Source organism: Bubalus bubalis, chromosome 4 (assembly GCF_019923935.1).
Source record: "Bubalus bubalis isolate 160015118507 breed Murrah chromosome 4, NDDB_SH_1, whole genome shotgun sequence".
In the NCBI taxonomy this organism is placed as follows: domain Eukaryota; kingdom Metazoa; phylum Chordata; class Mammalia; order Artiodactyla; family Bovidae; genus Bubalus; species Bubalus bubalis.
The window spans coordinates 138003221-138075309 of NC_059160.1; the positions used below are offsets into that span (position 1 = coordinate 138003221).

At 39.9% G+C, this 72089-nt stretch overlaps 1 pseudogene; it reads right to left on the reverse strand.

Annotated features, from left to right (window-relative positions):
* Positions 1-22770: 22770 nt before the first annotated feature.
* Positions 22771-28535, reverse strand: LOC123333394 (annotated as a pseudogene).
* Between the last annotated feature and the right edge of the window lie 43554 nt (positions 28536-72089).

Here is a 72089-nt window from a genome sequence, read left to right on the forward strand (position 1 = left end):
TAACTCCATAGAATCTAGCAGAGAAGACAGAGCCCTGACACTGGCAAAAACAGGTTATCAGAATAGAATTCTAATCAAATACCAACGTATGTGTTCTCAGAGGTCAACAGAGAGGGTGAAGAGCATTCTATGCTTGCCATTTAAGAAAATATGGGTTTTTGTTTCTCTTTTTAAAAACCATACATGAAAGAGAATAACACCAAATTTGGAGCCTGCCATCCTCAACAGTATCCTCATAACAGATACCATGACAATACGATGAGTTATTGTTTACTTTCTAGCTAAAATAAATCGACAGTTATAAGTTGTATCATTAGCCCAACTGCTTTCCAGGGAGCTAGCTGATAGAGGCATAATAGATTGGCTTCTCCATCTTTATCCTCCCACTGGAAAACAACATATCCACTCCTGATCAATACCTTGATCTGCGTTACTTTGACACTGTCAGACATGAATGTCTGCTTTCTTCCAGGGTGGAGAAATGAGATAGTTTCAGAAAATTCAGGTCAGACATTAAATTGTCTTAGGTGAGCTGTTATTCTAGTCTAAATACACATAACCAAATTAGCACTACAGAGGATTACCAGAAACTAAAGGACTTATGTGAATAAGACCCACTGCCTTTATTAAAACTATGTCGTGGAGGCATGGAGAAGAATGAAGTCATGGTAGCCCACACGTGTGAATACCTTTCAGGGAATCGTCCTGGGAACCTGTCCTAAAAACTTTAAAATAAAACTTTTACACCATTTGACCCATAATTCTTTCCCAGGAATCTACCATAAAGAAATATTCAAAAGCTGGAATCAAAATGTATGCATAGAGATGTTCTATGCAATGTTATTTAATTAAATAGAAAAAGTGGAAACCAACTCAAATGACCCATATTCAGTTCAGTTCAGTTGCTCAGTTGTGTCCGACTCTTTGTGAACCCATGAACCACAGCACACCAGGACTCCCTGTCCATCACCAGCCCCCAGAGTCCACCCAAACCCATGTCCATTGTGTCGGTGATACCATCCAACCATCTCATCCTCTGTTGTCCCCTTCATCTTCTGCCCTCAATCTTTCCCAGCATCAGCATCTTTTCAAATGAGTCAGCTCTTTGCATGAGGTGGCCAAAGTACTGGAGTTTCAGCTTCAACATCAGGCCCTCCAATGAACACCCAGGACTGATCTCCTTTAAGATGAACTGGTTGGACCTCCTTGCAGTCCAAGGGACCCTCAAGAGTCTCCTCCAACACCACAGCTTCAAAACCATCCATTCTTCAGCACTCAGCTTTCTTTATAGTCCAACTCTCACATCCATACATGACTACTGGAAAAACCATAGCCTTGACTAGACGGACTTTTGTTGGCAAAGTAATGTCTCTGCTTTTTAATATGATGTCTAGGTTGGTCATACCTTTCCTTCCAAGGAGCAAGCATCTTTTAATTTCATGGCTGCAATCACCATCCGCAGTGATTTCGGAGCCCAGAAAAATAAAGTCAGCCACTGTTTCCACTGTTTCCCCATCTATTTCCCATGAAGTGGTGGGACCGGATGCCATGATCTTAGTTTTCTGAATGTTGAGGTTTAAGCCAATTTTTTCACTCTCGTCTTTCACCTTCATCAAGAGGCTCTTTAGTTCTTCTTCACTTTCTGCCATAAGGGTGGTATCATCTGCATATATGAGGTTATTGATATTTCTCCCAGAAATCTTGATTCCAGCTTGTGCTTCCTCCAGCCCAGCATTTCTCATGATATGCTCTGCATATAAGTGAAATAAGCAGGATGACAATATACAGCCTTGACATACTCCTTTTCCTATTTGGAACCAGTCTGTTGTTCCATGTCCAGCTCTAACTGTTGCTTCCTGACCTGTATACAGGTTTCTTAAGTGGCAGGTCAGGTGGTCTGGTATTCCCATCTCTTTCAGAATTTTCCACAGTTGATTGTGATCCACACAGTCAAAGGCTTTGGCATAGTCAATAAAGCAGAAATAGATGTTTTTCTGGAACTCTCTTGCTTTTCTGATGATCCAGCATATGTTGGCAATTTGATCTCTGGTTCCTCTGCCTCTTCTAAAACCAGCTTGAACATCTGGAAGTTCACGGTTCACATATTGCTGAAGCCTGGCTTGGAGAATTTTGAGCATTACTTTACTGGCATGTAAGACGAGTACAATTGTGCTTAGAACAGAGATGTTCTATGCAATGCTACTCAATTAAATAGAAAAAGTGGAAACCAACTCAAATGACCCATATTAGAAGACTGTAAATAAATTAAGAAATAGCCCAATGATAGACTATTATGTGGTCAATTATAAATGACTTATCAAAGAGTATTTCACTACCTAGGAACATATCTAATATATAATGCTATGCAAAAAAGGTGATATGCAATGTGATACCAATTGCGTGTGTGTGTATGTGTATGAAAATATTGTAAATCAAAATGTGAACTCAGGTTATTTTGGGGTGGGATTATGAATAATCTTCATTTCCATTTATAAACCTCTCTGCATTTTCTAAATCCTTACATGGACCTTGGATTGCCACATGCAGTTTATGGGATGCATCCTGTGGAAGAGGGCCAAGTACATGGGGCACTCCAAGTTATGCACTCATGTAGTACATCTATTCAGAGAAGGTGTCATTTTAAATACATACAATGACACCATGTGAGATACTGGTGCCCTGTTGTATTTTTATAGTCAGAAAATAAACCATAATATAAATGTTATTTTTGATATCATAATATTAAAAAATAATTCTCTATATTAGGTGTGGATAAGAATCTATGAGGCTTATACAGTTTAGGGAGCACTCTTTGTGAAAAGAATACAAACTTTTAATTATTAAGTTAGTGACACCTATAATTTCAATGTAGAATGAGAAAATAAATCACATAAACATACAAACACTGGAGATTTAGAGATTAGATCCTTTCTCCTGAGGTATTTTACCAGAAATGCTTAAATGAAAAGCATTCTGATTATTACCTGGCTCTTCTCCCCATCAGAACACTCTAAAACTCCCAGGAACTCTTAGCTGTCTTGAGAATGCAGGTAAGGGATGCTGGGGCTTCAATTTCATTAGTGCTATAGTAAATCTGGCCCTGAGCTTTGGATAAAGAAAGAACTGGATAATTTGGAGCCAGGTTCTATTTTCATAGGTAAATGTATCTAAATAATATAGTTCCAAATCAAATAGTCCAGAGAGCAACTTAGGTACCCAGCACTCTAAAGGAATCATTTTATTTCAATTTAGCAAGAGCAGTCAATAAATGCTCATTAATATCCCTGGAAGTTCATATGGTAAAGAATCTGCCTATAATGTGGGAGACTTGGTTCAATCCCTGGATTAGGAAGATCCTCTGGAGAAGGGAATGGCTACCCACTCCAGTATTCTTGCCTGAAGAATCCCATGAACAGAAGGGCTACAGTCCATGGGGTCACAAAGAGTCAGACACCACTGAGCGACTAACTTAACTATGTTTATTAAAATTGGGGACGTTTTCTGCTTTTAAAAAAAAAAAGTTATTTGGCTGCAATGAGTCTTAGTTGCGTTATGTGGGATCTTTCGTTGTGGAGCGCAGACTCTCTAACAGTGGTGTTCCAGCTCAGTAGTTGTGGCACGTGGGCTCTCTAGGTGTGGCTCGGGTTCAGTTTCTCCTCGGCACATGAGATCTTCGTTCACTGACCAGGGATTGAACCCACATCCCCTGCACTGCAAGCTAGATTCTTAACCACTGGACCACCAAGGGAGTCTAACGTTTTCTGCTTTATCCAGGGGTACAGCCACCTTCTGCTAAATATTAACTTGACTTTTTAAAGTTCTATAATCTATAAAAAGTTAATCTCAAGAGCCCTTTGCCATACCTAGAGTTCTTCACTAGGCCAGGAAATTTTAAGAAAACCTTCCTCAAGAGTCCACACCAGCTTCTTAGGGCAGAGAAATAGCCTAGGATGAAGAGCAGATGGGTCTGTAGTGAGCCACTGGGTATACTGAACTAGGTTCCTATCATAGAGAAGTAGCAGCAAAAGTGTGTTCCTTCAATTAAAACAAAAGTCTAAACAATGATCAAAACAGATTTTCATATAAATACTGATACTACCAGTCAGAACCCAACCGCCAAAGCATCATCTCAGTTCAGTTCAGTTCAGTTCCTCAGTCATGTCTGACTGTTTGTGACCCCAAGGACTGCAGCATGGCAGGCTTTCCTGTCCATCACCGACTCCTGGAGCTTGCTCAAACTCATGTCCATCAAGTCAGTGATGCCATCCAACCATCTCATCCTCTATCATCCTCTTCTCCTCCTGCCTTCAGTCTTTCCCAGTATCAGGGTCTTTCCAGTGAGTCAGTTCTTTGCATCATGTGGGCCAAAGTACTGGAGCTTCAGCTTTGGCATCAGTCCTTCCAGTGAATATTCAGGACTGATTTCCTTTAGGATTGACTGGCTTGATCTCCCTGCAGTCCAAAGAACTCTCAAGAGTCTTCTTCAACACCACAGCTCAAAAGCATCAATTCTTCGGTGCTCAGCTTTCTTTTCAGTCCAACTCTCACATCCATACATGACTACTGGAAAAACCATAGCTTTGACTAGAAGGACCTTTGTTGGCAAAGTAATGTCTCTGCTTTTTAATATGCTGTCTAGGTTGGTCATAGCTTTTCTTCCAAGGAGCAAGTGTCTTTTAATTTCATGGCTGAAGTCACCATCTGTAGTGATTTTGGAGCCCAATAAAATAAAGGCTCTCACTGTTTCCATTGTTTCCCTATTTATTTGCCATGAAGAGATGGGACTGGTTGCCATGATCTTAGTTTTCTGAATGTTGAGTTTTAAGCCAACTTTTTCACTCTCCTCATTCACTTTCATCAAGAGGTTCTTCAGTTCCTCTTCACTTTCTGCCATAAGGGTGGTGTCATCTGCATAGCTGAGGTTATTGACATTTCTCCCAGCAATCTTGATTCCAGCTTGTATCATCTAGACCGGTGACTTTTCAACAATTTTATAAAGGTAATTTTGTTTTGTTTGGAACAAAGTCTTATACTGAGTTCCAATAAATAAATGAATAAGCATTTTCAATATTACCGAAAATGTAAAAGATACTCAGAATTAAAACTGCCTTCAATATGTCACTACAACATGGCAGGCTGTGTGTTCATGTCTCAACTGACTATATTAAACTGTTTAAAAGTTGACAGTGGCATATATATGCTACCCAATTTTACATGTTGGACATTCATAACCCTGAGGTTTTTTAAAAGTCCAGTAAAGATTTATAGTATTCTTACTCAATGATATCTATGTTCAAATCTGTGTACAGAATGAAAAATGACACCATGAATAAGATCAAAAGACAAATGATATAATCTAGAAGGAAATATTCACAACACAAACAAGACACACACACACACATGATTGGGATTTCAGAGAAGGGACAAAGAGATAGAAGAAATTTTTAAAAAGATAATGGCTGAAACTTTTCCAAAAGTGTTGAAAGGCATCAACTCACAGATACAAGATCAGCAAACTCCAAACAAGCTGAAAGCAGAGAAATCTACACTTAGACACATTATAGTCAAATTGCTGAAAACAAATAAAAACAGAAAATCTTGAAAGCAAATGGGCTTTCAAAAGGGTGGGTGAGAGGACCTATTTCAAATAAGGAAATAATAATAACAACTAGCTTCTCATCAGAAACAGTGGCCAAAAGATGTTGGCATGACATCATTAAGTGCTAAAAGAAAGAAAAAAAAAATCCCTGCCAACTCTAAATTCCATATCCAGTGTATAAATCCTTCAAAAGTAAAATATATTTTGGACTGGCAAAAGCTGAAACAATTTGTCTCCAGTAGACCTGCACTAAATGAAAAGGAAAGAGAAGTTCTGTAGGCTGAATAAAAGTTGCATCAGAAGAAAATCTGGTTCTGCAGGAAGGAATGAAGAACTCCAGAAAGAGAAAACATGTCAGTATATCCAACATTATTTAAAAACTTTTTCATATATGTGCATATATGTATAGATTTCTTTAAAATACTTTTAATCATTTAAAGAAAGTAATGACAATGCATTGTGGGGTATATAGAATAGGTAGTGCAAGTCGCTCGGTCGTGTCCGACTCTTTGCGACCCCATGGACTTTACAGGCCATGGAATTCTCCAGGCCAGAATACTGGAGTGGGTAGCCTTTCCCTTCTCCAGGGGATCTTCCCACCCCAGAAATCAAATCCAGTAGGTAAAAGTACTATAAATGACAACAAGAACATACAGGGTTAAGGGATAGTAACTGGAAGTTTACTATTCTAAGAAGAGAACAGAGAGAATGGAAGGAAGGCAATGTTTGTAGAAATCATCTCCCGGAACCAAAGAAACATAAACAACCTCAGACTGAATATGTGCCACCACCACAACCACAAATTGCCCAAGTACCCAATAGGATATTTTAAAAACTCGATCTATAGACATTATAGTGAAATTTTAGAACCTCAAAGCACAAAGAAAATACAAAAAAAAAAAAAACACCCAAAACCCTACTTTCTAAGAGCAAAAAAAAAAAGTTGTTTTAATCTTCAGACATTCAAGCCTCAGAAAATTTAGCATTCACAGATGATCTTCTAAAGAAATACTACAGAATGTACTCCAAACAAGGGACAAGTGAGCACAGGTGAAAGGAGTGGGGTGTAAGAAAGCTTTATAAGAATACAGCAAGCAAATTAATCCTAAATAAGTATTTATTTTTTTAAAAAGCTGTCAGAGCTATTAAGAAGTAACCTTCTGGATTACATGAACACTGAAAGTGGAGTTAGTTCAAGAAGAAATAAAGATTATTATCTTCATCCAAAGAGGAATATAGACTGATTAACTCTTGTCTTTATTAAAAAAATATATGCTTATGTGTATGTTATAAAAACTGAACTGTAAAGAATAAAAGAATAGAATCGGAGTCTATAACTTTAAACCAATAGAAGAAACAATGAAACAAAGAGGACTAATTGCGTTTGTTTTTAAAAGCATAGAAAATTATATATTCAGTAGAAGTCTAATACTAGACTTACCCCTGTGTCTATGTGTATGTGTCTGTGTAAATAGTATGTGTGTCTGTGCGTATGTGTTTGGTATGCATCTATGTGTATACACTCGTTATATGTCTGGGTACCAATATTGTTATATAGCTTTTTTTTTCCTTCACATAAATAGAATCATACTGTACTATTTTGCTTTTTCTGTGCCATAAATGTTGTAGTCAACCTAAGTGTCAAACAATCTTGAGGAGCACAAAGTCAGGAAGCTTGATTGTCCTGGGACCTCCAGCCTCACCACCAATGGTCCTGGGAGAAACAGTGCAAGTGGGAAAGCTGTCTCATTTACTCTGAGGAGCAACACTGTAGATAAGCTGCCAACACTGGGCTTGAATCTTGAGCTGAAATATCACTAGCTCCAGTCCTTTCACAGGAAGCTGAGGCCCTGAAGGAAAAGAAGGTAGTTCGAGTTCTCAGAGCTTGATCAGGTAGGGAGTACAGTCCAATGATTCATGAGCATTCTCCCCCGAGACAGACTGCACTGTCTGTTGGAGTCAAGTACCAACTCTATCACTTCCTAGCCTGTGACTTTTGGGCAGGTCATTTAATCTTTCTGTGGCTCTGTTTCCTCATCTGTAAGATGATGATAATATTGGGTTGTCCTTAATAGGGGTATGGTGAGGATTAAATACGTAAATCACTCAAATAGTGCCTAGCTCGTAAACAGCTTTCAGTAATGAACTTGATGCCTAGGACTCAGGCGAAGCACACAGACAGAGGTGTGATAGACGCAGGACCAGACATGAATTGATGTTTGTTGGAGCTGAGTGATGGGCAAACAGGGCCCTACTTTTAAGGTTTGCTCAAATTCTGTATAATATAAGTTCTCTGTAAAAAACAGTCTATAAAGATTAACTGTTTTGATAGGGAATGCTAAGGAAAAAGCATGGCTTCATTGCAGTCACAATTTTGTTAGAACAACAAAGATAAGGCATCAGTCCACAAAGCAGCTGTTAGACAATGATACAAATGTCATCTATTCTTGCTATGGTGTGATCTTAGAGGCTTCGTCTAACTGTTGACCCTCCTGCCCCTCCCTACACTCTAAAACTCTGTCTCTCAAGCAGCCTCATGGATGCCTGAAATATTTTCATTGAAACCTTAGCTTAAGTTTTTATAACCCAGTCAAAAAGCAGGAGTGGGCAGGTGTGGGAGAGGAGTAGGAGGGAGAAGAACTAAATAGTTAAAGCAAAGCTGCTATCATTGTCCTTACAAAGCACACTTAGATGTTGATTCTTTTCAGAGGCTAAAATTTGATGGGAAGGAAAGGGACACAGGAAGAAGAGGCAAAAAAAAAAAAAAAAAAAAGGAGACCTAAGTGCGTAGCAGACGTCTTTGTCTAAATGGGCTTTATATTAGCACTGAAAGAAGCATAAGAAATTGCTGCAGGAAAGAGGAAAAGAGCCTTCTTAGTCTTGGTATTCAAAGTATGGTGCATGAACCAGCAGTTCCAGAATCCCCTGGGAGCTTGTAGGACACACAGAAACTCAGCCCCACCCCAGACCTACTGAGCTAGACCACATGTCTCAACAAGGTCCCAGGTAATTCTCAAGCACATTAAAATGTGAGAATTTCACTGCCTAACCTAGGATCCAGACATGACTGGTCCCTAGTAAATGTCTGAATTAGATAGCTATTGAACAGATGGAGAGGAAAAAATGATGTAATTCACAATACTACATTCATTCTGCATCCGTAGGGTATATAGCATTGTGTAAGATTGTGGTTCTTTGGTTCTCAGCCTTAGATGTAAGTTAGAATCACCCAAGATGCTATTAACAACAGCTGCTAATTAATATGCTATTAACAACAGATTCTTCTGCAGAATCTCCAGAGATTCTGATTCAATTGGTCTAGAAGGGACTTAATCTAAGATAACTTTTGTTTTTGCAAGACACTGTACCAAGTAATAGGACTCTCTGGTGAAGAATCAGGGATGAGCCACTGAGTCCACTCTTGCTGAAGACAAAGGAAACCAAGATGTCAGGAGGCAATACCTAGAGGAGGAGAACATTTATTCCCAATGTGTATTGTCTTTTTTTCCTGCAGATGCCCCAGAATATATGAAAATACAGCTGGTTAGTGTGGGTGGTTAGAGGGGAAGGAAGCTGAGGTGTCTGTGATTGGTATTATATTGTTTGACCATTCTCCAAATGTATCAACCTATTGCCTGAGTCATGACCCCCTTAGGGATATGTTTCCTCTAGCCTCTTTGTCTCCCGATACACTGTGATGCCAACACACACACACACATAGATGGGGGTCAAAAACCTGGATAGCCTCAACTCTAAGTGAGTCTCCTTTCTTTGGCTTCCTTGAGCTCAGGGAGGTTAAGCAGGGCAAAACTGCCAATCGGCCTTGAAGCTGTTCCTTATGTGGCTGTCCCTGAACCAATCATCAATGTGTGGATTTTAATCAATCCCTTTCTGGTTGGGAATTACTTCGAACCAACGCCACCAGTAAAAAGGTGACCTTTAGCATAATTGGTCCAATTACACCTCTTGGCATTTACCACCAGAAAATCTAATAATTAAGTCTTCCCTCTCTCTCTCTCTAACTTGACTTAATTAAAATTATGCCCATTTCAGGATAAACACAATGGGTAGGTGACACCTGGGCCGTGGCCTGACAGTGAGTTGTTTTCTCATTAAAAACCTTTAGTGAAAAGCTCAAATGTCTTCACAGTAATTCAGAATTGAGGCAATTCAGACAACTCAATCCTTTGTCTTTATGGGTCTTATTCTGGGAGAAGAAAAAGGGGGAAATGAATTATGAGTGAACAATCAAAGCTAAAGCCAAATTTAAAAGAAGTAAATTAATACACAAAAGGTACAACTCGTGTTGAAGGCACATGTGTAGGTGAAATTAGCTCTGATCAGTTTGGACATTTGAAAACTTCTAAGGGCATGAAATGCCTGCACTGAGGTGGCGTCCCCTAAGGAAAAGATGTGATTAAGCTCCAGGCTGCCTGTCAGAGATGTTCCAGCTTCTCCTCACTTGTGATACTTGTATGAAGTTTTCACAGGAGAGCAGCCTGTCACGTTCAGGAAGAGACAGCACCCTTGTCCTAGCTCCTCCTCCCTTTGATGCCTGTAGAACTTGGCCATTAAAATCTGCCTTGGGCTAAAACTCAGTAAGCAAGTTTCCAGTCCAGGAACAGCTTTGACAAAATTTTCACAAAATTAGAACCAGATTGGCATTGAGGGATTTGAGTTAGAGAAAAGTTTATCTTATATGTAGATAGACAGATGAGGACAGCCAAACTCTCACTGTGGAGTGAATGCTACGCAGCAATAACTCTTGGCCTGCTGGCACTTTGTACACAGCTACTAGTGTCCTTGATCTGGGAACAAGGTAAGAGACTGTGAATTTTCTCAGGCGTTGTTAAGGCATTTCACAAGTCCTATGTTTGGGTGAATAGTGTTAACTTCAGTATTGTTTTGTACCAGCTTCCTAAAGAGGGTTCAAAGCATTATAAAGAGCAAAAGATATTTCAAGTCTTTTTTTTTTTTTAAGTGAGGCATTTGATTGCTTTCTTTTAAATTAACAGAATAATTGCCACTGTTTGAAAATGCAAAGGCATTTTCTTTTGAAAACTAAACTGTGTAATATTTAACCTTCCTACATGATTCTTGCTACCTTAAACAAGGACTGGCTTACTTGTGAATATGGGAGGCACACATACCTCTATGCCTACTATTAGAAATGTGATAGTGCTTGTTGCACTTCACTCAGAAGCACAGGAAAAAAGATCAGAAAACCTCAAAATGTTTAACCTATCCATTCAGTGCCTTTTGCCACTCTCCTTCCATATGCCTATACCAGGTTCGGGAACTGATGGTTGTAGTCCTGCCCCTTATTATTTAACTAGGACATTTTCATCACTTTGAGCTCTGTCCTACATACTCAATACATTACCAACACCTTATCCAGAGGCACTGTAAGCTTCCTCTCTAACTTAACCTTATCTAAAAGGTTAATAAACAGTGAAGCAACAGTGAAGCAACAACTTGACACCTACAGTAAGAACCTTCCAAGTGACTATTTCAAGTATGCCTTATAGATGTATTATGCCAACAAAGACTGAAAGATCCCCACAAAAATGCCCCATTTATGTCCTTTTCTCCTTGGCTCAGTTGTTCATTTCATGAAAGTCAAAGAGAGAACATGTTCTAAGAATGCTATGCAAATTGTCTAAAATTAGTATGAGCCTATTTTTACTCTGCCAACCCCTATTCTACTAATACTAAAAAAAAAAAAAACAAAAAAAAAAACAAATCAGAGACTATAAGCAGACTGGCTCCCATGGATGCCTGCAGCCTAGTACCAATTAAGAAGTATATATGTTAAATACTCTTCTTTTCATAACTAGAACCACGCAATTACTAGTTGATCCTTTGGGGATTCAAACTGGCATAATAACGTTAAAGTGGGTTTTGAATGCACAAAGGAGCCAACTCTATTGTCTTGGATTAATCTATGTTTTCTTCTTGCACTAACAGATTGATTTTGTGTATTTATGTATTTTTATTCCACTTTTCCTGATGTCATAGATTCAGGGAGTGTGCTTCATCTCTGACATGCTTTACAATGCCAGAGCTAAACAGCAATGAAACCCTTCTAGGACAAGCTCTGCTAAAAGCACATCCTCACATTTTAGATCAGCTCTTCTTCTTAAAAGTATGTATTGACTTCTAACGGAAAATGTTTGTTTAATGTCTCCTGGTTATTGACTCCAGGAGATCATTTTGTATGAATGCTGTAACTACTTTGGTCAAGGTCAGGAAAATTCTCGTTGTGAGTCTTTCAGGTATATTCAGGTTCTTGGATATATTTTGAGAGCAGACTGTTTGGCTTGACAAAAGTCTATCAATTAGTTGCTTTTTTTTCCATTGCATTTAGGACCAGAACCCTCGAGATCTCATGTGCCCTCTAGTATCTGCCTAGGGCCTAAGGTCAGATGACTTCCCTTGGAACCAAATTGGGAGAAAACAAAACAAAACACAACTCACTGAGCCCTACAGCAGAGGAAGAAGAGGGATGTTCCACTTTCAGAGCAACTTAAACTAGATTGTGTTCCCACAACACAGTAAGAACCCTTTCCACAACACAGTAAGAATCTTTCCTACATCATGCACGTGTTCAAAAATCTATGGCAGGTGGTCTTCTGGAACCAGTATGCTTAGCTTATGGCCTATAGTAGATGAGACATGATCCCTGATCTTAGACTGCCTTCAATCTAGTTAAGGAAATAAGCTACAGACGTATTAAATAACTAGCAAACTGCTGGCAAACAGGAGCTAAGATGTATGATGTCTGAGGTCCAGCTGATAAACACATGAAATATATCTTTTTTAAAACCCCTCAGTTTCTAATGATTCATCATGCAGTATCTACCATAAATACAGCATCCCTAATAATAGCCCTTGTCTCCAATTTTAATTCAACAAGCCTAATCATCGCTAATTTCTCATTAACCTTGTGAAAAGTGAAAGAGAGTGAAAGTGAAGTCGCTCAGTCATGTCCGACTCTTTGCAACACTATGGACTGTAGCCCGTCAGGCTCCTCCATCCATGGGATTTTCCAGGCAAGAATACTAGAGTGGGTTGCCATTTTCTTCTCCGGGGGATCTTCCCAACCCAGGGATTGAACTCAAGTCTTTCACATTGCAGGCGGACTCTTTACCCTCTGAGCCAGGAAGAAATTCCCATTATCCTTGTAGTCAATAAGATTCTGTTATAGACTGACTGAATGGTTTTTTTAAAGATAGAATGGTGGGATGCCAAAAAGATACTATGCATTGTCATTATACTGTCTTCTGATCATTTTGACCTAGAGATGACTGTTATGACTCAAAAAATCTATTATTGGAATCAAAACTTTTTTTAAAGAAATGATTTACTGTTGTAACAGTAACACCCACAAATCCAGAAAGTCATGTGGCCATGGTATCACATGAGATGGTGAAATGTCAGTCATAGACATTCACTAAAAAACACTGTAATGTTCACTTGCACAATCAAAACAAACTTTTATGAAGCACTTATACTATTGCAAGACTAAAGTGTACAAAGATAAATGAAAATAAATGATTAAGAAATATACAAAGGAACAAATCATTAAATACAGTGTGATAATTACTATCAGGAAAAAAATCTGGAAAGTATTATGGGAACACTGATAGGAAAGAAAAACTCTTTTAGAAGGCACCAGGAACGGCACCACAGAGAAGGTAATTTTTCATGGGTCTTGAGTTATGAGTCTAAGTAGCAGGCATAGCACATACACCTAAACAACTGTATTCACCATTTTGAACAAAATGAAGTTTAGAGGTATGAATATACATTTCCAAGTGAGTGGCTTGGCATAGTTGGAAAGGAGAGCATAGGGTAAGCCTAGGGGCCAAGATTGGGAAAACATGATCGGAAGGAAGATTGTGAGGGTTTTATATATCTTGCTAAAGATCAAGGAAGAGAACTACTAAATGCTTTTAAGGATAAAAACATGATTAGTAACTAAAGGATATATATGAGGAATGATATGAGGTAGATTAGGATGGCCAATATTATAGCCAGGACATAGATTGGACATGAACTATTTTAATGTTTGCTTCCTACCTTGTTCCAGAGAAAATTGAAACTAGCATTCAAGGATATATAAAACATAAAGTGGCATAAAATAAATGTGGAGCCAAAGAAGAATGGAATGGAAAAAAAAAAAAAGTCAAAAGCTCCATTTGAGATGGAGTCACAAACCAAGAGTTAAAAATAAATGCTCTATATATTTGTCACAGATTGCCCAAGAGAAGTACAACTCACTCTTCTTGGTATTAACATGAGACAGGAATGTCTCTTGACTGAAGGAGAACTCTGAAGTCATGAATAGCACCCTTGATAATCTAGCTCTCTGCAGATCTGGTTTGATAGAGGGTTAGATTTGATCTGGAGGAGCCCTCAAGTCATTCTCCCTTCATATTGCTTTTCTGGGTCAAGCTCTTGATACAGACTGGGTGGTTCAAAGCTAGAAAGGGCCTCCACTAACAAGAGTCTCAAGCTACTCTGTGCTGCTTTTGATCACAGGTCTTTTTGTCTTAGCAAATTACCAAGTTGGAGATAGGACTAGCATGTCTTATAAAAGTTGATGATGGCTCTTCAGATAAAGGAACCTAAAGAGAAAAACGTTCTCCATGGGAAGTGAGCCAAAGTAGCAAGCACAAATAGGGAAGGTCCTGAAAAAGAAACATGACCGGGCTTCCCTGGTGGCTCGGACAGAAAAGAATCTGCCTGCAATGTGGGAGACCAGGGTTCAATCCCTGGTTTGGGAAGATCCCCTGGGGGAGGGCTTGGAAACCTGCTTCAGTATTCTTGCCTGAAAAATCCCATGGACAGAGAAGCTTGGCGGTCTACAGTCCATGGGGTCACAAAGAGTCGGACACAACTGAGTGACTAAGCATGCAGACGTTGAAAAGAGGCAGAGATGATGAGGATGAAGAAGAGAGATGTTTGAGAAATATTTCCAAGGCACCATTAATAGGGCTTTTCACCAATCATATGTGAAAAAATGAGAGAAAGAGAAAGGAGAGTTGAAGCTGCTTTCAAAGTTTCTTGCTTGGGTACTTGGATGAATGGTGGTGATGAAAAGAAACAAGATAGGAAAGAAAGGATAGGATTTCTGGAAAAGGTGATCAAATCCAGTTTTGGTAATAAAATCACTGCAGATGGTGATTGCAGCCAGGAAATTAAAAGACACTTACTCCTTGGAAGGAAAGTTATGACCAACCTAGATAGCATCTTCAAAAGCAGAGACATTACTTTGCCAACAAAAGTCCGTCTAGTCAAGGTTATGGTTTTTCCAATGGTCATGTATGGATGCAAGAGTTGGACTGTGAAGAAAGCTGAGCGCTGAAGAATTGATGCTTTTGAACTGTGGTGTTGGAGAAGACTCTTGAGAGTCCCTTGGACTGCAAAGAGATCCAACCAGTCCATCCTAAAGGAGATCAGTCCTGGGTGTTCATTGGAAGGACTGATGCTGAAGCTGAAACTCCAATACTTTGGCCACCTCATGCGAAGAGTTGACTCACTGGAAAAGACTCTGATGCTGGGAGGGATTGGGGGCAGGAGGAGAAGGGGATGACAGAGGATGAGATGGCTGGATGGCATCACCAACTCGATGGACTTGAGTTTGGGTAAACTCCGGGAGTTGGCGATGAACAGGGAGGCCTGGCATGCTGCGATTCATGGGGTCACAAAGAGTCGGACACGACTGAGCGACTGAACTGGACTGAACTGACCTGAACTGAAGTTAGGTGTTCTGAAAGCAGTTAGAAATAGCAATCTAAAGCTCTAGGGAGGGGTATGGAATAAAATTATAAATCTGTAAATTATTGAACTCTTGAAAGCAGGTAGACTTAGTAGTAAATGAAATCATCCTGAGAAAACCTAGAGTGAAAGAAGAAAGAAAGAAACAGAGAGAGGCAGATGACAAAGAGCTATGAAGGGATCAAAAAAATAATTCAGAAGCTGAGAATTTCTACTAAGAAAAAAAAAAAAAAAATGGTACTGCCGAAGCCCATGCATGGTCAATTGATACATCCCTATAAAGGTTTCAAGAGGGATAACAACCAAAAAGGATGCCATGAGGTCATCAATAATCTTAGTTATGACAGTACTTGTGAAAGTTATCTATATATCAACTCTGGTGGCCTGGTACATGGTAGAAGGTGAAGGCGCAGAAAAAGTATCCCATGAGTGGGATACTTGTAAAAGAAATCTGACAGTGAAGTAAGGCAGTAACTTGAAGAGGAAGAGTCAAGCAAACATTTTTGGTTGGCAGTCATATCAAAACAGTTAGTTAAAAATAAGTCTGTGAAATTCCCTCTTAAATCCAACTGACCAGCATTTCTATCTTCACAAGAAAGTAGCTTTACGAGTTACCGGAGCAACAAGTTAGAAATAAAGGAAATCAAAATTGATGTGCTGACTTCAAGGAAGAGGGATTTATTTATCTCACGTGACAAGAACATGTGACAAGGACAGTTTCCAGATGTAGAAGTTGAGAGCTGGGGCAGTGGCTCAACAATAGATTGGGGGCCCAGACTCTGCCTATTTTCTGTTCCCCACCTTCTGTGTGGGGGCACACTTGGTGCTTCATACTGTCACTTAAGATTACAAGATGGTTTCTGCACCTTGAGGCTGACTATCTGCTTTGCAAAAAAAGGAAAAGAAGCAGGAAGGGCAAGGGGTAAAAGGGAAATGATTGCTGAGTCCGTCTCTTTTTCTCAGGAAAGGAAAAACTTTCTCAGAAACCTCACTCAAATACTTCTGCTTAGATTTCATTGGCTAGAATAGTGTCACATAGTAACACCACTAGAAGGTGTTTATGCAAAAGGCTGTTATGGATGAAAGTTAGGTCAACCTCACCATCACTCACAAAGTGTCTTTCACCCTAATGAACAATGAAAAAGTAGAAGAACCATAAAAATTAAGGCAAAATCTGCCTGAAAGAAAAAGACAAAATTAATTATATACTTCCTCTATCTACCCACTTGAAGAAATATCCCAGAGACATAGCTGAAGAGAGTTAGTGCTAAAAAAGACCACTGTCACTGCCTTGGCAGGCAAAAGATCCTATCCCAGCTGTAAATATTATACCCTTCAGTTCAGGTCAGTTCAGTCGCTCAGTCATGTCTGACTCTGTGCGACCCAATGAATTGCAGCACACCAGACCTCCCTGTCCATCACCAACTCCCGGAGTTCACTTAAACTCACGTCCATCGAGTCTGTGATGCCATCCAGCCATCTCATCCTCTGTTGTCCCCTTCTCCTCTTGCCCCCAATCCCTCCCAGCATCAGAGTCTTTTCCAATGAGTCAACTCTTTGCATGAGGTGGCCAAAGTATTGGAGTTTCAGCTTCAGCATCAGTCCTTCCAATGAACACTCAGGACTGATCTCCTTTAGAATGGACTGGTTGGATCTCCTTGCAGTCCAAGGGACCCTCAAGAGTCTTCTCCAACACCACAGTCCAAAAGCATCAATTCTTCGACGCTCAGCTTTCTTCACAGTCCAACTCTCACATCCATACATGACCACAGGAAAAACCACAGCCTTGACTAGACGGACCTTTGTTGGCAAAGTAATGTCTCTGCTTTTGAATATGCTATCTAGGTTGTTCATAACTTTCCTTCCAAGGAGTAAGCGTCTTTTAATTATGCCCTTAGACTAATCTTCTACTTGCTGCAGGTATCTAAAGACACATGGTAACCACCACTCCTACTCTGTGAAGATTTGATTTCCAGGATTAATTATGACCATTGTCAACTTTACTCCTGAACTAATTCTAATTCTCAGTGATTTCAGTATTCAAGTAGACAATCCTTCCAAGAGGCTCACCTCCTTTCCTCTGATGATCTTACTCTCCACCCTAAATCAGCCCTTCTTTCTCATGGCCACACTTTAACCTAATCCTTACCAATAGCCATGTGCCTTCCATAATCTCTACTTAACCATCCTAGTCTTTGTCCCCCACTTCCTATCTTTTTAACTCTCTTCCTCTAGTGCTTTGACTCTGAAAATATGTCCCTCTACATTGGGTTCTACCACCTTTTTACTGTCTATACCACCTTCACAGGCTCATTACTTTATTTAAATTCCATAGTTAATCAAGTATTCCCTTGGGTCTGCCCTCAGTTCTCTTGCTCAGTTCTCTCTTCATCTTACTTACATGGCAAAACTCAATCCTGATTGACTCTAACTCTTCACCTACTTCAGGTCTATACCCAAAGGCTTGAATATAACAAGATAAAAATATAACATTATGAATAAATCCACTTGTTTGAAATGAATCCCAAGAGGGCCCTGAATGCTACCTGACAATTCCATTGCATTTTGTATTCCATTCAGTTTTCCACAGGTCTAGACAACCATTCAACTCCTTTTCCTCTCTTCTCATACCTCCATCCTCTTCTTCTCATCCATTCTTACTCTTAGTTGACTCCCATGCCTCTTATTTCTCTTGAGAAAATAGTGGCAATCAGAAAAGAAATTCCACTAGTTTCTTTATCAACTCTACCCTCAATACTCTGCCCATATACTCTGCCTTCCCACTTATTACCATGGGTTCTTCAGGTGCTATTTAAGGTCAACTCCTCTGCTCTTCCACTAGCTGCTACCCATCTCTTATCACCTAAGACACTGTTCAAAAATGATGCTTGAATCATTTGTGTGGTCTTTTAAAAAAATAATTTCTTTCATCATTCAAATAGGCTGAAATGTCTCCCATCTTAAAATAATCATTTGATGCTCATACTGCTGTCCAGCTATCATCTGAATTTTCTGTTTCCCTTTGAGGGAAGTTTCTGAAATGGGTTTCCTATTCCCATTGTCTCCAATTCCTCTGTCTTTATTCTTTCCTGAACCCATATCAATGGGTTTGGACCCAGCCCTTGGCCAAACTATCTTTCACGTTGCTACATCCACGACCAACTGTCTCCTCATCTGACTTGACGTATCAGAAGCTTGTAGCAGTTAACTGCTCCTCCTTGAAACCTTTTCTTCTCTAGGGTTCAGGGGACATCAGACTCTCCTAATTTCCTCTTAAACCACCGGCCACTCTGCCTGGCTGATTCCTTCTCCTCCTCACAAATCCTACATATTTACATTGCCCCAGGTCACAGCCATCAAAATTCATTTCTTTTTCATGTCCCATTTTTGACAATGACAATCTCATCCAGTCACACAGGTATAAATTGATGGTTCTCAACTTTGCATTTCCAGGCTGGACTGCTCCCAGTAATTCCAGCTTTTTATCTCCAGCTTGCCTAATGACATTTCACCAGGATACATAATAATCATTTCAAACATAAGATGTCCAAAAGCTAAACGTGATTTTTCTTTATCCCACTTCCCTGACTCCCCTGCATAGTTCCCTACCTCAAAGGAAAGCAAATTCATCCTTCCAGTTCAAGCCAAAAATCTCATGGTCACCCTTGATTTCTTTTCTTTCTCAGCTCTAATCCAATCCATCAGGAAATCCCACTTAAAATCTCTCTAAGATTTGACCTCCTCCCACTACCTACTACTACTTTGGTTCAAGCCACCATCACATCTTTCCTGAGTTATTGTCATAACTTCCTAAATGGTCTCCCTGTTTCTACCCTTGTCTCTCTTTAATCTATGCTCAACATAGCAGCCAGAATGACTATTTATTATCTCACTCAGAGCAAAAGCTGAAGTCCTGCAATCACTTCAAGGCATTCTATTAAGAATTCTTAAACTTCTTTGTGATGTGAATCTTTTTGGCAGATGGTTGAAGTCTACAGATTCGTTCTTAAAATAACATTAAAAAATGCATAAAATACATAGGATTTAAAAAGAAACCAGCCATGAAATACAGGGAACAAAAATTAATAAGTTCAATCTTATGATTAGTAAGAATTCCTGTATTACATTAAATAACAATATTTAGCAGACCCCAAATAAGAGATTGTCCAATCTGGTCCCCACTACCTCACTGACCTCTGACCACTCTCTCCTCTAATCATTTGGCTTGCAGCAACCTGGCTTCTAGGATGGTCCACCAAGTTGCTTTTATACTAGGAGCTTGGCATTTTGCTATCCCTGCAAATACCTGCATGGGTTATCCCTGCACTTTCTTTAGGTCTCTTATCAAATGTCAACTTGACAGTGATGCCTTCTCGGGCCTCTCTGTTTAAAAAGGCAACTTTCTTCCCACTCACATACCCTGGCACAACCTTTCCTGCTTTATTGTCCTCCATAATATTTATTGCCATTTAAAAGATAGAGGGATAACATATAGTGTCCTTGTTGATATTTTTATTGTTGGTCCACACACACACAAATACAATTTCCCTGAGGGAAAACATTTTTATCAAATGCTATGTTTATAGTATCTGGCCTATTACTGGTACTTAAAAATATTTATTGAAAGACAAATGAATAAAATGAATTCTTCCCTCCCAGAAGAGTGACTCCAAGGACTTTGTTCTTCTGAATCAGGCATCAGGCAGTGACCATGCTCAGGGACATGACTGCCAACTTTGTCCAGGATTTTGTAAGATCAAAATCCTTACTATCACATAGGCCCCCAATTGAGACTGATTACTTTGGAAGCCATACCATGGAGGGGCAGACACTAGACTAGGTCCTTGACTTGGGTTTTTGGCTAGTTGACCACTTTCATTCATGCCCAAGGAGAATGGCTTGGCCATAGCCATTCTTTCTCATGTCAGGGCCTTTTAAATAAAGTTCCACTCCAGAGATCAAACATTAAAGGAGAGGAAAGAAAACTTGGTGATAGATAAGATACTACAAGAGACTGTCAGAATCTTCACAACAGAATAAAATAATGCTCGGGGTACTGTCAATGAACACAATCATGAAAGAGCACACCATTTTCTTAACTGGGGAGCCATCCAATCTATAAACAGAGGCACAACATATTTCTCCTCCAAAGATGCCAATTTCTAACTATGACTATTGATCTCTATCTAACCATGAAAATTAATGGTCCCAAAGAGAAAAAGTGACATTGAATCACTGGAGAATTTCAGACAATAAAAATAAAACTAAAGGGGTTGCAGCAAGGCCTGGACTTGATAAGTTTGGGTGTCACAGTTTTAATCCACTGTGTCTAGCATAACATATAGAGTTAAAACTAATGGGATTTGTTTCTTTTAGTTTAGTGGGGATTTGTTTTTATTTTACCCAAATGACTTCATTTTAGGGTTCCATGGAGCCACTCTGGTTTTCCATGTACCTGTTAGTGATTAAGCCATGGGGAGATATTGGGGTTGGGCAAGAAATAAAAAAACTAAATGACTCTCTATTGTTGTTGTTCAGTCACTCAGTCATGTCTGACTCTTTGCAACCCCATGGACTGCAGCACACCAGGCTTTATTGTCCTTCACCATCTCCCAGAGCTTGCTCAAACTCATGTCCATTGAGTCAGTGATTCCATCCAACCATATCATCCTCTGTCTTCCCCTTTTCCTCCTGCCTTCAATCTTTCCCAGCATTAGAGTCATTCCTAACGAGCTGGCTCTTGACATCAGGTGGCCAAAGTTTGGGAGCTTCAGATTCAGCATTGGTCCTTCCAATGAATGTTCAGGATTTAGGACTGACTAGTTTGATCTCCTTGCAGTCCGAAGGACTCTCAAGAGTCTTCTCCAACACCACAGTGCTGGAGCACCAACACTTCAGCACTCAGCCTTCATTATGGCCCATATCTCACATCTATACATGACTACTGGAAAAAGCATAGCTTTGACTAGATGGACCTTTGTTGGCAAAATAATGTCTCTACTTTTTAATATGCTGTCTAGATTTGCCATAGCTTTTCTTCAAAGGAGCAAGCGTCTTTTAATTTCATGGTTGCAGTCACCATCTGCTGTGATTTTGGAGCCCAAGAAAGTAAAGTCTTGGGCTCCAAAAATAGTCTTATCGAATTTTGAAAAGAAAGTCGCTGTTTCCATTGTTTCCCCATCTACTTGTCATGAAGTGATGGGACCGAATGCCATGATCTTAGTTTTTTGAATGTTGAGTTTTAAGCAAGTTTTTTCACTCTCCTCTTTCACCTTCATCAAGTGGCTGTTTAGTTCCTCTTTGCTTTCTGCCATAAGGGTGGTATCATCTGCATATCTGAGGTTATTGATATTTCTCCCAGCAATCTTGATTCCAGCTTGTGCTTCATCCAGCCTGACATTTTGCATGATGTACTCTGCATAATAAGCAAGGTGACAACATACAGCCTTGACATACTCCTTTCCCAATTTTCAACCAGTCTGTTGTTTCATGTTTGATTCTAACTGTTGTTTCTTGACCTGCATACAGGTCTCGCAAGTTTTGTAAGGTGGTCTGGTATTCCCATCTCTTTAAAAATTTTCCAGTTTTTTGTGATCCACATAGTCAAAGGTTTTAGTGCAGTCAATGAAACAGAAGTAGATGTTTTTCTGGAACTCTCTTGCTTTTTCTATGATCCAATGGATGTTGGCAATTTGATTTTTGGTTCTTCTGCTTTTTCTAAATCCAGCTTGTACACGTGGAAGTTCTCAGTACATTACTTTGCTAGAAGGTGAAACGAATGTAATTGTGTGGTAGTTTGAGCATTCTTTGGCATTGCCTTTCTTTGGTATTGGAATGAAAACTGAACTTTTCCAGTCCTGTGGCCACTGCTGAGTTTTCCAAATTTGCTCACGTATAGAATGCAGCACTTTAACAGCATTATCTTTTAGGATCTGAAATAGCTCAGCTGGAATTCCTTCATCTCCACTAGCTTTCTTCATAAGGCCCACTTGACTTCACACTCCAGGATGTCTGGCTCTAGATGAGTGATCATACCATCATGGTTATCTGGGTCTTTAAGATCTTTTTTGCATAGTCCCTCTGTGTATTCTTGCCACCTCTTCTTAATATCTTCTGTTTCTCATAGGTCCATACCATTTCTGTCCTTTTTTGAGTAGAGTTTTGTCTCAGGGAAGCATATGTTAGCATGATGGGGGTGCAGGTCACTGGGAAAGGAGGTTAACTTCTATGCTAAGTCACTTCAGTTGTTTCCAACTCTGTGTGACCCCATAGACGGCAGCCCACCAGGCTCCCCCATCCCTGGGATTCTCCAGGCAAGAACACTGGAGTGGGCTGCCATTTCCTTCTCCAATGCATGAAAGTGAAAAGTGAAAGTGAAGTTGCTCAGTCGTGTCTGACTCTTAGCGACCCCATGGATTGCAGCCTAACAGGCTCCTCCGTCCATGGGATTTTCCAAGCAAGAGTACTGGAGTGGGGTGCCATTGCCTTCTCCGGTTAACTTCTACCAGATGGTATTAGAAATACCTAGGAATACAGTATCATTGAGGAAAAGATCTTTCTCTCTTTTTTCTGAGATTCATATTCCTGTAAGACTGAAAGTTTTCCTTTTGTGATGTTTTTCTGCCCCTATAAGATTTCGTTCAGTATTCATTAACTTAATCCAACACATCAGTATGATAGCTTTCTAGGAATACATTAATACTTTAGGTTCTGGGCAGGTCTTACATAGGTACATGTATAGCATAAGGCATAAAATATTCTTTGAGGCTCCTTCTTGCTTCCTCAGGTTATCTGACCAGCCTGTTAGCCCCTCATTCACTGGTCAAGCAGAATTTATAGGAGTTACTGCAGACAGAGGTCTGAGAGTCATATCCACCTAATCCCCATCAAGGTATGACCTAGGTAGAACTGAGCTGGTGGCTGTTCCACCTGGAAAATAAAAGCACCCAGGAAAGGAGAGGACACAGTGAAGCTTCTTGCATCTTGACCTTCCCCCCAGCAAACCTTGTGGTGGCATGGGAAACTGCAATTCCTGGACATTTCTCCCATGAATTTAGGTGATTTTCAAAGTATTAGAGCTGGAGCCAGTTACTCATCTGAGGTTTCCTGGGTGACAGGATCTGCCAACCTGCCCTGGCACAGCAGCATAGTGAGAATTGGCAAAGATCACCCATGCATTTTCCATAGAGTCAAGTTGGGTGTGGAGGTGTTCCTAACATTCCCATTGATCCAGACCAGGCTGGGCCTATACATAAAGAAAAACAAGGCACTTGAGTACTTATTACAAAAGAAATTAAGGTGACGAAGGAGTCAAAAGTCAAACAGACAAATTAGAAATTAGGAAAATAGACATGAAAACTAGCTCTAGGATGGAGAGACAAAGGATCGATGTGGTGTTCTTGGTGTGCAGGGTCTGGGGACCATGGAGCATCCTTCCAATGGTTTTGGAGTCACAGAGGACAACCCAGGGTGGCCAGTGATGCCACAAACAACCTTCAGTCCCCTGTCAACACTCCCATTTGCTGACCTAGGAGCCTGGGCAATATAGCCTAGATGTTCGGCCCCTTGTGATAACAGAGGGCAGCAGGAGAAGGATGAGAAATGAACCCAAAATAAAATGCCTGAGACTGGCACAGGGTGACAAAGCAGCAGAAGCCAGCTAGCTATGTTCCAGAGACTTCCACTGTTGGAAGAAGAAGAGTGGTGGGATCCCTGGAGACTGCTCTCCAAGATTGAGGAAAGAGAAGTGGCACTATCCAGTGATGCCCTGACACTTTCCAGCTAGAGTGTACAATCATGTATGTGTACACATCATGTACACTTCAGTCAAACAACTGATGGCCATCCAACATGTTCAATGAGAAAGCACCAGCAGGTATCATCCGGGTTAAGAGAGCACCTGTCAGAACAGCAGGCATCACCAGCATCTGAGATCAGACCAGCAAGAAACCAACAGCTGAGCCCTGCTGAGAAATTTGACTCCACCCCAGCTGATCAATTTCCTTTCCACTCATATCCTCACCTGCAGGAGCACTTCCTGCAATGGAAGTGCACAGGCAAGCCCAAGATCCCAGAGGGGAGAAAGGAAAAACTTTGAGAAAAAGGACAAAAACCAGCAAATTGATGTTTTAAATGGGACAGTGGCTAATTATAACAACACTTGATTTGGATTGAATATTTATTTGAAAGAGGCTATTCTAAACCATAAATGACTCAAAATGTTTAGGATCAGACCTAATTTCATCATTTGGGTGAAATTTAGTGAAACATTAGTGCTTTCGTAAAGATAATTAAGCAGCTCGCACATAGCTGAGAGGTGACTATAAGCACACTTCAGAGATATTTTGGATTCTATTCCAGACCACCATAATAGAGTGAATATCAAAATATCACAATAAATAAAATGAGTCACACAATTTTTTTGGTTTCCTAGAACATATGAAGTTATATTTACACTATCCTTTTAGTCCATTACGTTTGCAATAGCATTATGTCTAAAAACCAATGTACATGCTTTTATTGAAGAGTACTTTATTGCCAAAAAACTCTAGCCATCATCTGACCCTTCAGTGAGTTGTAATCTTTTTTGCTGGTAGAGGGTCTTGCCTCAATATTAATGGCTGCTGACTGATCAAGGGTGGCTTGCTGAAGTTTGGGATGGCTGTGGCAGTGTCTTAAAATAAAACAAGACTGAAGCTTGATGCATAGATGAACTCTTCCTTTCATGACGATTTCTCTGCAGCATTCAGTGCTGTTTGATAATATTTTATCCACAGCAGGACTTCTTTTAAAATTGGAGTCAATATTTTCAAATGCTGCCACTGTTTTATCAACTAAGTTTATGTAATATGTTGAATATCTTTTGTTGTCATTTCGACAATCTTCACAACATCTTCGCCAGGAATAGCTTGCATCTCAAGAAACCATTTTCATTGATCATCCATAAGAAGCAATGCTTCATCCATTAAGTTTTATCACAAGATTGCAGAAATCCAATCACATCACCAGGCTCCACTTCTAATTCTAGTTTTCTTGCTATTCTCATTACATCTGCACCAAAGTATTGAACCCTTCAAAATCATCCATAAGGCCTGGAATCAATACCTTACAAACTCCTGTTAATGTTGATATTTAATATTTGTTATTAATAACTATAACCTCCTCCTTCTTCCATGAATCACAAGAATTCTTAATGGCATCTATAATGGTGAATCCCTTCCAGAGGATTTTTTATTTACTTTGCCCAGATCCATCAGAGGAATCACTATCTATGGTGGCTATAGCCTTATGAAATGTATTTCTTCAATAGTAAAACTTGAAAGTTGAAATTACTCCTTGATCCATGGGCTATAAAATGGATACTGTGTTATCAGGTATAAAAACAACATTCATTTCATTATGCATCTTCATCAGAGTTCTTAGGTGACCAGGTGCATTGTCAATGAGCAGTTATATTTTGAAAGAAATCTTTTTTCTGATCAATAGGTCTTAACAAAGGGCTTAAAATATTCAGTAAAACATGTTGTAAACAGATGTGCTGTCATCCAGGCTTTGCTGTTCCATTTATAGAGCACAGATAGAGTCAATTTAGCATATTTTTAAGGTCCCTAGGATTTTCAGAATAGTAAATTAACACTGGACTCAACTTAAAGTCACCATCTGCATTAGTCCCTAACAGAGTCAGCCTGTCCTTTGAAGCTTTGAAGCTAGGCACTGACTTTTCCTCTCTAGCTATGAAAGTCCTGGCATTTTCTTCCAATATAAGACTCTTTCATCTACGTTGAAAATCTGTTGTTTATGTTTTTAATATCAAATTTATTATTTATATTATTTGTATTAATTGTTTTTATTTTTTAAAAATTTTTTTCCTTTTTTTTTTAATTTTATTTTATTTTTAAACTTTACAAAATTATATTAGTTTTGCCAAATATGAAAATGAATCTGCCACAGGTTAAAAAAAAAAAAAAGAAAATCTGTTGTTTAGTGTAGCTACTTTCATTAATTATCTTAGCTAGATCTTCTATGTAACTTGCTACCACTTCTGTATCAGCACTTGCTACTTCACTTTGCATTTTTATGATGTGCAGATGATTTTTTCCTTAAACATCATGAACCAACCTCTGCTGGCTTCAAACTTTTCTTCTCAGCCTTCACAGAAATGAAGAAAGTTAGGTCTTTAAAAAAAAAAAAAAAAAAACACCTATTTATTTATTTACATGTTTGGCTGTGTCAGGTCTTAGTTGTGTCATGCAGGATCTTTCACTGCAGCACACACTCTCTAGTTGTGGCACAGAGGCTCTCTGCTAGGGTTGCCCAGGCTCTGGAGCTTGTGGGCTCAGCAGTTGTGGCATGGGGGGCTCAGTTGCCCCATGGCATGTGGGATTCTAGTTCCCTGACCAGGAACTGAACCCACATCTTTTGCATTACAAGGCAGACTTAACCACTGAACCACCAGGGAAGTCCCAAAAGTTAGGTCTTGCTCTAGGTTAGGCTTTGGCTAAAGGGAATGTTGTGACTGGTTTGATCTTCTATCTTGACCATTAAAATTTCCTCCATATCAACAGTAAGGCTGTTTCACTTTGTTATCATTCATGTTTTCACTGGAATAACACTTTTAATTTCCTCCAAGAATTTTTCCTTCACATTCATAACTTGGGTAACTGGTACAGAGGCCTAAGCTTTCAACCTATCTCAGGTTTTGACATGCCTTCCTCACTAAGTTTAATAATCATTTATATCTTTTGATTTAAAGAGTAATTCTTCCTTTCCTAAAGAGAGACATGTGACTCTTCCTTTCACTTAGAGGCCATTACAGGATTATTAATTGGCCTAATACCAGTATTGTTGTGTCTAAGGAAATAAGGAGGCCTGAGAAGAGGGAGAGAGACAGGGGACAGCCATTCAGTGGAGTAGTCAGAACACACACATTTATTAATTAAGTTTGCCATGTTATATGGGTACAGTTTGTGGCACCCTAAAGCAATTATAGTAGTGACATCAGAAACCACTGATCACAGAAAAGTTAAAGTGAAGTCACTCAGTCGTGTCTGACTCTTTGCAATCCCAGGGACCATAGCCCCCCAGGCTCCTCTGTCCATGGAATTTTCCAGGCAAGAATACTGGAGTGGGTTGCCATTTCCTTCTCCAGAGGATCTTCCCATCCCAGGGGTCGAACTCGGGTCTCCTGCATTGCAGGCACACTCTTTACTGTTTGAGCCACCCACCAGGGATCATAACAAAAATAATGACAATGAAAAAGTCTAAAATATTGTGAGAATTACCAAAATGTGACACAGAGACACAAAGTGAGCAAATGCTGTGGGAAAATGGCACCAATAAACTTTATAAACTTGCTTGATGCAGGGTTGTCAAAAACCTTCAAGTTGGTAAAAACAATACAAAGCAAAACAAACAAAACAACAACAAAAACTGCAATAGCTGTGAAGCACAATGAAGTGCAGTAAATCAAGGCAAGCCTGTATTCAATCATTCTGACAATAACAAATATACATATACACTTCACCACAAAGGAAACACAGCTGTAAAGTAAGGATTGCATCACTGTAAACGGTGGTAGGTAACGCTAAAGAGCAGTGCATGCAGGACAATGCTCAAGGACAACCTTCCTTTTTCCTCTGGTCAAGAAAGATGTCATGAAAGAAATGTGTATTTGGGATTTTGTTATGGGTTAGGAATAATGACTTGACAGGTTTTAGAGAATGAAAATTCTGAACAAATGATGCTTCTTGGAGAAAAGTTCAGAGATTACAGTAAGAGGGAATGGGTAATGGGCTGTCAGAGGCATGTATTTATTAAGTTCTTATTTGTTGTTCCAATCTATCTGTGCTTTGCTTTGCTCAGATCTGGAAAACCATATTTCACCTTTGCCAGCTGAAGTCTTTAAGGTGTGGCTCATGGGGGCAGAAGAAGGAGACTAGAAGGAAAGGGAGAAGCAATTTTTCTTTCTTGTTTTGTTTTTCATTTCTGTGTCTAGTTTATGGCATTTATCCTAGCAATAGCTGCTAGTTCCATCCCCAGAGTTTCTTCTACCCTCTCAGAACTCCCTCAGAGGTACCTGCCTCAACTGGCCACTGCCCTCCTCAGTGGCCTTGGTCTTCACTCCCCTTCTGGAAGCTTCTAAGTTCTCAATCATTCCAACCTCTCCCCTTTGTTCTCTTAGCTACTTCCTGTAAGCAAGACTTCTGTGATACTTTGGTATTCCCCGTTGTATATTTTCAGTCCTCTAATACCTGTTTAATTCTTTATCAAAGTCTCTCTATTTAAAGAATTGGTATAATTTTTTGTTTTCCTGACTGGATGCTGATACTGTCATATGGAAGACAGGAGAAGGGGGCAAACCAAGATTTAACTAAGATTTAAATCAAAGCAAAAGAAGTGAGTATTAGAGTACCAAGGTGATTCAATGTATAACTGAGATAAACACGGTCATTTCATCACAATCAAACAACTGGGACACTGGTAGATTTTCAGAGCAAAAGTAAGGGAAGATATATTGTGCTTGCCTTAAATTGATGGCAAAACTCTGTACAACGTGTGCAGTTACTAAGTTGTGTCTGACTTTGCAACGCCATGGACTGTAGCCCACCAGGCTCCTCTGTCCATGGAATTCTCCAGGCAAGAATACTGGAGTGGGTGTCATTTCCTTCTCTAGGGGATCTTCTCAACCCAGGGATCAAACCCACATCTCCTGCATTGGCAGGCAGGTTCTTTACCACTGAGCCACCAGGGTAGCCCAAGAATCTATATACCAAATTTCAAACTATAAGCATAGTTCTATAGCACATTTATAGTTGGGCAAATGGTTATAAATAGATATGTGTGTAAAGAGGTATGTGTGTCAAGCACTCTTTTTGAACAATCTTTATGCAGAATCAAGTCATTTACAAAATTCTAAAGATTTTCCATTGAACATATCCCAAGGAATTCCTGCATAGTGAACACACTGGGACAAGTGGGATCGTTCAGGGTCCTGCTTTGTCATTAACACAGTCATCAACCTCAGTTGGAACCCTTAGGAGCTTCTACCAATTGTGAGAATTATCTTAGAAATGTCCTAAAAGAGAAGACAGCCCCGCAGCAATGCTATTGCTTGCTGTAAAGGATGCTGCATACATGCTAAGTCACTTCAGTCGTGTACAACTCTTTGCGACCCTGTGGACTGTGACACAGCAGGCTCCTCTGCCCATGGGATTCTTCAGACAAGAATCCTGGAGTGGGTTGCCATGCCCTCCTCCAGGGATCTCCCCACCCTGAGCTTCAAGAAGTGGTCCATCAGATCAGGCACCTTAGAGATCAGAAAGAGGCACCAAGAACTTCTGAGTAGCTTTAGGAGTTGGAGGATCTTCGGTGATCTTAGTAAATGTGGTCTCTGTGGGGCGGGGGTGGCAGAGGCTGGTGTGGACAGACTTCAGGAGTGACTCAGGGCAGCCTGTTGATGCATCACTTCATTAGAGCTTGGGAGTTGCTGCAAGGCAGGTGGGGAGCCGGGTGATGCTTGCCAATGCTGACCTCTAACTCTCATTGGCACTGACTGCTGTTATGTACAACTTGGTGCACAAACTGGATCTAATAAGAGGCCTTGAAAATCACTCAAAACTCATTTTCAAATAGACTATCCTGCATTTTTCCCTTTACTCCTGGTGGTTCTAATCCAGTTGATGTTCCAGAAATGTTGGTGCTATTCTCTCTTTACTACTGCAAAAGGTGAAAAAAATGCATCCTAACACTACAGAAAGACAATTCCTCATCCAGGTTGTTTTCTGATGAAAGGCAGATGGATTCTCTCAGCATGTATAATCTTACAGAGAATGTAGCTTGATGGTTAATCTCTGGAACTCTGAGGCTGAACAGGGTGGGGTTTAAATCCTTGCCAGGCCCAGAAAATCACTTATGGTCCCTGACCTGCAGTTTCTTCATCTTGATTGTAAAGGAGATGACACTATCTTCCCCAGTGGGCTGATCTGTTGTGAGAAATAATTGACCAAGCATCTAGCACCAAGCCTGGCACAGATTAGGCTTTTAGTCAATGAGAGTTCTTGTTAGTTATTTCCAGAAGCCAGTGTAAAAATTTTAGATTGCATAACTCTACACTCCAAAATTCCTTCAGAAAAAAAAAAAAAAAACTATTGAACTCATTTTCATATGCTCTGGGAAGATTTGCAAGCAATCGGGAAATTTCTTTCAGAACAAACCTGCTGATTACATGCTAGTTTATCGCTCTCACACCCTCACAACAGGGTTATGGCTCTCCGTGCATGTCTGTGTTTAAAAGAATCTGTCTTTGGGGTTAGCTGGAAGAGATTACAGAGAAGGCAATGGCACCCCACTCCAGTACTCATGCCTGGAAAATCCCATGGACGGAGGAGCCTGGTAGGCTGCAGTCCATGGGGTCGCTAAGAGTCAGACACGACTGAGCGACTTCACTTTCACTTTTCACTTTCATGCATTGGAGAAGGAAATGGCAACCCACTCCAGTGTTCTTGCCTAGAGAATCCCAGGGATGGGGGAGCCTGGTGGGCTGCCGTCTATGGGGTCGCACAGAGTCAGACACGACTGAGAGACTTAGAAGCAGTAGCAGCAGGAAGAGATTAAGGCAATACCTCAGGGCAAAAGCCTCATGGCCTCTATTATCCTTGGGGTCTTCAGATTATACTTAGAGGTGCCTCAGACTGTAAAGAATGTAAAGAGGTACAGTGGGCATTTGAAAATTTCCTCTCCAGCAACTATTTCCCTTTCTTTCTACACTAACACTGATTTCTTAGGACCATTTGTTTGCTGATTTGTTTTCGGTGACCCATCCTCCCTGACTTTCACCCCCACAGGGTGTAAGATTCCACCCTTACCTTGTATGTAAGCCAGTGAGATCATAGCCCTTCCTGGTCATAGTGATTCTTATAAGGGTGGGTGGGCAAGTGACCTCAGTTGATCCAATATGGTGAATTTTACAAAGGACAGGAATTTGGGGGTCAGAATATTTCCTCTCCTCTAATGGGTTTGGCCTTGTGATGGGATAAACCTGGAGCTTCTAGGGGTATGAGGTGGAAATGAATCTAACACAGGAGAGGGCAGAGTCACCAAGAGAAAAACTTGACCTCTGAATCAAGTCAAAGCAAAATGAGCATCTTGAGTTTTCAATAACCAGTACATTCTCCATTAGGCTTAAACCAGTTCAAACCTGTAAACTGTCACTGGCAAGAGTTGTGACTGATACTGGAAACAACTTGGGAGTATTTGAGCCAGTATTCACCATGAAAGAGAAAATTCTGATTCTCCCAAAGCTACTACAGAATTTGTGACTGATTGCTTTCCTTCAGATGCTACATTCTATAAATCTGTCAGAGGAAATCCTCCATTGGCTGCCTCCAACAGGCAAATGGAAAAGAAAAGAAAGCAAAAATTTAAGTGAAAAGAATTTACATAAATTCATAAGGCACTTCCCTGCAAACTAAACTGCCATGGTGTTTCTGCAGGGAAACTCTGAGAATAGCAATACACACAATAATAAAAATAACAATAAAGTTTTATATCCACCAATAACATCTCAAGAGAACTCAAGTATTTTCAGTTAGATGCCACAACTATGAAGAGGGGAGCCCTCTCCACATTCCTACATTGAGCAAAGCCTCTTTCTTCATGAACTGGAGGCTCCGGCTTTCTGAGGGCCCCAAGAGATACTGCTCTGCAGCCTAGAAAGGGTTTCCTTGGTGGCTGTCCAGATGCTAATTGCCTTGAAGAGTAAATGAGTCATAATTTGTATCAGAGATGTTGCTGTAATTACAATACAATGAAGAAGCCAGAGTTTTTCACTGTTTTCACTTCAACAATAGACCTTGGATTTACAGGCTAGCGGCTAAAAAGCTAAGTCAGCTACAGACTCAAAATCTGACATCCTCACCATCTGTGTTTCTGCCCTGAGGGCCAGTCAGGCAAATTGTTAATGCAGAGTGGTCCCTGGTGGGTTCCTACTGGGTTCTGTGTGAAGGAGCATCAAACAGCTTCTTTCCCCTGAATGCTACTTGTAACAGCTATTCTATGGGAGACAGAGGCCAGCCAGCGGCAGAGGTTTAAATACCAATGGGGGACACATGTATACCTGTGGCGGATTCATTTCGATATTTGGCAAAACCAACACAATATTGTAAAGTTTAAAAATAAAAAAATTTAAAAAAAGAAAATAAATAAATAAATACCAATGGGATTCTCCCTGCAAACCCATCCATTCCCAGGAATGTACCTTCCTATCACATGTCTACCTGGGAAGATGCCTTATCACAGGATAACTGATAAAGCAATCAATCTTTTTCTCTCTCTCTCTTCTCTTTTCTTTCTTCCCTCCCTCCCTCCCTTCCTTCTTTTCTTTCTTTCTTCCTTCCTTCTCTTCTCTCTCTCTTTCTTACCTCTTACCTCTGAAGAGTTAAGAAATTTTTTGGAATGAATTGTGGAAGATAAAGAGTAAAGTTTCTAAACTATTTATAGCTTCCACCATCGAATTTTTCTCTTGTATCAGTTAGGGTTTTGTAGTTTCAAGCTACAGCTACTGCTTCTAGATAATAAGCAAAAAAGATTTCATTGGAAGAATGTGAGATAATTCACAGATCTGAAGGGAAAAACTATAGAACCAGCAGAAAAGTTGAGAACCAGAACAGGTCTGGGACCAATTCAGTAGCTATGAACAGTATTTTCAGGGCCCTGCAACAACCATTTTCCTTCTTTGCAATAAGTGGGCTTAAAAATCAAATTTCTGGGCAAGAGTGTTCCACAGCCCTAGGTTGGCTCAGCTGCCTCAAACTTAGGTTTCAGGACTCTGGCAGTTCCACCAAGACTGTTTCACACACAGGTGAAGGAATTCCCCAAAGAGTTTTATCCAGGAAAAGAAAAAGGGCATCTGGGTGGACAAAAAACAAAACAAAACAAAACAAAAAAAACCCAGAAGATTCCATTTATAGCACCTTTGATCAGGCTGCTTCCTCTACTGAAATGCCTTTCCTTACTGCAAGACCTACTCAGCCTTTTGAATCCAGCTCAGAAATCATCGCCTCCAAACAGTCTTCCCTGACTAATGCACATACCCTCACCAGCTGCTGAGTTAAGAATCTCAGTCTCCTGAGTTCCTTTCTCTTGTTGCCTTTAAAACATTGGAGTATAATTTATCTGAGTGCCTGACTTCCTTGAGAGAAGAAAAAATATATATATTATTCAGTCTTCTATAGCACCTAACAGTAGGGATTCAATGACTGCTTCTTGGATGACTGGTTGGAAGGAAACTTGGACCAGTGAATGAATCTGACTCTTTACCAAATCTGGACTGTACCAAATTTAAGTTACAGCTTTTAAGTTCCATAAAAATGTTATGGAAAGACCTGAATCTTTTGGCCAACCCAATGAATATGTTTGCACTCAATAGCTCATTGTTCATCTCATCTCTTGCCATTCCTACGTATGAGTGAAGATTATCATCATCATTCTTTCAAGTCAGGGAATGAAAATTGAGGTGTGGAGGTGTGCTATGTCTCTAAGTACCATTAATTAATTAGCTTTTTGAAGATTATTTTACAGTCTGTCTTATGTAATATCTAATCCAAAGCAGATGCTAAGTAAACACACCAGATGAAATTAATTGTCAGAATAATTCACCTCAAATAGCTGTTATCCAGCACCTACATCTGCCTTCCCAGCCAAGAACTAATTCATCATTCATCCACTATGCTTTCCCATTCAAGGTCATCAGAAAATGCCCATAAATTTTTTTAAAAATATCCTAGGTGGTCTTCATGTGAGTGATTCTGGGTTAGAAGGGGGAAGGTGAGTAAGACCTGGTTTGCTCCCATGTGCTGCAGATTTAAGGAATGTTGAGGAATGTTAACTGAAGTACAGACTAGTGAACAAGTTGGATCCTTCTCCATCCTCTCTGGCTGTCTTGGGCAGAGTAAGCATGCTTTTGACCCCATTCTCTTAGTTAATACCTACCTTAACAGGGGTAGGAAACCCTAGGAGTGGCCTTAATATCCTAAGTCAGGTCTGCTTTTACTCTAGGATGCTTTTGTACAAATAGAAAAAGGCACCACCTACTACACAATCAAATTAAAAAATTGGCTCCTCCACAGGCATCTGAATTAGCAAGCACTCTGGTTGGATGTGGCCAGGCAAGGGATGCAGCCCTGTGCCAGCAGGTATAGCCTGGGAGTACAACACAGACCCTTTCAGGCCATTTTACCTCTCAGCCAGCCCCCCTGTGAAGGGAAGTGATACCCATACATGACATTCCTTATGTAGATCCCAGTCTTCAGCAAAGAAGAGAACATGACAAAGAGCTAAACTTCATATTGCAGATCCACAAGGTACTGTTGGAAACAAATTGACCCCCACACTTATTACCAATCTGGAAAGCTAATTGGAAAAGCTGTAGGGAAGGTCAGTCTCAGCATCAAGAAAGGGAGACAGTTCTTTTCCATTTGTTCTTAAATTTTAAAACATTAAACATAAGGAAATGTATACACATTTGTGTATATACTATCAACCACTTAGACTTAACAATAACATTTTATCATACTGGTGAAATTTTTAAGCCTTCCAACACCAAACCACTGCCTACTCTTTTCTTTCCTCCAACTCCAAATTGTCCCCTAGTTGATATTTGCCTTGTCTGGGCCTGTTTTTGATACTTTCACCAGGTGTTTTTACAAAGAAATAGAGGAAAACAATAGAAGGCAAAGACTAGAGATCTCTTCAAGAAAATTAGAGATACCAAAGGAACATTTCATGCAAAGATGGGCACCATAAAGGACAGAACGGTAAGGACCTAACAGAAGTAGAAGAAATTAAGAATAGGTGGCAAGAATACACAGAGGAACTGTACAAAAAAGCCCTTAATGACCCAGATAACCATGATGGTGTGGTCACTCACCTAGAGCCAGACATCCTGGAGTGTGATTTCAAGTGGGCCTTAGGAAGCATTACTATGAATAAAGCTAGTGGTGGTGATGGAATTCCAGCTGAGCTATTTCAAATCCTAAAAGATGCTGCTTTTAGCGTGCTACACTCAATATGCCAGCAAATTTGGAAAACTCAGCAGTGGCCACAGGACAGGAAAAGGTCAATTTTCATTCCAATCCCAAAGAAAGGCAATGCCAAAGAATAATCAAACTACTGTACAATTGTACTTATTTCACACACTAGCAATGCTCAAAATCCTTCAAGTTAGGCTTCAACAGTACATGAACTGAGAATTTCCAGATGTTCAAGCTGGATTTAGTAAAGGCAGAGGAACCAGAGATCAAATTGCCAATATCTGTTGGATCATAGAAAAAGCAAGAGAACTCCAGAAAAAAACATCTACTTCTGCTTCATTGACTATGCTAAAGCCTTTGACCCTGTGGATCACAACAAATTATGGAAAATTCTTAAAGAGATAGGAATACCAGACCACCTGACTTGTCTCCTGAGAAACCTGTATGCAGGTCTAGAAGCAACAGTTAGAATCAGATGTGGAGCAACAGACTGGTTCAAAACTGGGAAAAGAGTATGTCAAGAATGTACATTGTCACTCTGCTTATTTAACCTGTGTGCAGAGTAAATCATGCAAAATGCCAGGCTGGATGAAGCATAAGCTGGAATCAAGATTGCCAGGAGAAATATCAATAATCTCAGATATGCAGATTTCACCACCCTAATGGCAGAAAGTGAAGAGGAACTAAAGAGCCTCCTGATGAAAGTGAAAGAGGGGAGTGAAAAAGCTGGCTTAAAACTCAACATTTAAAAAATGAAGATCATGGCATCTGGTCCCATCACTTCATGGCAAATAGATGGGGAAACAATGGAAACAGTGATGGACTTTACTTTCTTGGGCTCCAAAATCACAGTGGATGGTGACTGCAGCCATGAAATTAAAAGATGCTTGCTTCTTGGGAATAAAAGCTATGACAAACCTAAACTGTATTAAAAAGCAGAGACATCACTTTGTTGACAAATGTCCATATAGTCAAAGCTATGGATTTTCCAACTGTCATATTCGAATGTGAGAGTTGAGCCATATAGAAGGCTGAGTGCTGAAGAAGTGATGCCCTCAAACTGTGATGCTGGAGAAGACTCTTTAGAGTCCCTTGGACAGCAGGGAGATCAAACCAGTCAATCCTAAAGGAAATAATCCTGAATATTCATTGGAAGGACTGATGCTGAAGCTGAAGCTCCAATACTTTGGCCACCTACTCGGAAGAGTTGACTCATTGGAAAAGACCCTGATGCTGGGAAAGACTGAGGGAATGAGGAGAAGGGGGCAACAGAGGATGAGATGGTTGGATGGCATCACCAACTCAATGGACATGAGTTTGAGCAAACTCTGGGAAATAGTAAAGGACAGGAAAGTCTGGCGTGCCACAGTCCATGGGGTTGCAAAGAGTCAGACATTCCTTAGCGACTGAACAACAACAAGAGGAATGTAAAATGGTATCACACTATGATTTTACTTTGAATTTCCCTTATCATTAATGAGATTGAGCTCTTTCTTTTTCTGCAACTGTCCAATTCATATTATTTGTCCATTTTTCTTGGATTATCTTTTTTATTGATTTGTAGGAATCAAAAATTCAAATTTTTATAAAGAATTCTTTGTTTCTTACAGGAATTATAAATATCTCCTTTCAGTTTGCAGTTCATATTTTAACTTTGTTTATTGTTTCTTTGTTGGTACAGAAGTGTAATATTTCAACTTAGTCATATTTTAAAACCTCTTCTTTTTGGTATATACCCTTTGAGACATAGCTCCCTATGCTTAAATATGCTTCTCTGTTTTCTCCTCAAAATTTTAAACTTTCCTTTTAATATGGAGGCCTTAATTATATCTGGAATTTGCTTGTGTATGTAGTGTGAGGTAGGGATAATTTTTTTTTCACAGCCAATTATCCCAGCACTTGAATAGTTCTTTCTATCTCTGCAGATTTGTATGGTCATCTCTGTTATGATCCAAGTTTCCATGTATTCATGAGTCAATTTCTCAGACCAGTCTGTCAATCTGTCCCTACTTACATAAATATCACACTCTTTCATTACTTCCATAAAAAGCAGTTTTTACTGATACCTGAAATAACATCATTCTTTGGGAGAGATGTGAACATTCTCCAAGAAGGATACTGGTCTAAATCAATGACAATATTACATGTGTATCTTGCTTGGATTCCTTCCAATCTGTCAATCTATTGAGAGAAGCTCAGTAGATTGAGCTTCTCTCTCTATTACTCTAATTTTTTCCAGGAGTGGCCCTGAACAGAAATGCATTTGCCTAGAAATATGGCATTTCAATATAAAAATGTGCCACAACATTCTCTACTCTTATCACAAAATAATAACCAGAATCATAAATTATACTTATTGACACATGAGCTAACCACTTAATGTTAATTATTTTATTAAATCCCACAATATGGGTAATTTCCTTGAAATATAGATGAGAAAACTGAAACTCACAGAAGGGAAGGGCCTTGTCCAAGGTCATACAGACAGTAACAAAACTCAGCTTGTTACATTCCTAACTACTAGATTATACTGCCTTCCATGTTGTAGAATGTACTATACTACAGTGGGATTAAGTACTTTTGAGGGGAGAGAGTGAATCTTATTTTACCATTACGTCCTCGACCCAAGCACTGTGTTAGTCATACACAAGAGACTCTCAATCAATATTTGTAGACCAGAATGAATAGATGCATGTTGGCTGTGGGGTCTGTGGTTTCTGAGTCATGAAAGGCCTAAGCGGTTTACTTACTAGGTTGGTGGGGAAGAATCTTCACCTTACTTCCTCTGAAAGCCACGCCAAGTCTCTCTTCTATTTACCCTCACATGTTGAGCTAGGTTATGAACACACAACAATGTACTTTCTGTATAGAATATTAGGAATCAGCAAATAGAATTGGGGATGGGGACACACAAAAGCCAGTGCCTGCTATACTTCCAGCTTGCGCATTTTCCAGAGGGCATTTCCAACCTCTAGAAACAATCTTCCCATTTCCCAGATATTTCAGCATCATTTGCTTTGGGTCTCATCAGAGACAATACAACATTGCCTTCTCATGAGGTTGTGTGCTAAATCTGAAAAGCAGTTTGCAGCTCAGCCCCACAGAGACGGCTGCAATGGGGATTCCCGGCCAGCACAGAGGCCCCTGCTGCTGAGTGGAGTTCCCCAACATGAGAAGTGAGTGGGCCACAGAACTCACTGGTCTCTGGGGGACTATCAGCACCATGACATCTCCCCTAAAAATGGTGGGGTTTTTTTGGAGGGGGGTGTCTGCAAGGTGGGGCTTATAGTATGTCAGGAGATGGTTTTGGAAGGCTTGACTCTCTCCCTAGACCCCGCAGAATTAAATGGATTGATCAATGATGGTTTCATAGCAGGTAGGCTTCTATCTCCTCTCTCTTTGGATGAATCAGTTTACCATCTCTAAATTGAGCTCAAGCTCAACTTCAGAACCTACTCAGGCCCTATGCCATGGCCCTGTTTCAACTATAAGCATTTAGGAAGATTTCCATCTGAAATAGAAAGTGCCTCAGTGTTAACCTCTTTGTGTGAGGAACTCATAGCCACTGTTGTGCTCATTCACTTAGATTCTGGCATCGATTCACAATTCCCTGGAAGCTCTGTGCTTTCTCATGGCCTGACTGCCTAAGAGCTCCTGCATCAGCCCATCAGTCTGGACCTGGCCAAGCAGGTGCCACACTCCTTGCCAAGGATTGCTGCCTCATCCCCCCAAGCGCCACTATCTTGAGCATCCACATGACTTGATATGCAATCCCACAGCCTAAAGAAGATCGCTTACTTTTAAAAATCCATTCATCCTTTTGACAAATATTTCCTGTATACTTACTATGTTCTAGACATTCTTCTAGGCATTGGGATACAACGTTAAACAGATAAAAGTCCCTGTTCTCAAAGACTTACATTCCAGAAAAAAAAGAGAGAAAATATTCACATAAACAAAAAACAATATAATAGCCAGTAGTAATCAACAACAACAAAAAAATAAAGTTAGAAAATGAGGAGTAACATGGGGAGGGGGGTGTCACTTCAGATAAAGGGGCCAAGTAAGAAAGTAACATTTGACGGAGACCTAGATGAATGAGAGAGAAAGCCTCATGAAGATCTATGGGGAGAAATACCTGGCAAAGGGGCCACGGTGGTAATGAGCTTGATAAGACAGAGAAACAGAAAGTAAGCCAGGGTGACTTGAAGAACAGGAGAGGGGAAGAGAGTAGCAGGAAATAAGGCCAAAGAGACAGGCAGGGGCCAGAGCATAGACTGTGTGGATAGCTGAGGCCATGGTGAAGCATTCTGAGCTTACTCCAAGTGTGTTGCAAAACCACTGAGGATTTTAAGCAGGTGAGTGATATTTTTATGTTTTAAAAATCCGCATGGAGACAGACTGAAGGGAGAAAGAGTGAGAGCAAGAAACCGGATGGGACTCTATGATAGCAGACAAGATAAGAGACAGCAGAGGGTAGATTGGAGTAGTGACAGTGTGAGTAATAAAAAGTGGTCATATCAGCATATACTCTGTCAGATCTTACTGACAGGTTGCACGGGGAAAGAGAGGAGTCAAGGATGGCTCCAAGGGCTTCACTCAGACTTGACCTAGTTTGGAAGTGTGAAATGAGAAAACAAGCATATCAAGATGTGCCCCTTATCAGCCACTCTTTTTGAAGACAAAGTCCCTTGGGTCATTAGACCTCAGCTGAAATCCCCAAACTATCCACTGGCATCTAACCCAAATTACAGACATAATCATAGGAATAAATGAAAAGTTTCATGCAAATATACCCTCCATGCATAAATTAATCCAGTGACAGTAAACTCCCAGGAGGCAAATACTAGGGATTCTGAAGCCAGTCTAAGGCCCCTGAACATCCAGAAATTAGATTTTTATTATGCATTAAAGGGGGGAAAGACCCTTGCTAGGCCTGGAAAATGTGCAGCACAGACATCACCTCCCCCTACCAAGCCCACAAGCCCATTGCTAATCAACAGTGCCATCCCTATTCATTAAGACTGGATGCCACCTCATACTCCTTATCAACACGACATTTCACACAGCCACTATCAATTAGTTCATCAGCCTGACAGATGATTGCTATTCTGGCTTCTGATTTATCATACCAGTTTAGCTCTTTAAGATCAGACACATGTTTAGGTATCCTTGACAATCTGGGACATCTGGAACAGTTTTCAGCCACATTATGAATGAAGGAGGAAAGGAAATACAGTTATTAAGCTTTGACCTAAACATTTTACATAGAGTGTGTTGTCATGTTTCAGCAGAGTTCATCCTTGGATGACAGTGTTAACTACACCCAGCATACTCAGGCATCCTGAGCTCCCTAGTCATCTAACTTACCTCTGTGCTGTCCATAGCAGGTCTGCCATTCCTGAGTGATCCTGTATGCCTCACACCTTAGCTTACCTCCTTCCCAACCAGGACTCCCATTACCCCATTCTCCCTGCACATGATACTAGATGGAAACTGATTAAACCATCCATATACATTTAATCCTGACAAAACATCATCTCCTTTCCCACAAAATGATGCCTTAACCCAGCAAAATGGAGCACTCTGTAATAATACCTTTAAGAGTGCTAATAACAGGGATTTCTGGAATTGTGACAGAACTTCTGGGTAGAAAGGTATTTCAGGATGTGAGGGACATGAGGGGAGAAAGGGGTTTTAGCACTTTTACGAGCATGATACTGGAAAGGCAGAAGTCCATGTGAGTCCCCAATCTATCATCCCATGCCATAAAAACTCAGTCCAAAATAAAGGAAGGGAATTCTGCTAAGGACCATTTTTAACAATCTTTGGGGCAGAAGGAAGATTAATATGCTATCCTGATTCTTCCAAATCTCTTCTACTAATTCTGCACTCAAATTCTAGGTATTATTTGGAATTGATTTCATCCACACCAAACTACAGGATAAAGAAGCTCAGAAGGGAAATTTCTTAACTGTATATAGTACTCTGACCACATCCTGCCCAGAAAGGAAGGGCTGAGTTGTGGGTCACTGTCCAAGGCATCTAAATGCACAGGCCTTCTTGGTTGTTTATTTTATTTGGGGCCTATGCACTTGGACTTTTGAGAAAATTCTGTCACCATTATCAAGATAATCTTTCTTACTCTTTAGAGAGTTTAACTAACCCCACCCACACAAATAGAATGACTCACCCCAGAGGGGTCTGAGTTGGTGTCTGGTATGGAAGTGAGATTAAACAACTGCTTTAAAGAGCAATGTCCTAAATTATCCCTGTAGCAATTGTCTCTAAGAAGAAAGGCCCAGAGAGAGGGCATCCAGATACTATTTCACAGATACATGAGACAAAGTCCCAGCAAAAAATAATGGCACACTCAAATTGTGTAATATGAGGAGAGTTTATGATAAAGAGACTCTTTTCAGAGGAGCAGTCAAGGTATGGGGAAACAAGGAATAGAGTAACCTCTGGGGCTAGCAATGGCTGGACTCCCCTGACTCTCCCTAGGCCTGAAGAGGCAATGGGAAGGAGCTGCTTGCAAGAAGAGAGATAATTGTGAGGAGAAGGTCCCTAACAGGAGGCAAAGGCTATGATTCATAGCATGGGGACCCAGATAATCCACACTGTCCCCACAGGAAGGCAGTTAGGGGAATAAATACTCCAATATCACTCTTATCTGATTGCCAGATCTCCTGCTGGTGCCTCCAACTGACCCATTACAACAGGAAGCCCAGCACAGGAAGCCCAGGGCAAGAAAGCAGTCCACAGATCAGCCTCCCAGGGCACAGAGCTAGGAGGAGAAGGCTGAACCCTGAATCTAAAAGGGAGTAATCAGAAGATATGCAGCAGATATGCTATCATTTTATTACATGTTTTTTTTTTTTCTTTCCAGATTACCCAACTATTTCCTTAAAAGAATGTGTCTAAATCCAGGGTGAAAAATGGTTTTTATTTTATATGTCATTTCCAATCACCGTCTAGCTGAGGACTGGAAGGTCCCACTGCATTTAGCAGAACTAAATGTTGTGTTGGTGAGTAATGTCTACCAGGGACACTGGAAGGGCAAGGTGCAGAGAAGTCCTCATATTAATCTAAGCCAAAGTAAAAGAGGGCTTCCCTGGTGGCTCAGATGGTAAAGAATCTGCCTGCAATGCAGGAGACCTGGGTTTGATCCCTGGGTCAGGAAGATCCCCTGGAGAAGGAAATGGCTACCCACGCCAGTATTCTTGCCTGGAGAATTCCATGGACCGAGGAGCCTGGAAGGCTATAGTCCATGTGGTTGCAAAGAGTCAGACATGACTGAGCAACACACACACACAGCAAAATGAGAAATTGAGATAATTATCCAGATAATCTGGTTTAAAATAAATTTATCCAAAATATTCCCTGTAAGTGTATGTTTATGTATTTATGTATATAAATTCGATCTATCTGCTTTCTCCAGTCAAATATATTTTTATGAGTATTGCATACACTATATCATGTCAGCTTCTAAAACCATGAACAGTTGATAATTCTGATTTTATTCTATTTTTATGGCTTTTATGTTGACATGTTCAAATGGCATCAGTGATCTAATGAAATGACTTGCTCCTTTTATATTTACTCTCTAGATGTGCACAGTAAAATATGGTAGTTATGAGCCATGTATAACCACTTAAATTTAATTAAAATTTTAAAATAAATTTTAAAACAAAAATTCAGCTCCTTAGTCATATTTACTACATTTCATCTACTTAATAAGCAAGCACATACTGGACAGCACAAATACAAACTTGTTCTATCACTACAGAAAGTTTTATTGGAAGGTACTGATTCAAATCGCAAGGCTAATTTTTGGACACAATGAAAATGATGGGCCTATGAGTAGTACTCAGGCATTTCAATAATCCCATTATATCAGGCAACAAGCTAAATGCTTTAAAAACATTACCTCATTTAATTGCTTTTGTTTGTTCATCTTTTGCTGTGAGACCACTTAAGATCTGCTCTCAGGAAATTTCAAGTATACAATATGATGTTATTATCTATAGTCACTGTACATTAGATGTATTTAGATCCTTAGAACTTCATCTTATAACTGAAAGTTCACACCTTTGAACTACATCTCTCTATTTTCCCCTCTAATAGCCCCTGGCAGCCACCATTCTATTCTCTGTTTCTATGAGATTGGTTTTTTCTTCTTTTTTCTAGATTCCGCATGTAAGTGATACCATACAGTACTTGTCATTATCTGATTTATTTCACCTAACAGAATGCTCTGCAGATTTATCCATATTGTTGCAAATGGCAGGATTTCCTTCTTTTATAGCCAAATAATATTCCATTATATATACTGATATATATATATCCAGTAAAATCCATCATATATATGTGTGTATATATATATGACATCTTTTCTATCCATTCATCTGTTGAATTCATAGATTGTTTACATATCTTGGCTACTGTGAATAATAGTGCAATAAACGTGGAAGTCCCTGATCCCTTCCCTCAAAAGAAGGATAATCAGATAAATACAGGATGTCCAGTTAAATTTGAATTTCAGATAAGTAACAGACAATTTTAATATAATTTTCAAAATGTACCTCATGCAAATAGATTCAAATATTATATGGGACATCATATACTAAAAAAGCATTTCTTTATCTAAAATTCAAATTTAACTGGATATTATGTATTTAACTTGTTAAATCTGAAAACCCTTTGTCCAAAGGACTCATCATCTAGTTAATAATATAAGATGTGACCACATGGGCCATTAGTGCTACCAGGAAGACCATACTAAGAATACAAGAATGGTACAGTTTAGGGAGTACTGGGAGAGACGCTGGTGACACAGGCCTGGGAAAACTCTCCCCCTTGGCTTCTCTCTGGCTACCCCAATTTACACAAGCAGGCTGTAACTGAAAGCACCCTGGGTTTGAAAGACAAGATCTGGACTTACACCACTGATCAGCTATGTGACTTCCAGGAAGTCACTAAGCTTCTGAGTACCATTTTCCTTTCCCATAACTGAAAAACTCAGAATCGACTAAAAAAAAAAAAAAAAAAAAAAAAAGGAGGAGTCCTTATGTACTTGGGGATTCATATGAAACACACTCTGAGAAAAACTGGAATCTTCCTGTAGAAGATTCATCTACTGTCCCACCCTTCTCTGCTTCCCATTGCTGACAGACACTGGCCTTTAGGCGTGAGTCAAAAATTAATATGCCTCATCCCTCAGAATCTTCTATATCCAGGGTCAGCAAGCTTCTTCTGTAAAGGGCCCTACAATAAATATTTTAGGCTTAGCAGCCCATCTACTTTACAAATTATAAACTATTTTAGGCTTTTCAAGTTTCTGCTGTAACCACTCAACTCTTCCATTATAGCCTAAAAGCAGCCAAGGATGATAGATAAACAAACAAGTGTGGCTGTGTTCCAACGCAACTGTACCATGGACACAAAAGTAGAATTTCATATAACTTTCATGCGCTATGAAATACTATTTTCCTTCTCACTTTAAAAAATCTTATAAAATGTAAATAACCACTTTTAGCTCTCAGGTCAGGCCACAAGAAAACAGTCAGTGGGCCAGATCTGACTCCTGGCTGGGGTTTGCCCAGCCCAGTTCTATGTAACTGAATTATTAATCCTGATAAACATTTCACCCTGGAGGTATGGTCCATCTTCTACTATTTGTGCCCTAAAGCTGAGCTGAGAAAGAGTGGGTCTGAGATCTTATCCAGCCTGTCTTTGCTGTTAACTTGCAGTGTGAATCCAGAGAAATTATGTCACCACTTCCTATCTTATCTTTCATGTTTTTTTCAAAAAAAAAGGGTGAGGGAGCATTATATTTAGCAAGCTGCTAAATAAAGTCGTTGGGAAATACAAATGAGGTGAATAAGGACAGACACTTAGCAGGCTTGGTCCAACAGTTGAATAATATTGAAAATATATGGCAAGGGAAATAGAGAAATCAAATTACTTTCCTTTTAAATTTTCCACCACGATGTTTTTACTTCATGGAAAGCAGAGCATGGTGTGAGATCATTTTTCCCTCACACACAATTCACTTTCATGGAGTTTGTAAAAAAAGGAGAAGTTTCTCTCAACAGAGAAACCTCCATGTCTGACTGAGCCAGAAGAAAGCATTTTCTCATGAAAGCCATTTCTGTGCCTCTCCTGCTAGTCCCCTCTCTCCCCACACTTCTGCCCACCCCCATCCCAGCTACTCTGAGTATATCCCAGTTTTTTGAGTTATAGAGAGGCCCCACCCTGAATCTTATCTCCTGCAGGATTGTGGCTAACAAATACCAAGTATATGGCAAATCCAGGAATCCAAAACAAACACATTACTTAGAAATCATTGTTGTTGGATAAAATGAGATTAGAAAGAGAAAAAAAAATTTTTTTTATTCTTAAAGTAGAAAGTGTCAGGTAAGCAGTGATACAGAAAGCCCAAGTATAGAGAAGAAAGTGCTTATTTCAATAACCCGGGAACTTTTTGCTGGTAAGACATGGCAATCAACTTTAAGTGACAATCCTAGGGAGTTGAGAAAAAAGGGCCCTCCAGGTGACATGAGGGGGAAAGATCAGGATTTTATAGAAGTAGAAAGCATCCACCAGAATGGAATGATAATTAGAGATAATTATAGTCAAGTATAAGGGTGCCAGAATCCGAGTATCTACCCAGCAAATATAGTCAAACCTCACTTTTAATCACTTCAAGCATGCCATTTTTATTTCTTGGCTGGTGAATCTTTCACAGACAAAAGACAATCTCAGTGTATCTACAGAGCATTGCAGTTCAACAAAGGTCAAGGAAAGTAAGAGGTGCATCTGCCCTAGAGCCTCCCATTCCTTCTCAGATCCTTAAGTTAGTGGCTTAAGAAGAGCCATGCAGAGCACAAAAGGGACCACCAGGCCTCAGGACCTGGTCTTGCCCCTTTTAAGCCAAGTAAATGTCAGGACATGAACTGATTGACCCTCAGTTCCTTTACGTGTAGAAAGAGGATCATGCTCTGTTCTACCTAACACACAGCTTAAACAGCATGACACATAAAAAGGGCTTCGAAAATTATAAAAATAAAGTGCTTCCTATGATTATTATCATTATTAAAGAAGGAATAGTTTGGGTCAATTGCTAAGCTATTGAACAGCTGCTTCAGTTAATTGAACAGATGATTTTAAGGGTTAATAAGCACATGTCTTGGTCATCACTTAGGCCTAATGAGTCAGCACTCAAGAGCACGAGGCCCAGATCATGGGCTGCATGGGACCAGCTCATCTGACTTGAACAGCAAGAGCTTCCAAGTTAAAGAAATCTGGAATTGAATCCCTTTTCTACCCCTAATTCACTAGGCAAGTCCTTTATCTTGTAGGAGTCTCACATTCTCCAACCCTAAAATTGGGACTTGAATACTATCTTGAAGTTTTGTTGTGAAACTAAGAAATAACACAAATAATCTCTGGTACATAATAGGTTTTTCATAAATAGCTATAAGTACTGTAAGGACTTCTCTGTTGGTCCAGTGGTTAAGACTTCCCACTCCCAACGCAGGGGGCTCAGGTTTGATCCCTGGTCAGGGAACTAGATCCTACATGCTGCAACATAAATAGGGATAAGTACTATAAAGGAAGAGACAATAGCTTTAACCCTTTCCAGCTATTTTACAAATGCATGTGGAGTTTGCATATGTGAAGCATATACTCAAATCTATCTTATCTCTTAAAGAAAAAAAAAAAAGTCAAAAAGGAATGGCCCATTGATGATGGTGAAGTGAAGTGAAATGAAAGTCACTCAGTTGTGTCTGACTCTTTGTGACCCCATAGACTGCATAGTCCATAGAATTCTCCAGGCCTGAATACTGGAGTGGGTAGCCTTTCTCTTCTCCAGGGGATCGTCCCAACCCAGGGATCAAACCCAGGTTTCCAGCATTGCAGGAGGATTCTTTACCAGCTGAGCCACAAGGGAAGCCCAAGAATACTGGAGTGAGTAGCCTTGCCTTCTCCAGGGGATCTTCCCAACCCAGGAATTGAACTGGGGTCTCCTGCATTGCAGGCAGATTCTTTACCAACTGAGCTATGAGGGATGGTATTTGCACCTAAAGTGAGCACATTATAAACTGACTTCTTCCAGTTATATTTCTTATTATAATATAGTCCCTGAGATACACCAAATAAAAATTTGATAATTTGACCTAAACTGGCGATAAGGCTGCCCCATGCTCAGAAATGCCAATCCTCCCCAGGCCCCAACCCTGCCCCTTATCTACCATAGTGAATCCTCTCCAAACTTCTGCCTCACTTTGCCCATATATGCAACCCAACACACTAGCCAAACTGGACATCTCACTACTTCCCAAAGTCACCCTCTGCCTGGAAAGCCTAACACTGTACTAAATCAGATATCCCAGAAACAAATGAGACACTGAGCTTTGTGTGCGACATTTGGGGAGCTCTCAGGAAGACTGTGAGAAGGCGAGGGGTGCAGGACTGAGCAAAGGGAGAAGTTAAACCATGATGAAGTTCCACAGCTGAGGGCTCAAATGATCCCATGTGACACTCTAGAGCGCCAATGGCCCTTCAGGGATGTCATAATTGTATCCAGGGGCTGTGCAATCTATCCCACATTGACCAGTCACTGCAGGTGTGATTCCCTCAGGGAGGGGGCATAACCCTTAGCAAAGGGCAGTTCTCAGAGAGGGACACTGAGATCTGTCAGCAGTCAACCTCCCCTGCAGCTGGGCAATGTAGGTGTTCTGCTGGAAGGGCTTCTGGGCAGCCCTCCACTACATCCAGTACCCCAGTTTACAAACTACTGCCCAGTCCTCAAGGCTCATATTCACCATTGGCCCACCATGAAGTCCACGGTGGACTGACCCTATATTCTCTCTTTTCATACTTGAGATACAGCCACCACAGCTACAAGATACTTCCAGGTGTCTCTTCCATTACCACTGAGTTCAAAGGTCACAAAGATCAAAACATACTTGGTACTACTCCAAATTTCAGTGAATGTAGAGAATAAGAAAGTTATACCCCTTAAACATATGCAGTGATGTGTGTTCTTATAGTTGAATTTCCAAGATCTCAGCACATTTAAGCATACTTAATTCTTCTTAGTCTGGTTCCTCATTTTGTTTATAGGAAAAAATATTTCATTGGTAATGATACAATTCTATTCTTACACAATATCCATTGGGGTTTTCATTTCCTTTATTTGCTGAAGAATTTTTCTTTATAAAGTATTCTCTTGAAAATATAACAAGAAGTACTATATACTGAAAGGAGACAGACTAGACGAGCTTGGTCAAATTAATAAGAAAACTTCCAATTACACAAAAGTATCAGGCATAAAGAAAATAGGATTGCAAAGAAAACTCAGTATTCACTGTGAGTATACCTATCTGGCTCCCTTTAGAAGTGAAGAAATGAAGATTGGTGCCATATTAATACTATCAGTTCACATATTGAAATGATTTATTATATTAAAAACATGAAAATGGTTGTTTTGCAATAAATAGGTTACATGAATGAATAAAAATGAATAAGTGAGGCCAATTTCTTCTACCAAATGGAACAGATGTATGTGTGAAACACATAAGTCTATTTATGTCTATTGTCATTGTTGCTTAGTTGCTAAGTCGTGTCTAACTCTTTCACCACCCCATTGACTGTAGCCCGCCAGGCTCTTCTGTCCATGGGAATTCTTAAGCAAGAATACTAGAGTGGGTTGCCATTTCCTTCTGCATGGGATCTTCCAGACCCAGGGATTGAACCCATGTCTCCTGCATTGGCAGGCAGATTCTTTACTGCTGAGTCACCAGGGAAGCCCAATTATGTTCATATACATTTATATATAGAAAAAAACATTATATATACATATGTAATAAAATAAAGTATGCATTTATATTCAGTTCAGTCGCTCAGTCGTGTCTGACTCTTTGTCAGACACTGCAGCATGCCAGGCTTCCCTGTCCATTACCAACTCCTGGAGCTTCCTCAAACTCATTTCCATCGAATTGGTAATGTCATCCAACCATCTCATCCTCTGTCGTCTCCTCTTCCCACCCTCAATCTTTTCCAGCATCCGGGTCTTTTCAAATGAGTCAGTTCTTCACATCAGGTAGCCAAAGTATAGGACCTTCAGCTTCAGCATCATTCCTTCCAATGAATATTCAGGACTGATCTCCTTTAGGATTGACTGGTGTGATCTCCTTTCAGTCCAAGGGACTCTCAAGAGTCTTCTCCAACACCACAGTTCAAAAGCATCAATTCTTCAGTGCTCAGTTTTCTTTATAGTCCAACTCTCACATCCATACATGACTACTGGAAAAACCATAGCCTTGACTAGACAGACCTTTGTTTGCAAAGTAATGTCTCTGCTTTTTAATATGCTGTCTAGGTTGGTCATAGCTTTTCTTCCAAGGAGCAAGCGTCTTTTAATTTCATGTCTGTAGTCACCATCATCAGTGATTTTGGAGCCCAAGAAGATAAAGTCTCTCCCTGTTTCCATTGTTTCTCCATCTATTTGCCATGAAGTGATGGGAACAGATGCCACGATGTTAGTTTTCTGAATGTTGAGCTTTAAGCCAACATTTTCACTCTCCTCGTTCACTTTCATCAAGAGGCTCTTCAGTTCCTCTTCGCTTAGTTATTGATATTTCTCCCGGCAATCTTGATTCTAGCTTGTGCTTCATTTGGCCCAGCGTTTCTCATGATGTACTCTGCATAGAAGTTAAATAAGCAGGGTGACAATATACAGCCTTGACGTACTCCTTTCCCCGTTTGGAACCAGTCTGTTGCTCCATGTGCAGTTCTAACTATTGCTTCTTGATCTGTGTACAGATTTCTCAGGAGGCAGGTCAGGTAGTCTGGTATTCCCATCTCTTGATGAATTTTCCACAGTTTGTTGTGATCCACACAGTCAAAGGCTTTGGCGTAGTCAATAAAGCAGAAGTAGATGTTTTTCTGGAACTCTTGTTTTTTTGACGATCCAATAGATGTTGGCAATTTGATCTCTGGTTCCTCTGCCTTTTCTAAATCCAGCTTGAACATCTGGAAATTCATGGTTTACGTACTGTTGAAGCCTGACTTAGAGAATTTTGAGCATTACTTTGCTATCATGTGACATGAGTGCAACTGTGCTGTAGTTTTAATACTCTTTGGCATTGCCTTTCTTTGGGATTGGAATGAAAACTGACCTTCTCCAGTCCTGTGGCCACTGCTTAGTTTTCCAAATTTGCTGGCATAGTGAGTGCATTTATATTACTTTACATGTATTTATATATGGCTTCCCTGGTGGCTCAGCAGTAAAGAATCTGCCTGCAGTTCAGGAGACACAGGTCTGATTCTTGGGTTAGGAAGGTCCCCTGGAGGAGGGCATGTATTCTTGCCTGGAGAATCCCATGGACAGAGGAACCTGGTGGGCTCAGTCCACAGGGTTGCAAAGAATCAGACACGACTGAAGTGACTAAGCACTGATGGACACACATATGTATTTACAGATACAAATGTGTATGTGTACACATGTGCATTAAGGGAATTCATACATACACATGCTTCCCTAAAAAATTACATATTGCTGTTGTCTTCTGGGTAATTACACCACTTCACTCTGACAGCCCACTGCAAAGGGAAGGGCTAAAGTATCTCCAGCTCTAAGTCAACAGTATGATGGTCTATACATGATCTCTCCAGTGTTCCCCAATCTACAACACTCTACATAGCATCATTGTTTAGACCGGCCCAGCCCCATAAAACTGGGCTACCAGAGTGGTGCTGGCTTACTGATTTTGGATGATTTGCTCACCTTGGACATAGGATCATTCAGGGCTGAGAATAACTGTCTACTCTGGGGCTTGAGTCTGGCATTTGTGGGTCTGCAGTGTTACCACTGCAGTGCTGCCTCCAGTTTACAGAACCCCAGTTTGGGGGAGCAGGGCAGTAGGCATCCTTTACCCTGTGCCCACCCTCGTTGCTGGCCCAAGGGTGATTACTCCACTCCCACATGTTCCTTGCCACAGGTCAGCAAGTCTTCAGGAGTGGCCTCACTCACTCCTCCAAGGTTTTTGGAGACTTACTCTACAAATAGAGTAAAATGGCCACACACCCTTGCAACAGATCATAACACATTGTATTTTCCAAGGTTGGCCTTTTGGTGGGAATGTGACCACTGTTCTCACTGAGCTCATAGAATCAACATTGAAAGAGATGGCTAGGAATGCAGCCTAGAGCAATCAAGAGAAGACATGATTGAAAAATCTGTTATTCTACATTTATACTATAAAATTGCAAACAGTAAATTTTACATGACCAAAAAATGAGTTATTGTTCCCATTTTTCTGTATATTCTGGGTAAAACTGACATTTGTGGTCATCAGCAAAAGAGGACAGTAACGACCCTTAGGCATCCTCGGAGGCCAGTATTTATAGCCAGCATGATGGAGGATGAAGTAAAATGAATAATGACATGACCAGCACTAAATAAATGATTATTATAAACCTATCCATATTGCTTCAATATTAACAGGCTCCAAAGAGTGACGGCATTGTGAATAATAGCATATTTCTTAACTTTTCCCCATCATGGGAAATATGAAGTTAGATAGGAATTGTGTATTTTACAAAAAAGAAAACAGGTAGTTTCTAAACCTAAATGGGAATATGTGGTGCCTAAACATCATTAAGAATTTCACATGCACTGAATGGACAACAAACAAATATGTAAGTACCACTTCTTTACACATTATTCTAAATCTTAATTGATAAATGCCTATGCCTCAAATGGCTCCATTAATTTTATGTTTTTAAATCAAATTATTTAAATAGACAGGGCCCCTGCAAAAAAATATTTTCTCAAATATCACCTCAATATGACTCTGATCCCATATAAATTTTTAAAAATCACCCTGAAACCTAGAGATACTGAATAACCAATAACTTATACAAGCCCTTTTTTAAGTGCAGCAAATTCTCTGAACACCCCTGATTGTGATGAATAGCATTATCAGAGTCAAATGATGATATTTTGTATCAATCTAATAAAATACCTTCCAATGGAATTTTCAAAAACTATGACTCTTAAAATCAAATGTTGAAACCAATGAGACCATTTCCCTTGCTCCATATGTTAGTCATATTCTCCCATGCTCTCCATTTTCACCCATTTTTGTCATCCAATACTTAAAGTAAAAATTCTGTAATTGTTTTAAATTTCAAATATAGGTAGTTCTTATTTAAAGACAACCTAGTAGAGCACTCACCCAGAATGCTCATTACATCTGACTCAGTTGCCTCATTTCTTGTTTTGTCCCTACCACCTTCAAGTAATCTAAATAGACCAATGAAAATGTTTCCTGGTTTTCATAACTTCCTGAAAAAAGATTCCATCACTCTATCCAGTCACTCATTCCAATGTCCAAAAATGTTCACTTTGCTTTCACAGAAGGCACTCATCCTTGATCTGATGAATGTATCTCTGAATTGGTTGTTCATGTCTCAAAAGCCCTAACCAGTGACATCCCATGACCCCAACCTAGTCTATCTAGGCAAATAAAACATTTGTTATGGAATGAGCATCTTTTCCACAAAGATCATGCCTTAAATTCCCCTGAATTTATCTACTACTTTCAAGCATAGTTTCAAAATAAATATAGTACTTCTTAATACTCTTAAAAATTCACTGCCAGACATGCTGATAAATCCCTTCCCCAGAAGACTATTTAAGCCCTTTTGATTAACTCTGTGGTAAGCTATGAACATAAGTCCATTTCCTTTCTATTATTTTTGTTTTGGTTTTTATTCTTCTTCCACTTGCTGTTTTTCCTATTTGAAATTGAGGTTTCCTGACTTTAACCCATGTGAAAGAAACATATTATTCAGCCTCTTATCTGTTATAGGGCTTAGTTGACAGAAATTCTCAATCTCTACAATGTAGGAAGGTAAGCTGACTTACACCAGCTTGTAAGTCAAACTCCACTGTAGTAATATCACCACTGAGTCCTCCCTAAGGCCCACTCCCTAAAATTACAGAAGGATAGTGTCTCCTCCTCAGACCTCCCCAAGCTAATGCCTGATGGCTTTAGAGGCTCTGGGGCACATTCAACAGCTAGATATGAGAAGTGAAAGCCAGAACACAGTGATTCACATTTGCATGTTATGAATTTCACATGGTAAAAAAATCAAGTTCCCTTTATTCACTATAAATGTACTTTAATCAGTTCACTGACAAAGGAAAACTTAAGCCTAATAATCAAGGTATATTTAGTCACTGGTTTATTCCAGAGTCCTTGAAAGGGGATCATCAGTCATTTCAGGATGCTCCCTTCCCTTTCTTTTTTCCTTATCCTTATGGGGTGATCCAAACTCCTGGAGACACTGAAGGACAGGGAAGTCTGGCGTGCTGCAGTCCATACGGTCACAGAATAAGACACTACTTAGCGACTGAACAACAACAACAATGGGGTGATCCAAGCTGGGAGAGGGGATTTTTGAAACTTCACACCATATGGCCAAGGTTATTAGTAGATGTGATACTTAAAATGTTTAAAAAGCAATAGGGTACAAGCATCAACCAATCAGAACAAACACCAAATGTCACAACTGATAGGGCCTTGCTAGTGTGTACCAGGTGATGTCAACCCTGCTCCTGAGCATCCATCCACAGTGACTTCTAGGGAGCTTGTTTTATGACCCTTGGGACCTACCACTTTGGCATTCATAGTTGAAACACCGGCACCCTGCTCTGTTGTCAGGTTGATGAGTCCTCAAAGGTCACACAGAGGACTAGAGAGACTTTTGGGTCATCTGACATCTAAACACAAGAAAGAAAAACTAGACTGCAAAGATTCACATTTGTAGCAATTATTAATTTTACATATTAAAAAATAGTAAATACAAAAGACCATTCCTACAAACTATCTCAGAGGGATGAAAAAATTTTGACTATCTAGTATTTCCTGGGGTTGTAAGGCATTTTAGGGTGCTGCTTTAGGCTTTCTCTGCTTAAACTTTTCTGCTGCCTTTTATTGTACTTTGCTGCTATAGAACCATGATGGAATGGGAGATTTACCTACAAGAATTGCTTTCTTCCTCTTGAGCTTCATTAGGAAGCAAGTTCAGTTCAGTTCAGTAACTCAGTAATATCTGACTCTTTGTGACCCCATGTACTGCAGCATGCAAGGCCTCCCTGCCCATCACCAACTCCCAGAACTTGCTCAAACTCATGTCCTTCGAGTTGGTGATGCCATCCAACCATCTCATCCTCTGCAATCCCCTTCTCCTCCTGCCTTCAATCTTTCCCAGCATCAGGATCTTTTCCAATGAGTCAGTTTTTTTGCATCAGGTATTAGAGCTTCAGCGTTCGTCCTTCCAGTGAATATTCAGGACTGATTTCCTTTAGGACTGATTGATCTTCCTGCAGACCAAGGGACTTTCAAGAGTCTTCTCCAACACCACAGTTCAAAAGCATCAATTCTTCAGTGCTCAGTTTTCTTTATAGTCCAACTCTCACACCCATACATGACTACTGGAAAAACCATAGCCTTGACTAGATGGACCTTTGTTGGGAAATTCTCTTTTTTAAAAAGTCTCTGCTTTTTAATATGCTGTCTAGGTTGGTCATAGCTTTTCTTCCAAGCAGCATCTTTTAATTTCATGTCTGTAGTCACCATCTGCAGTGATTTTGGAGCCCAAGAAAATAAAGTCTGACACTGTTTCCATTGTTTCTCCATCTATTTGCCATGAAGCGATGGGACCAGATGCCATGATCTTCGTTTTCTGAATGTTGAGCTTTAAGCCAACTTTTCACTCTCTTCTTTCACTTGCATCAAGTGATGCAAGGCTCTTTAGTTCCTCTTCACTTTCTGCCATAAGGGTGGTGTCATCTGCATATCTGAGGTTATTGATATTTCTCCCTGCAATCTTGATCCCAGCTTGTGCTTCATCCAGCCTGGCATTTCTCATGATGTACTCTGCATAGAAGTTAAATAGGCAGGGTGACAACATACAGCTTTGATGTACTCCTTTTCCTATTTGGAACCAGTCTGTTGTTCCATGTCCAGTTCTAACTGCTGCTTCCTGATCTGCATACAGATTTCTCAAGAGGAAGGTCAGGTGGTCTGGTATTCTCATCTCTTTCAGAATTTTCCACAGTTTATTGTGATCCACACAGTCAAAGGCTTTGGCATAGTCAATAAAGCAGAAATAGATGTTTTTCTGGAACTCTCTTGCTTTTTCCATGATCCAGCGGATGTTGGCAATTTGATCTCTGGTTCCTCTGCCTTTTCTAAAACCAGCTTGAACATCAGGAAGTTCACAGTTCACGTATTGCTGAAGCCTGGCTTGGAGAGTTTTGAGCATTACTTTACTAGCATGTGAGATGAGTGCAATTGTGTGGTAGTTTGAGCATTCTTTGGCATTGCCTTTCTTTGGGATTGGAATGAAAACTGACCTTTTCCAGTCCTGTGGCCACTGCTGAGTTTTCCAAATTTGCTGGCATATTGAGTGCAACACTTTCACAGCATCATCTTTCAGGATTTGAAAGAGCTCAACTGGAATTTCATCACCTCCACTAGCTTTGTTTGTAGTGATGCTTTCTAAGGCCCACTTGACTTCACATTCCAGGATGTCTGGCTCTAGATGAGTGATCACACCATCGTGACTATCTGGGTCATGAAGATCTTTTTTGTACAGTTCTTCTGTGTATTCTTGCCACCTCTTCTTAATATCTTCTGCTTCTCTTAGGTCCATACCATTTATGTCCTTTATTGAGCCCATCTTTGCATGAAATGTTCCCTTGGTATCTCTAATTTTCTTGAAGAGATCTCTAGTCTTTTCTATTCTGTTGTTTTCCTCTATTTCTTTGCATTGATTGCTGAGGAAGGCTTTCTTATCTCTTCTTGCTATTCTTTGGAACTCTGCATTCAGATGCTTATATCTTTCCTTTTCTCCTTTGTTTTTCGCTTCTCTTCTTTTCACAGCTATTTGTAAGGCTTCCTCAGACAGCCATTTTGCTTTTTTGCATTTCTTTTCCATGGGAATGGTCTTGATCCCTGTCTCCTGTACAATGTCACGAACCTCATTCCATAGTTCATCAGGTACTCTATCTATCAGATCTAGGCCCTTAAATCTATTTCTCACCAACCTCCAATCTCTATTATCCTCCTGAATGACTCCTGCTCAAACCTGCTCTTTCTTGCGTGGGAAAACACTCATGAGCCATTCCTTCCCACTCTGTGCTTTGGAATAAACTGTATGCATTGAAACCTCCAGACTCAAGCTTTTGAAGCTTAGGCTCTTGGAGTAAAAGTCTCAGCTCTCAAGAGTATTGTAACTGTGAAGACTTTAAAAAAATAAATCCATAAACTCAACTCACTTTTGGGGATCAGCTAATTTAGCTTTCTCCTCAAATAATAAATTCCACTGATACAACAGGTAGGGGGATGCAAAGAAGGAAATTGTGAAAAAGAAAACACACACACACAAACTCCTCATCATCTCTACAAGTTGTATCTTTTGTACACATTTTGGAAGTTCTTTAAATAACCAAGATAGAGGCCCAAAGGCCTATAAAATAATTTACACTGGTAAAAACCAATTAATCCCTTTTGACTTGTTGAAATTAATATATACATATTGATAGGTAGTCAACAATTTGTGACAAAGATATTTAAAATACAAAATAGCTTCATTAATAAAATTCTACTCCATTTAAGTATACTACTTGTTCAGTGACATCAACTCAAGGAAAATTCGAGATAGTACATCTATCCTCTACTGTTTTTCTCCCCAAGAAAATATTTCAAGAGACCATACTCTGTACATGTATCACCTGGTTCTAAGAGTCTTCCTTCTGTAGAAGGAAGGAGGTGACTTTAAGGACACTTAAGATTTTTCACACTGAATTTTAGGAGCTGAGGCATAAGTCAACACTTGGGGATGCTAACAATTTGCTTCTTTGTTTTTAACACTGGTTTAAAAGGAATACATTTCATCTTGGTTCCCTCCCCAGCAAATCCAGGAACTAAAATACATTTTTATATATAAAATAAATATTCAGTGCCTGAAGGCAGACCGAAAATAATGTTTAGTCTTCCAGTAATGTAGGCATTAGCATCTTTCTTGGATCTCCTTATTGTCAGGAGATGCAACATGGTACAAGTGGAATATGGACCAAAGAGGAGGGGCACTTATTTTTGAACAGCACTTCACAGAATACAATAAACTCTTCCTTTGACCTCAGGTGACCCTGAAAACAACCTATGCAGTAAAACCAGTATTAGTATCATCACTATTTTATAGTTAATAAAACTGATTTATATGAAAAGTATGTTCATGCAAAGTTACAGAGTTAATAAGTGATGAGCTATGAAAAACACAAAACCAGGTATTCTGATTTCAAATCCCATTCTCTTTTCACCAAAGTACAATGGCATTCCCAATTAAATTCTCATAGATTTGGGAGCTGTGACAATTCCCCTGAGAAACCATTCTCATCTATTAAAAAATTCTTTTTTATGTGTCTATTGAAGCTTATGGTTGAGAACACTTCTACTCACCTAAATGCTCGCTTCTCCTTTTCCTTTAGAAAAGGAGACATATTAGAAATTTCTCACTCTTTTTAGGTGAAACGATATGACTGCATTATGGCAAACGGACTCTGGACAAAAATGACACTGCCACTTTTAGGCCTAGTCTCTTATGATCACTCTCATAATTAGTTATGTTATTTTTCTTACCCCATTGTTTACCCGGATGCAACAGAATCAGTGGAGAAAACTAGATGGAAGAAGTGAGGGTCACTGAATGGCTACATGGAGCAGCAATGGTCTGTGACACGAACGAAAAATAAGTCTTTAATGTGAAGACCACTGACACGTAAGGGCTTTTTGTTAAAGCACCAGTGATTTATCCTGACTAATACAAAGAACAAAGCAAATATCATATTTTAATGCCTAGGATATAGTGACACTGAATATTTTAAATGATAAAGAGAAGACGGGGGTAACTGTCTTCAATTTTTAGTGTTCTCCTATTTGACAATGAAAAATCTTAACCACTAGTCCACGATTGGTGAGTTTTATACACACAGACACATAGACACACACATCTTGCTTTGTATTTTATCAAATCATTCTTGGATAGAGTAAATTCAGGCTTTGAAAGGACAGAAACTAATATAAGTGGGGGAAGGGTCTTCTTGGAGAACATAAACTACAAATAAAATTAGATACAAAAGTAAATATCTATAGAGAATTAGAAAATAAATTACAATAAACTGAAAAAATTGTAAGCTGACAAATATCATAAGCATCACAAAATCAATAAAACATAATATTTTTATTAACTGCCTGATATGCCTATATGATATTCACATTGTTAGGTTGCATACTCTTTTATTACCCCCCCTTCCTATGACAATGATTTTCTATGTTTTTAATAGAGAGAACAGAAAAATAAGTGTCTTTCTTCTAAAATAGTTAGTCAAAAATTGTTTTTATTATTGATGGCAATATTATGTGCACATTTAGGATTACTGTAAATTTTGGGAAAATCTCTATCAAATTTCTGCTATGTACAAGTGTAAGGTTTAAAAGAATTATCTACCGATGGGCTTCCAACTCTGTATATCACAAATTCTGTTTCTCTTCATCAATCCACATGCTTCCAGTGCTGGGACCATCAGACACATTAATATCAAGACAGAATGTCTGCCCTGAGACATCTCTGCGTTATGATGTCAGATGAGTTGGCACAATCAGCAACAAAAATTTTCCTGGAAGATGTACATATACCAGGATAACAAGCTATAATACAGAGGTGACTGAAAACCATATAAATATATCCCACTAAATCCACAGTAAGTGTATCCCCCATTGTACTTTTCTAGGCCAGATTTTAAAAATATATAAAAACCATGACTTAACCCATATCACTTTGACATGAGGAAAAGTGTAACATGAGAAAAAGAAATTAGAGAGTAAAGAGTGAGCTCAATTGTTCTAATTGTTTCTAATTGCTCAATTGTTTCTAATTAAAATATCTAGAAATTTTCTAGATAGGGGCTAATATTTTAATAAATTTCAGGTTGATGTCCAAAGTTAGCATGATCCATGGCTTTGGGAGTTAAATGCTCCAATCCCAAACAGCAGATGTGATTCAGGAAATCCTAAGTCAACTTCCTGATCATATTCGTTGAAAACTAAACTTGTTTTAAATGCATCAGGTAAGATAAAATATTATTTTTAAAGTTATCCCAATCATGTCCCAGGTATCTCTCCCTCTCTCATTGTAACAAAGATAGTCTAGCAGTTACACTGAATTTTGTGACCACTCACAGAAAGCAAGACCATGCCTAAGGGCAAGACCAGACCAAGGTGCCTAACATATATTATAGACTCTACTTAGGGGCAGATAAAGGTTCTGAGGCAGTCATAATAGCTAAAATATAGACCTTTGAATTTTCAAATTCCTTAAATGAATTGAAATGGAAGATGGGTTGAGATTATCCACGTGGATTAGAAGTTGAATGGAATTAACCTAGGGAAGCTCCTGGGGGTGGGGGGTGTGACTTGGGGCAGTATTAGGACAGTGTCTAAGCTCCATGAGGGCATGGACATAGCTGTGTCACTGCCATCTCCAGTCCCACAGTACCATACAGCACATACTAAGTGCTCAAATAATATTTTTACTTGGATGGATGGAAGGAAAGAAGAAAGGAAGGGAGAAGGCCTACTATCAGTGTGTCTCAGGTTCCTCACTTATAAAATGAAGATTAAAAATAGTCCTTCCCTCATAAAGTCATGGTGAGGATTAAATGAGCTAATAAACATAAAACACTTATAAAAGGACCTTCATTACTACAATGAATATTTGAACTTCACTTAGTTCCTTGGAGCTATTATATTATTCAAGGTCTTCAATAGAAGAAAGTGTGACAGATTGGCACAGAGAGAAGGGAGCTTGAATTAGAAGAATAATTAATGTCAAGGGGTCTGAAATCTCTATTCTGAAAATTCAAAATTTCACGGGAGAGTCCAAAAGACCTGGGATTTTATTCTCAGACAAGAATGAAAAGAAGACCATGTCCTGTGATGTGGCAAAAAAACATATCTTAAGCCCCATTTGGGTAAATGCAATCAATAACATCCTGTCAGGAACGTTTTGTGGTCTCATGTAAATATAGGCTACCTGAATAAAAGATAAAAACTGTCATTTCCTCTGTCATGTTGTAGCATGATGATTTATCTATTCCTTTGAAATAACCAAACCAAATCTAACAATTGTTTTAACTTTTCTGGTGTATCCATATCCATTATTAAATATAAGAAAAAATAGTGCAAGATGCTAGGATCTTTTTAGGACATTTGCAGAGAGGGATGTTAGAAAGAGTGAGGAATAATTACCTCAATCCAACGTGCAAGTCATCATAATTACTCTTAAGACAACCTATGTGGGAAAAAAGTGTCATGGGCTGTTTAATCAATCCTAAACTGTGGGGGTGGCTAGTCATAATTTAGGTATTTTCCAATAGCTAATACAAAACAGTAATAAATAGCCAACTGCATTCTTAACCCAATGCTTCCATATACTTGATGAGAATTATTGCAGAGCTCTTTTAAAACTCTGAATTTGACTTGGGATGTTCATTAAAATTTTCATTTCTCAAAATCATGATTGACTATTTGTTCATCAAACCCACGATCTTAAATGAAATTTAGGTTCACAAAAGCAATACAAAATATCACTGAGGCAGGAAGCAGGAGCTATTTTAACATATATGCCAGCCACTGCAAAAAAGGAATCCTTCAAAATGGGGACAAGGTTGAGGTTCAAGCATAAAAGAGCAATTCACAACAGATCTCTCACCATTTAAAACCTCCTCTTGCTCTAAAGGGCAGGAAGCATCAGATTCAACACTATCCACACTGAAAGTTGCATAAGATGTATGGCAGAGAGCTTGGTGTTTCAGACGACCACATGCAGAGGACATTCTGGTCAGGCAGTTTCTGGAGTAGAAATTGTTCCCCAATTTGGGCTTAGAGTGCAGGTTCATCTCACCCTACTCAGCAAGGTGAAAACAAAGGTCAACACTGTCTAGCTCAGACCTTCAGATCTAAGTCCTCCAGAACACATACATAATCTTATCATGATCAAGTTTAAGGGTGGGATTAACACTGTTTCCCTTAATTTCGGAAAAATACACACTTTAGCTCATTTGTATAATAATTGCAGATTATTTTCAAAGACATTTTTCTGAAGTATTAACTGGATACTATTTTAGAAGAATCTTTACTTGTTTTCCCATGGCCCACTATCATTAAAGTAAAATCTCTCCACTCAAATCCCAATAAGTAATGAGCAAAAGGCATGGAGAAAGAGCTTGACAAACCTAGAGTAAGATCTCAACTCATTAGAAAGAGGACCTGGAATAAGTTATTTGACTAGAATGAGCCTGCGTTTCTTCAACTATAAATGGAATTGAGAAGCTTCACCTTATAAGGTACCTTTAAGAAATAGTAGGGGCTCAACAAATACTCTCATTATTGACTATGCCAAAGCCTTTGACTGTGTGGATCACAATCAACTGTGGAAAATTCTGAGAGATGGGAATACCAGACCACCTGATTTGCCTCTTGAGAAATTTGTATGCAGGTCAGGAAGCAACAGTTAGAACTGGACATGGAACAGCAGACTGGTTCCAAATAGGAAAAGGAGTACGTCAAGACTGTATATTGTCACCCTGCCTATTTAACTTATATGCAGAGTACATCAAGAGAAACGCTGGACTGGAAGAAGCACAAGCTGGAATCAAGATTGCCAGGATAAATATCAATAACCTCAGATTGCAGATGACACCACCCTTATGGCAGAAAGTGAAGAGGAACTCAAAAGCCTCTTAATGAAAGTGAAAGTGGAGAGTGAAAAACTTGGCTTAAAGCTCAACATTCAGAAAATGAAGATCATGGCATCCGGTCCCACCACTTCATGGGAAATAGATGGGGAAACAGTGGAAACAGTGGCAGACTTTATTTTGGGGGGCTCCAAAATCACTGCAGATGGTGACTGCAGCCATGAAATTAAAAGACGCTTACTCCTTGGAAGGAAAGTTATGACCAACCTAGATAGCATATTCAAAAGCAGAGACATTACTTTGCCAACAAAGGTTCGTCTAGTCAAGGCTATGGTTTTTCCTGTGGTCATGTATGGATGTGAGAGTTGGACTGTGAAGAAGGCTGAGCACCGAAGAATTGATGCTTTTGAACTGTGGTGTTGGAGAAGATTCTTGAGAGTCCCTTGGACTGCAAGGAGATCCAACCAGTCCATTCTGAAGGAGATCAGCCCTGGGATTTCTTTGGAAGGAATGATGCTGAAGCTGAAACTCCAGTACTTTGGCCACCTCATGCAAAGAGGAGTTGACTCATTGGAAAAGACTCTGATGCTGGGAGGGATTGGGGGCAAGAGGAGAAGGGGACAACAGAGGATGAGATGGCTGGATGGCATCACTGACTCGATGGACATGAGTCTGGGTGAACTCCAGGAGTTGGTGATGGACAGGGAGGCCTGGCGTGCTGTGATTCATGGGGTCGCAAAGAGTTGGACATGACTGAGCAACTGATCTAATCTGATCTGATCTGATTATCAGCAACTTGAAGATTTCATGGAAATTCAACAAAGAGAAAGTAGATCTAAGTTCCACTCCTCAAGGTCTCAAATATTATATGAGGCAAATCGATGAAGCTGTTTTCTCATTCTTAAATGAAAATAACAGTTGCAATCCTTATAGAGTATATAATTTTAGTGATGAGAACCTAAAATGCAAAAATCTTTAAAAATTAAAATTACTATGTAATGTTAATGTAATCACTAGTACTGTTAGAAAGGCCAAGTACTCTTTGTGTTTTTGTTTTTGCTGCCTTCTCTGTCCTGCTTCCAGTCAGACACAAAAGAATTCTATGTTCATCTAGTTTGATCCTGCCAGTGTGGTAGGGCCAGCACCAAACCACCTTTGCTCTCTATCTGGTTAATATATGACATTTTTCCAAACTGAAATTTGGCAATTCTAGATAGAATGTGATTGGGTGCTGCTGAGTAAAAAGTCTAAAGCAATTTCTCTTCTTGGGAATGTGAAGAAGGAATCCTCATCTACTGAGTAGGGTTTTTGTTTATTTGTTTGTTTTATTTGGCTACACCAGGTCTTAATAACAACAGAGTCTTAGTTGCAGCATGCAGGATTTTCAATCTTATTGCAGTGTGTAAACTCATAGCTGCAGCATGTGGGATCTAGTTCCCCAACCATGGATCTAACCTGGGCCCCCTGCATTGGGAGGGCAGAGTCTTAGTCACTGGACCAACAGAGAAGTCCCTGCTGCTGCTGCTGCTATTAAGTCGCTTCAGTCGTGTCCAACTGGAGTGGGTTGCCATTTCCTTCTCCAATGCATGAAAGTGAAAGTGAAGTCACTCAGTTGTGTCTGACTCTTCGCTACCCCATGGACTGCAGCCTACCAGGCTCCTCTGTCCATTCGATTTTCCAGGCAAGAGTACTGGAGTGGGGTGCCATTGCCTTCTCCGGAAAAGTCCCTGAGTAGGGTTTTGTCTGAAACACCTTCCCTTCCCAGTTGCCCCTGAGTTCCCCCACTACCCTTTTGACTGTTTCTGACACTTTCTGAATATGTCTTGTCTCGTCTCCCTAACAATGAAATACTCTTTATGAGGGCAGGACCTGTACTGTAACTATCTTTGAACCTTCCATGTCACTTCTCATGCTTCTTTTCACATGTGCTAAATCACTTCAGTCTTGTTAGATCCTTTGCAACACTATGGACCATAGACTGCCAGGCTCCTCTGTCCATGAGATTCTCCAGGCATGAATACTGGATGGGTAACCATTCCCTTCTTTAGGGGATCTTCCTGACCCAGGGATCAAACCTGGGTTTCCTGTATTGTAGGCAGATTCTTTACTGTCTGAGCCACCAGGAAAGCCCTCTTTTCACATGCTATTGATTAATTCTAATCTCAGATAAATCCTTCTTTTTAACTATTTATTATAATACCTCTCTGAGTTGAGCAAAATAACTGTCCAGAGAAATTATAAAGAAGTCTGAGTTTTTCCATCTGATGAACATGATAACACTTTATGATATGATAATAATAGTAATTATGATAACTAACATATCAGAAATTTATAATATTCCAGGCATTATACTAAGTGCTTTATGAACATGACTTCATTCCATCCTCCCAGTAGCCTGATGAGGTAGCCATGATTATGTCTCACTTACAGAGATGGAATTGAGGCATAGAAAAACAAAGTAACTTGCTCAAGGAGTATAGTAGCTTACCCAAGTGTGTGGGTAGCAAAATCAAGATCCTACCACCTAAATATTTATAACATTTTTGGCTTTTCCCCCAAACCAAAGTTTCAAAATTTACTCAAAATGTTAATCAGCCTATTGCTAACAGTGAGACCTTGACTTATAGATTTGTATACACATTTAGTTCACCTGTCCCATTTTATGAACCAAACCCATCTAGAACCAGCATTGTCATTTAAAGTAATGAAACTGCACTAATTCATAAATATTCAGTTTTCTCAAGTTGTACCAAGGAAGAGTCTGCTTCCTCTTGACAGGGTTGATTTATCCATTAGGTACAGCAGGCACAGTGCCTATAACCCACAAAACATTTAGGGACCCATGAAAATCTTTTAATAGCCTTTCATATAAGAAGAAAAAAATAAACTTTCAGATAGAAAGAAGTGTTGTGATCTATAACATTCATATATTCATCTTCATGTCAACATAGTTATGAAATATAGTTACCTACTTATACATATCAGTTTTATGGAGGAAAGGGCCCACTATAACAAAAATGTCTAAGGCCCCCTTGGAAGACCCCCTAAGGCCCTGTCTGTTGACTGAGAGCAAGGTTTTGGGGGCACTTTCTGTGTCACCGTTTCTCATGGCACCCTCCCTCATCACCCCCAAAGCCAACTGCTGCTGCTTTGTGATTTCTGGCTCTTCCCTGTGAATATCAAGTGTGACACAGAGGTCTGGCTTATAAAAAGAATGATAGCTGCTCTATAGCATAAACAGCACTTACTAAGGAGCCCAGTGCGAAGTGTTAGAAAGGTGGTTTCCTTCTCCCTTTCAGCATGATGAGTGGCTATACTGGATGTCTATATCACTCAACAGATGAGAGTTTCCTGGCCACAAATTGTCTAGCCACAAGAAAACAGTTCATAGCCAAAGGATATAACAAATAGAAAATTTTAAATGTCAGGAAAAACCATCCTAACCGCTTACTGGGGAGCATTCTTAAATCTGGGGTTCTAAGAAATGCTCCTATAAAACTGGTAATAACAATGACAACTCTGGGTCACCTGGGGGCCAAGGCCCTAGAAGGGAAAACTTAACCCAATTTAAGCCTGCTTTGGGTCAGTTCTCCACCCTACCCCACTCCATGCACATATTCTTGAACTTTTTTTGGAAGCTCAGATTCCAAACATCAGTCTGAAATACAAAGCTTAAGCAAACCTTAGGTTAAGACAAGGACCGTAGGGAAAGCACAAATGCCATTTTGATCCTAGCTGGGCTAGAGACCCACTGAGACCTGTGATTCTTAACTTTTGTTCCATTTGACTGTTCATAATGACCTTTATCCTCAAGTCTGGCTTGTGAGTAATGAGTATGAAGTCCTTCTCTCAGCCTCTTAGTTTGAAGAAAGAGGAAGGAAACAGTCCATTGTTTTTCTAAACTTGCAGTTTCCTAGAGTAAGATGGAAAATTGAGGATGGCAAGTGAAAGCAGCAGGCATCTCTATAGAAGGACATCCGGTAAGGCTGGCTTGCTCTTGAGGGGGTATATATCGACTGTGGGGCAGTGGGGAACAGACATAAAAACAAAATGAAGCACTCTGACTACACTGTGTGTGTGTGTGTATAATATACATATATATATATATATATGAATATTTATTGCAACCAACTCTACTTTGAAACTGAGTATATAGTCTGTCCATTCTGTATCTTAAAAACAGAGAAAGAAAACCTCTTCACGTCTACACAAAGTGGGAAAATGCATCAGAATGGCAATTTTCTTCAGTTTTGAGAGAGATTTTTGTTGTACTCAAAACTGAAAAAGGTGACCAAAAAAAAAAAAAAAGTTGTGTGTATATGTGTATGTGTGCATTTAATATTATGTTCTATTCATCCACTAATCTGGTCAAAAATAACTCTCAAGTTTGTTCAGCACAATTTGACCTTCATAATTATGCAGGTGATTATGGGGCCCCATTAGAGTTTTCAAAGCACTTTGTACATAAGGGGCCTTTAGACATTCTACTATAACAAAAACAAGCTCATAAAAATCCCACACACTTCATCAGGCCTTTGATAACTCATCATACAATAATGACCTTGAGTAACTAACAGCCTGTACTACATTCAAACCAGTAGCTTAGAGGTAAGTTTCTGTATCTTATTATGTCTGACTAGAGTTACCTAGGGACTCAAAAGAAAAAAAAATTCACACACACTTGCTTTTGCCCTTTGATGAGCATATCCATGAGTCATCAGAAATAACCTCTGGCCACCAACCCCCCCCCCCAACTTTCATCTCTGGTCACCTTCTTCTCCCACGTAGGTTTGTCAAAATAGACAGTCTAGATCAGCCTTCACGTGAAGGGGTCTTCAAGTCCAGTCCTGCCCATCTATGGGATCTGGTTCCCCTCTCTCTCTGGGCCTCAGCCTCTCTTCTGTTAGATGAGGTTTACTCTAGAATCAGTGGAATTCTTTGCAGGTACTCTAGGGCTCTTGGGTTGGGGGAAGTTGAACTTGGAGGTGCAGCTACCTCTTCTAAGTCTAAATACCATAAGGCTAGATGATCTCTAAGGTGCTTAGGAAGAAAATACATTTCACTTGCCAGACATGTGGGGAAAAGATCAGAGGAGATTGAGAGCATCGTAAGGCCTTGCCTGAGGACAGGCTTCAGTAGGACAGTTCAGCAGACAATGATGGACACCCAACAGCCCCAGAGTGGGGTCCCACTGGGAAACAGCCAGAGCCATAGATGACCAGTGTCTTTTATACAAGCCATCTGATTCAGTCTTACAAGGGAGTAATAATATCCCCTTGATGCTGTGGAAGTGCTGCACTCAATACACCAGCAAATTTGGGAAACTCAGCAGTGGCCATGGGACTGGAAGGTCAGTTTTCATTCCAATCCCAAAGAAAGGCAATGCCAAAGAATGCTCAAACTACTGCACAATTGCACTCATCTCACACGCTAGTAGAGTAATGCTCAAAATTCTCCAAGCCAGGCTTCAGTGATATGTGAACCGTGAACTTCCAGATTTTCAAACTGGTTTTAGAAAAGGCAAAGGAACCAGAGATTAAACTGCCAACACCTTCTGGATCATCAAAAAAGCAAGAGAGTTCCAGAAAAACATCTATTTCTGCTTTATTGACTATGCCAAAGCCTTTGACTGTGTGGATTACCATGAACTGTGGAAAATTCTTCAAGAGATGGGAATACCAGATCACCTGACCTGCCTCCTGAGAAATCTGTAGGCAGGTCAGGAAGCAACAGTTAGAACTGGACATGGAACAACAGACTGGTTCCAAATAGGAAAAGGAGTACGTCAAGGCTGTATATTGTCACCCTGCTTATTTAACTTCTATGCAGAGTACATCATGAGAAACACTGGGCTAGAAGAAGCACAAGCTGGAGTCAAGACTGCTGGGAGAAATATCAATAACCTCAGATATGCAGATGACACTACCCTTACAGCAGAAAGTTAAGAAGAACTAAAGGGTCTCTTGATGAAAGTGAAAGAGGAGAGTGAAAAAGTTGGCTTAAAGCTCAACATTCAGAAAACTAAGATCATGGCATCTGGTCCCATCAGGTCATGGCAAATAGATGGGGAAACAGTGGAAATAGTGAGAGACTTTATTTTGGGGGGCTCCAAAATCCCTGCAGATGGTGACTGCAGCCATGAAATTAAAAGACACTTACTCCTTGGAAGGAAAGTTATGACCAACCTAGACAGCATATTCAAAAGCAGAGACATTACTTTGCCAACAAAGGTCCATCTAGTCAAGGCTATGGTTCTTCCAGTAGTCATGTATGGATGTGATAGTTGGACTATAACGAAAGCTGAGTGCCGAAGAATTGATGCTTTTGAACTGTGATGTTGGAGAAGACTCTTCAGAGTCCCTTGGACTGCAAGGAGATCCAACCGGTCCATCCTAAAGGAGATCAGTCCTGAACGTTCATTTGAAGGACTGATGTTGAAGCTGAAACTCCAATACTTTGGCCACCTGATGCGAAGAGCTGACTCATTTGAGAAAACCCTGATGCTGGGAAAGATTGAAGGCAGGAGGAAAAGGGGACAACAGAGGATGAGATGGTTGTATGGCATCACTGATTCAATGGACATGAGTTTGGGTAAGCTCTGGCAGTTGGTGATGGGCCGGGAGGCCTGGTGTGCTGGGGTCCATGGGATCGCAGAGAGTCAGACACGACTGAGTGACTGAACTGAACTGAATAATATCCCCATTTTCCAGCTGTAGGAACTGAGATTTAGAGTCACTAAATGATTGTTCAGGATCATCCAAATAATCAATCCCAGAGACAGGATCCCAGCTCAAGGGGAGGAGAGATGCACTAGATGGGGTGGGAAGAGGAGATCAAGTTTTCTGGCCCTCTTTCCCATTTTGTCCCTAACACAAGCTAAGCTCTAATGCCTACCTAACATGTATCACCTTTCTATTGGAGGCTGGGGTCAGGAGAAAAAGGTAAAGAGGAACATCACTGTTTTTACATTCAAGAAGTTTATGCCTAGTAAGACACGTGTAAATCTAGTATTGTTAGAGTAGTTCTAGCCAAAAACAGAGTAGGACTGTACTTTACAGTTTCTGCTTCCTAACAGTGGAGTGTGTCCATACTTCTGCTAGTGACACTGGAGCTGAAGGGGTGGGTGCCACTTCCAACTGCATGCTTCAAAAGCCTGGGCTGTTTCCCTGAGCCATAACTGGCAACATGTCCCATGGTGGCTGCTCCATCAGCCAAGGTCCTCAGGGAGGCTAATTTGGAGCAGGGCCCCAGACAAACTAATAAGAGCATGTCTCAGAAGGAAGATAGAAATCTTGCTGTTTAAATCACTGAGTTTGGCAGTTGTTTGTTACCTCAGCATTATCTGTCTTATGCTGACTAATGTAGTAAGTATCCAACATGGAAGAAAGTTTTATGAAGCCAGAGGTTTTGTCAGTCATTATCCACATTAGTTAACCTATAGCAGCAATTCTTTTAAAGAGATTTCGCAGTTAGTAATTCATTTCACTTGCCTACTATACTGTGGCCAGCAGGTTTCTATATAATTGAAGAGTATCAATGTTAATAATTTCCACTGATGTAATTTATTATTAATTAAAATTTCTATAAAGTTCCTACACTGTAGACTTATAAACATGGAGAGAAACTTTTGGCATATTTAAATACCCATAATAAACGCTGAGAGAGATGTGGGCATATAAGGGGAGGTCATTGGAAAGCAGGAATATGCAGAAGGCACTTCCAGTTTTTCCTCTGCAGAGCTACTGCCAGTTTCTTTGATCTCATCGATGGCCATACAATATTTTTAACCAGTTCTCAATTTCAGTTTTATCTTTCAGTGATATTCAAAATACTATTATATTACTCATTACAAATTACATTTCTCTGTTCTGATTTTTATCCCTTCCATCAGGACATTCTATATATCCTAATTCCCCTCTAGATTCATAAAGCATTATTAAAAGTTAGCAATACGCCACCATTTGCATACAATGGGCCAGGCTCTTTGCTTTTTGTGAATTTAGTCAGCAACCCTCACAACAGTCCTGTGATGTAGGCATTCTTGTTACAGATCTTACAAATGAGAAGACTGAGGATCTTCTTATGGGCAAGGAACTTAGCCAAGTCCCACAGCCAGGTAGAACCAGACAGTCTGTCCTCAGAGCCCACACACTTTGCCCCCACACTTCCCAGGCCTCCTGGTTATCTCACTTCTGAGGAACACTCCCTACAAAATGGCTTAGGCATCTTCCGCCTCAGTCGCCCATTCATACCACCACAGCTCAGGAGCAGTGAGGGGGCCAGCAGTACAGGGCCCTGTGGAGCACAGACAGAAAACCAGCCAGAGCACAGACGCCATATGCCCCTGAGAACAGACTGTGCAGATTAAGGCAGCCAGCCAGAGCTCATTGTCCTGGGGCCCTTCTGAAAGAAGGTCTTAAAATAGCATTTGATGATGTGGAGACACACAGGTATTTCATGTGACTGATCTCAGGAACTCCACAGATATTACAGAAAACTAAAGTAGATGGAAGATCCAGGTCTAGGCCTGGCTCTGGCATTAACTAGCTCTGTGACTTTAGCTAACAATAGTAAACAGCACTTTGGGAAGGAATGCTAACCCCGGTGCCAAATGCTATGCTCAGCACTCATGTTCATACTCTCATTTCATTTATTCTTCCCCAAGACTATAAAAAGTAGACACTGTTATTATCCTGCATTTCAGAGATGACAAGTAAGTGCCCAAGAATACACAATAAGTGTCATGTCCAGAGTCAGGATTTATTCCAGCCATTACCCATCTATACAATAAAAACATTGGGTGTGATGAATGCAAAAATCTGTTTTAGCTCTAATATCTGGTCTCTTTCACAAATATCCAGGGAAAGTGACTATTCAATCTACTCCACATTGAACTTGCAGGAAACCATTTGTATTGCTCTCCCCTCTATCCAACTTTGTTAGAATTGGGAAAAATGTGCCAAACTCCAATCAATACAGTCCCTCTTTTCTGCAGTTCCTATATATTATTAGAGAACACTTAGCAAATCCACTACAAAGTTAATCCCAATGACAGAAGTTATAATGAGAACAAGACGGATGTTTAAACATAATCCCTTTTCTTGTAATAAAATGATGCAGTCCTTTCTTTATCTTCACAGGGCTCATAACCTGGGGAAGCAGTTTGAAATCAAGGCTAACTTCTTTCAACAGTGCTGACAGAGACTAACACTGCCTGGGGTTAGTCTGCTCGTCCAAGTTCTAAATGTATTTGTCATTTAAAATAACAAACCAACTAATAATAAACTCCAAATAATGAACTTTCTCTAGGGCCTTAGTGTTTTGTTGATTCTAAGCATCAAATCCCAGATGTCTTCAAACTTCAGGGTGCAGAATTACCTGGGAACTTATAAATATGCCAAGTTCTGGGCCCATCCTCTGAGAATGATTTCAAGGTCTGGAAATGAAGGCCCAAACTCTGCATTCTTACCTCCCCTACTACCTCCCGGCGAGTTTGATGCCCATGGTTTGTGGACCACCCTTTGAGAAACGGAGCCTAGTCCTTGTGCTAGATTCATATACTTTATTTACCCCAAGAAAGATATGGACTGTCCTTGCCATTCGGGCCAGACACAAACCAATGAGGTCAGTTCAGATGACCAATTCAACTGTAGCTTGTTTGGTTTGTTGGGGAGGTTTTGTTGTTTGTTATTGTCAATTTGGATTTTAATTGTGGCATATAATGATGTCCAATAAACATTTGTCTATGTTGAACAAAATCACTTTTTTGTTGTTGTTTTTGCCGTACAATAAATGGACAAGATTTTCATTGAATTACCGCACTCTACTACTTATTTTGGGC